General features: G+C 40.6%; 4 protein-coding genes across 7 annotated transcripts; 2 read left to right on the top strand and 2 right to left on the bottom strand.

Annotated features, from left to right (window-relative positions):
- Window positions 1-1,880: 1,880 nt before the first annotated feature.
- Window positions 1,881-4,599, bottom strand: ccr6b (chemokine (C-C motif) receptor 6b). The gene is made up of 2 exons (XM_012819487.3): window positions 4,210-4,599; window positions 1,881-3,713 (listed from the first exon to the last, which is right to left on the bottom strand). The coding sequence occupies exon 2, from the start codon at window positions 3,711-3,713 to the stop codon at window positions 2,619-2,621; it is 1,095 nt and encodes a 364-aa protein (XP_012674941.2). The 5' UTR covers window positions 4,210-4,599; the 3' UTR covers window positions 1,881-2,618.
- Window positions 4,600-5,512: 913 nt separating this feature from the next.
- Window positions 5,513-10,554, top strand: LOC105893145 (protein disulfide-isomerase A6-like). The gene is made up of 13 exons (XM_012819503.3): window positions 5,513-5,645; window positions 6,222-6,360; window positions 6,647-6,704; window positions 6,942-7,068; window positions 7,235-7,341; window positions 7,445-7,590; window positions 7,782-7,896; window positions 8,071-8,211; window positions 8,481-8,565; window positions 8,757-8,829; window positions 9,089-9,247; window positions 9,666-9,762; window positions 10,087-10,554. The coding sequence occupies exons 1-13, from the start codon at window positions 5,630-5,632 to the stop codon at window positions 10,153-10,155; spliced, it is 1,332 nt and encodes a 443-aa protein (XP_012674957.2). The 5' UTR covers window positions 5,513-5,629; the 3' UTR covers window positions 10,156-10,554.
- A 2,954-nt stretch (window positions 10,555-13,508) lies between these two features.
- On the bottom strand, window positions 13,509-31,279 carry atp6v1c2 (ATPase H+ transporting V1 subunit C2). Of its 4 annotated transcripts, XM_042709696.1 has the most exons (14): window positions 30,649-31,279; window positions 23,643-23,785; window positions 20,070-20,239; window positions 19,019-19,086; window positions 17,957-18,039; window positions 16,895-16,989; window positions 16,323-16,414; window positions 16,033-16,131; window positions 15,877-15,945; window positions 15,147-15,239; window positions 14,957-15,044; window positions 14,541-14,638; window positions 14,022-14,151; window positions 13,509-13,893 (listed from the first exon to the last, which is right to left on the bottom strand). In XM_042709696.1, exons 3-14 carry the CDS (start codon window positions 20,196-20,198, stop codon window positions 13,798-13,800), a joined length of 1,140 nt encoding a protein of 379 aa, XP_042565630.1. In that variant the 5' UTR covers window positions 20,199-20,239; window positions 23,643-23,785; window positions 30,649-31,279; the 3' UTR covers window positions 13,509-13,797. The 4 variants fall into 4 exon arrangements, with proteins under 4 accessions (XP_042565630.1, XP_042565631.1, XP_042565629.1 ...); XM_042709697.1 differs by lacking the exon at window positions 23,643-23,785; XM_042709695.1 differs by lacking the exons at window positions 23,643-23,785; window positions 30,649-31,279 and adding an exon at window positions 20,795-21,358.
- A 75-nt stretch (window positions 31,280-31,354) lies between these two features.
- On the top strand, window positions 31,355-53,235 carry arel1 (apoptosis resistant E3 ubiquitin protein ligase 1). Its single transcript, XM_012819517.2, has 23 exons — window positions 31,355-31,439; window positions 31,892-31,947; window positions 32,136-32,440; window positions 33,098-33,266; window positions 35,118-35,338; window positions 41,369-41,440; window positions 41,542-41,768; window positions 42,417-42,654; window positions 43,098-43,267; window positions 43,904-44,084; window positions 45,263-45,504; window positions 45,632-45,709; window positions 46,294-46,435; window positions 46,671-46,792; window positions 46,888-46,963; window positions 47,068-47,177; window positions 47,363-47,542; window positions 47,701-47,826; window positions 48,171-48,300; window positions 48,381-48,439; window positions 48,575-48,664; window positions 48,900-49,075; window positions 50,628-53,235. Exons 3-23 carry the CDS (start codon window positions 32,293-32,295, stop codon window positions 50,728-50,730), a joined length of 3,060 nt encoding a protein of 1,019 aa, XP_012674971.2. The 5' UTR covers window positions 31,355-31,439; window positions 31,892-31,947; window positions 32,136-32,292; the 3' UTR covers window positions 50,731-53,235.
- The last annotated feature ends 18,269 nt before the right edge of the window (window positions 53,236-71,504 follow it).

Here is a 71,504-nt window from a genome sequence, read left to right as displayed (position 1 = left end):
TTCTCAACTACGAGATGTTTCTGAACATCAAATAGGTGTTCTACTTTTCTGCAAACTGCAGCAGGCCTTATTCTTTCATTTTCACCTACAGGCTGCCTATTTCTATTTGTGAATCCACTGCCCGCTGCTGTGTGCATGATGTTGAAACACTTTTTAATTTCAAATGTCAGCAAATTCTCTTCAACATTCTATGGGCTGTCTAAACACCACAAATTATGTTTGTGTAACTCTCCCCATATTTAGTGTTTATGCCAATGCAATTTGTTTATTATCATATTGTCATATAGTGTTTGTCGAAGTTTATTTTTTTCTTCCATTTTTTTCCCCTACACCTTATCAGTGTACAACTACCACATCCACAAACTATTGTTACTTACATTTTCACTCAGAATAAGACATACAACCAACTTTTTTTAGTCTATAACACACTATAACAGAAGACATGCCAGGCCAGCAACAAGACAAACAGACATAGTTACTGCCTGTGGTATTAGTCTCATACATCAGGTATGATGGGCTAACAGGTGTCTTCTTATTTGTCAATTAATGTGCTATTTGTTGGCAATCCAAATACATGAATAACCTTTTGCATCATGTGTTGATGTGGCGTGCCTCCTGAGGGCAATCTACAGGTATTAGTGTTTGTCAGAGGTATAAAATATGTCACGTAAGCACAGGGTGGTTGGACTGTGCGTTAAGAATATGTTGAGAATTATTGTAAGATATTATTTTATCATCCTGTGTAAGTGGTTTCATTGTGTAGGCAGGCACATTTTTTGGCAAGTCAAAAGTGCAAGTGCAATTTTTACACTTTATCCTCAAAGTGTGCTTTCATCTCAAAGTTCAAATTTTTGCTTATTGAGGACAACCACAGTGCAAGTAAGGTGCATGGCAAGAATGACGCAAACATAGCAATGAAGATATGACAAGATATGTCCTGTGTTTGATCTGATGTAAAATGCTGTGTTAACAGCACATGTGTGAGCACGAACCCAATCTGCCACCCCCACCAGGAACAAGGAACAGAAGGTAAAAAGGGGGCTTGTATTTAGTCTAAGGTTAACTTCCTGCAACAGAAATTCAGACTTTGACAATGGTGTTGTTGTTGAGACTTCCCCACCCAGAGTACTACCTCTAGTATCCAAAACATGTTGATGTTTACAGGTGGATCTCCCTGCATTGGCTGTGCACCACCACGGGAGATATCCATCTGTTGTTGGACAGACCAGAAACTGTTTTCATGTTGATTTCAATGTATAAACACCAAAGCAACATGGGCATTGGTTTTAACAAAACAGTAGAAAAATACCACTTAGATAGAAAGTAGAATATTATATATTCCTGTTGCAGCTTTTGATCTGTTTTGACAAATGATTGTAATATTTGAGATATTTTAGAGTTTTAACAGCATTTTAATTTTGCTATAATATTATTTAGCAAAAAGGTAATGACAGAAAGTATGTTTTCATTTTCATTACATACTGACAAAGACTTTCTTTGCTCTAAAAGCAAATCCTTCCTCTTTTGCCATTTTAGATCACAAAGAAGAGAACTTTACCTATCACTATCACATCACATCAGCAAGACTTTAAATAAATGTGTGTATAGTGGATATATTAAATATGGAGCTAAATCAGTCATGCTTCATTTGGTGGTGTTGACTGATAGCACAAAAAGCCGTGCACTGAATTGAAAATAGGGCAACAGGAAGGACAAAGCCATTACAGACATGTAGAAAACTATCAGAAGCTGTTGAAGATAAATGTCTTAACATATGGTACCCAGTCACTACATGTAGGCTATGCCACAGAAAGATGAATTTAGATAGTGTATTGTGTACTATCTAATGTGCAAATAAAATAAAACAGAATGAGCCTGGATTGAAGAATGAAGCTCATACAAACCTTAGCTGTTTATTTAGGTAGTATACATATTTAATTTTAACTAACACACGGTTGCCTTAAACAATGTTTAATGTTAGAAGTAAAAAAAAAAGTATGTTTAAGAAAATTTACATAAAAACCAGATGAATATTGAAAAGAAAAAGAATTACATAATGAAATGGCAAGATTATCTTGATAACAGGTTGATAATTTACTCATGCAAATCTGGTGGGTTCTTTCCTGGACAGACATTCTTTGAGACCAGGTACACAGGTACACATGGATTCGGGTTTTATGTAAATTATCAGGTGGCCATGTAAGATAATACAAGTAGCGCAGATATTTTCCTTGGTCCAAAGAAGTGAATCAAACATGGTTAATTATCATTCCTTCTATCACCCCACTTTTGTCACACTCCACACCTTTTCACCCCGGACATCTGAAATGAGCAGAACACAACGCCAGAAGTCCATTTTTGGTTCACATACATGACGTTCTCACAATATTTGTCTTTAACTTTGACTTAATTTATGTCATAGCAGAACCCCTATTAGAGTCAGTTGTCTGAAATATAAAAACATAGTCTCAAACTGAAGGAAAGTTCATGGAACAACCCACACTATATTGTGTCTATTTTCATACCAAAACGAACGTCCAGTCTTGAGGCTGCTGGCACACAGCTGTGTCACTCTTGGCTGCTCTTTTACACACACACACATAGGAGAGACACATGTCTCACATAGTAAATGATTGCTTTTCACTGGACTCCTCAGCTAACTTGCATGGTGGTGGTGGTATATAGAGGTCAGACGTCTGTCTTGAAAAACGGCTTGTGTTAATATACTTCTTTCCATGGCACCACAAGTCAATCAGAATCTTCTGGAAATGGCTCCGGAACTTCACCCCGATAAAGGCGTACAGGATGGGATTGAGGCAGCAGTGGAGGTAGGCCACACTTCTGGACACCGTGATGGCCACCAGTGTCATTTTTTCTGCCTCGCACTGCCTCTGCTTGAAGAGGCCGACGGTGTGGTAGAGCAGGGCCACATTGTAGGGCAGGTGGCAGATGACAAACACGACCACCACTGCCAGCACCACACGCACCGCCTTGTGCCTCTGGAAGTTCTTAGCCCGGAGCAGAGTAGCCAGGATGCTGGAATAGCAGAAGCTCATGATCAGCAGTGGGAGGAAGAACCCCACAGATACCTGCGTGCTGGGAACCAGGACTTTCATCAGCCTTGCCGTGTCTGTGTCGTTGTGGTCAAATTTGAAATTGCACTCAACAATCATCTCCCCATCAAGGTTTTGCTCCTCGTAGCGCTGATTATAGATGACAGTGGGTGTGGACAGGATGAGCGCTAATAACCAGATAGCGAGGCAGATGAGCCAACTGGACACCAGAGTGCGGGAGCGTATACCAAAAGATCTCCTGGCCTGGACAACTGCCATGTAACGATCGCCACTGATGCAAGCCAGCAGAAGCATGCTGCTGTAGAGGTTGATGCTGTAGGTGGCCCTCAGGAGCTTGCATGCCACAGTGCCCATGTGCCAGTGGTGATTCTCATTGTAGATAATCAGCGGAAGAGCAATTACAAACATAAGGTCAGCGATAGCCACATTTATAAGGTAGACATCGGTCATGGACTTGGCTTTCTTGTAAAACGCATATGTAACAATCACCATGATGTTGCCCAGGACACCGAAGGCACAGATGAGAGAGTAAATATATGTTTCTATTTCTATCTCCAGCTTGTGGTTGCTGTTGAGATCACATGGCATGGAATCTTTGTAATCATAGTCGTCTTCAAAATATTCTTCAGAGGAACCCATCTGAAAGTAAGATGCATTAGCAGCAGCTGTAAATGCATTAACAACAGTTTAGCATGACAATTTCAAAGGTTGTGCACCAGGTCCTTCTTTGGCAGTTTCCTCTCTTTTGTTTTAGTCTGCATTGTTCAAATGGGAGCACAAACACAAGAGTGTGTCCTACTTGATACTTGATGTACACTTTGATCTGAGCAGATAACAGCTACACCTACTACCTACCTAACACCTACCTTTTTTATTTGGGTCATTGTCATTATACAAAAAACTATGTTAAACATAATATTTTACATTTAAGCTATTTCAAATCTGACTATAGCAGTGTGCGTACATTTCACTGCATATTTATCATTATCAATTCAACGCAATTGCAAAGTCAAATGCTTCTGGCATTGTTTGGATTATTATATCCCTTTTTATGAACAATGGACAAAAAGTGAAAGAGAAAAAATGATAAAGGCTTGACCAAAAACACAGTAAATTAGTGAAACAAGACTCTTACCTGTGCACCAAGTCACTTTGAGATATTCGCCAACAATAGAGGGACGAGGGACGTGCTCTGGTTAGAGCTGTATGCATCTGCTTTCGGCAGTTCTGCCGTGGTGATCTTTTTATATGCTGGTGCAGCCCCTTCGTGTGTGTGTGTGTGTTTGTGGTTTACAGCTGTACCATTGACAAACGTCACCTTTTTTTCTGCCCCTCTGCAACCTGACTTATCTGATTTTCAGTTGTGTGCACAATGGCTACCATTCAGGGGCCACCCACTGACAGAATTAAGAGAGAGCAACTTTTGTATGTATGTATGTAATATGAAGCAAATGATTGATTAAAGAAGTTGTAGTTTGTAATGTGTAAACAAGAATGAATAGACAAACAGTTGCATGCAGTTCCGTGTCTTATTTTTCATCAGCATTTAATAAGGTCTAGTTTAAATTCCTGTTTGAAAATCCTTTGGGTCATTTAATCATTTTTGTCATTATGATGAAACTAGTCCTCAGGGCTGAACAGAATGCCTCATGTGAGACATGAGTTGAATTCATGACTAGTCATATTTGACATTCATCGCAGTAGATTCACAACAGACTGTTGGGAAAGCACTACCTGAAAATCAAGTAAGGAAAAGGGGTGTTCTTTCCCCTTCAGAAGAGGTAGGCTACAGAATGTTGTATGTGCTATCTAGTAAGATTATCCTTTATGCTTGTAAACTGAGTAAGTAAACAGATTAGGTGATATGTTTGAAACGGGCTTGCTGGCTTGGTGGTCAAACTTGCAGTGACGACACAAGAATGTAAAATTGTTTCATACTATTTTCCCTACCCTCAGATGAGTCACAGTATATAGACATATTTTGCATTTAAACTTTCTCCCTGATCACCTCTGCATCTCACCTCACTTTGCAGGCCTGTCACACATTCATAATAGCAGTGCTCTCAGAAAGGGTCAGAAATGCTAGCTAAGAGAGCTGATCAATAGAGTATACTATAAGATTGAAGAAGAGATTTTTTTAGAATTGAGTCATGAACTGAATATCATCCAAACAATTTGTGGGTGTTTGTGTTTACGTGAATTTACCTAGATATTGAATAAAATATAGTGGAAACCTGCAGCCTGTCCAGTGGTGTCTACCTAACTTATATCTTAGGAAAATGTATAACTTACGCTATCTTTTGGATGTCAATTTTACACGGCTAAACGCAAGGTCGTATTCGGCTGTAGCCTACTACCGATATCTTTGTTGATGGAGAAGACAACTACTCGTCCACTCCTGATTGGGCGACGTCGAGAAAGGCGAAAGACATCCAATCAGGTCAAGACACGGTAAGTTGAATCCTTTTTTGCCACCAGTGAACTTAGCTGGAATCATTTCACTGCAGTTCGGGATGATACAGTTCTAACGTAACCTCTAAACGTGAACATTCACCATGAAGACTATACACGGTATGATTAACATCTATTTGTAACGTTAATTCGTGTAATCTGGCTAGCACGTTTGGTAACTTAAATTAAGTAGATTCAGGAATATCTCATAGCCTCTCTTTGGCTAACTGTTAGTAGGCTAACCTTCACGTTAATATAATAATAATATTCAAGTTTGATGCTGTCTAGCCTAATGTAGTTAACTAACATCACTAGTATGGTTATTGGTTATCTTGCTAATCTTACGCGTTTCCCACCACGTCTATAACGTTACGTTTTGACAAGTGTATCTGCACACCATCATACCAGCTTTTCATAAGATGTGTTTAGTTAGCAACGACTGGTTACGTTAATGTAACGTTAAAGTTGAAATGTTATCATTCCAGAAACTTATTTGCCAACGATAGGTTTGGCGAACTCAAACTGATGGACTGTAGCATACGTTGGGCAAGGTTAAGTAACTTTGGGTTACCAGTTTAGCTAATGTCAGGTTATGTAGCTAGCTAACGTTTGGTTGGATGGTAGACAATAGTAGGTAACTTGGTGAACGACTTCACAATGTAGTGGACTTATCATTTCAACATGTCTTGTCTGTAGGTGTGTTGGCAAGCTCTCTTTTCCTGGCGGTTCATGCCTTCTATTCGTCCAGTGACGACGTGGTGGAGTTAAACCCGTCTAACTTCAATAAAGTTCTTCAGAGTGACAGCCTCTGGCTTATTGAGTTTTATGCCCCCTGGTAAGTGTCTTGACTAATGTTGTGTTGTTTAGTGACCTGCCTGGCCATGCTTTGACTACTGGCTCTTTGGGAAGTTTGGAACCTGTATTTCATGTTCTATATTCGATCGCATTAGTTCATGGGGGTGGTCAATATTCTTTTTTGAAACTCTACTCTGACTCTGCCTGTCCTTCCAGACAGAATGGAAACAATCGCAGTTAAATGAAAGTAGAAGAATTGAAAGACGGTTTAAAATGCACCCATATATGCCCTCATGTGACTCAGTTATCCATGTTTGCCTCCAAAGGTGTGGTCACTGTCAAAGCCTCACTCCAGATTGGAAGAAAGCTGCCACAGCCCTAAAGGTATTATCAAGAGTATCCAGCTTTTCATCTAATCATAATACCGGTATATAAAAATATACATAATAATATATATATATATTATTCTGTATTCTTGATGGGTCTATTACCTTTGAGCAACTTGTGCTTTATATTTTGTATGCAAGATACCTTCAATCCATGGGATTGTAGTACAAATATGGCATCCTCAATCTTATGCTTCTGGCATTAAACGTATTAACACAGTAATGCACCTTGCAGGGTGTTGTTAAGGTGGGGGCTGTTGATGCTGACCAGCATCAGTCATTGGCCAGCCAGTATGGCATCCAGGGTTTCCCCACAATCAAGATCTTTGGAGCCAATAAGAACAAGCCAGAAGACTTCCAAGGTAATTAAAGCATTGCAAGTTATTGCCTGTGACAAACTCAAAGCACACACATGCCAGAGTAGGCTGTAATCTTTCTTGCTTGTAAGGCCTTGCATTGACTTTTTGTTTTCTCTCTCTCTCTTGCTCTCATTTCTTCGTCATTTTGCCTTTCTCTGTATGGACAAAGGTGGCCGTACTAGTCAGGCCATAGTGGAAGGAGCCCTCACGGCCTTGCGCTCAGTGGTTAAGGATCGACTGAGTGGGAAATCGGGAAGCTCAGGTCAAAGCAAGCAGGCACGTTCAGCTCTCTGGGATCTCTTACCGATTCTTCTCTTTGTCCTTAAAGTGTCTATATTTGATCACTCTGTTATTCTAAATGTTATTCTATGTTTTTTAGGGTGGGGGTGGCAGTGGTGGTGGAGGTGGTGGAGGCAAAAAAGATGTGGTGGAGCTGACTGAAGACAACTTTGACCGGCTGGTGCTAAACGGAGAAGAGTCCTGGCTGGTGGAGTTCTTTGCTCCTTGGTGTGGTCACTGCAAGAGGTGAGTCCTTCCTAAGATCACGTAGCCTATAGTTAGTATATAGAAAACGGCAGTCCTGGGAGAATCACCATTTCTGCAACACTAAACACTACATAATTTACTAGATTACCAGAGTATCGATACTTCATGTTTGTCAGTAGAGGGTAGATTTGGTGTACTCGTCTCTAACGTTAATCACTCCACTCCTGCAGACTGGAGCCAGAATGGGCAGCAGCTGCTACAGAGGTCAGAGAGCAGACAAAGGGCAAAGTGAGGCTGGGAGCTGTGGATGCCACTGTGCATCAAGGCCTGGGCAGTCGTTATGCGGTAAGCATCATCCAAGCAGATGCAGGTGGATTGAGAAATGTGAAAAATCCTTGAAATGCTCTGAAAAAAGGGAAGACTTTCTTCCAGAAAGACAACAGACTCATGAGCACCAAACCTGGTCATCTCTATTGGTCTCTCTCTTGTCCTTATGTCCTCTGTGTTTGTTGTCACCAGGTTCGCGGGTACCCGACCATAAAGGTCTTCGCGAAAGGAGAGCAGCCCGTTGATTATGAGGGAGGACGCACGCGGTCAGACATCGTCACTCATGCCTTGGCCCTGTTCTCTGCCAATGCTCCCCCTCCAGAACTGCTAGAGGTACACAGGGCTAGCATGTGCTTGTGCTTCTTTGGGTGTGGGTGTGTAGAAGTCTAGGCCCTGATTACACAGATCCGTCTCTACAATTCAATTTGATTCAAGCTTTACTAATTACTCACTTATTTACTAACTATTCACCCATACTCCCATACACCCATAGTATAGTCACGTGCTTACTATCTGCTCACCCATTACTTGCTACTCACTTACTCGTACACTGGCAGTAGCACACAATCATTTAGGAAATTCTGCTCTGCTCTGCCCTTTAGATTCTTAACGAGGGCGTCCTGAAGAAAACCTGCGATGACTATCAGCTGTGCATCATCGCTGTGCTTCCTCACATCCTGGATACAGGTAAAATCCCCAGTCCTCCCCTTCCGAGGTTCAATCTAAGCAGTTGTTTGAGGAAGCATGGCAACATGACGTTCATTTGTTCATCCTATTACGGTGTCAGCTCATGGTATTTTATAGTATCATGCGTAGGGGCTATGAGTGGGCTGGCTCACAGACAGAGTTGAATGGTCTTAACTTCCCTCTTCCTTCAGGTGCTGCAGGAAGAAATGACTACCTGAAGGTGATGATGAAGATGGCTGAGAAGTACAAGCAAAAGACATGGGGGTTAGGATCTTTATTCAGTTTTATGGTGTCAGACACTCTTGGTTGGTTGGTTGGTTGGTTGGTCTTGGTTGTTCTTGATTGGTCTTTCATCTTCTCATTTGACTAATTTTCTTCTTTTTCTATACATTCTTCATTTGTTTTTTTTATTCATTCTGTTGTCTCTTTATATTACTTTTACACAATTAATACTTTTGTTTCCTTTCCTGTCTTTCTTTCTTTCTTTCTTTCTTTCTTTCTTTCACGTGTTGTCTCTCTCTAGGTGGTTGTGGACAGAAGCAGGAGCTCAGATGGATCTGGAGTCTTCACTTGGCATTGGTGGCTTTGGCTACCCAGCTATGACCGCCATAAATGCCCGCAAAATGAAGTTTGCCCTTCTGAAGGGCTCCTTTAGTGAGACCGGCATCCACGAGTTCCTCAGGTGAGTCTAAGCTCTCAATCTGTCTCTCTTGAAGATGAACACTCCCTATTTTCACATATTTTAGAATAGTCCACTCAGTGAAATGCCTAACCTGTATGTCTCGTGTTTAGTCTTGAGTTGTGATGGAATGGAATATGTCTCATATTACCTTTTCAACTGCGATGATGCAGGGTGTCACGCCGTTTTAGGTTCAGTGATATCAGTTTATCCACGACTCAGCCAATACACATTTAGTGCTCAACTCTTTTTACTTAGTTTTGAATTGGATTGCCCAAGCTGCATGTAAAATTAGAGCTGTGTTTTGGCTGAGGTAGGTGATAAATAGAATAAAGTTAGATTTCTAGATTTTTTGTTTTTGTTGTATTATATGGACTATACTATATTCTCTGCTAACTATATTTCTTATTTCCGTTTGCAGGGACCTCTCTGTTGGACGCGGCTCCACAGCAACAATTGGAGGAACAGCTCTACCAAAGATCCACGCAGTAGAGCCCTGGGATGGCAAAGATGGAGTGGTGAGTGGTGACTATGCTGTTGCATCAGAATGTCACATAATCCACAAACCAGTCCGTGTTGACTAAGGTTTACATTAGGCAGAGTGGTGCAAGGAACTGCAAAGTGTTAATTCGTGTCCATTCACACTTGGTGAATTTGTGCTAAAATTGGCAATAATTGTATCCTTCCTCCTGATAACGATATATATATATTCTTTTTTTTTTTTTTTTACTTTCGGCTCTGAAAGTTGTTGGTTCTGACAATCCCATTCCAATCCCATTATGACAAAAGCAACTGTCTCTTGGATATGTTTGAGCTAAACAGACATTACGTATCTCCTACAGCTTCCAGAGGAGGATGACTATGACCTGAGTGATGTGGACCTTGATGACATTGGGAGGGATGAGCTATGAGTTCCAGGTGTGGTGGCCCACTGCACACCTCGCCTCAACCCATTCTCCTCTCCTATGGAAGAGGAGCACGATGACATTCCTCAAACACTAGATGAGGGATATACCATACACTATTGACACAGTGTAAGAGTGTGGGGGTCTGTTCTATACATCATATGAGCCCTGGTGAAATCACCAGGCATCACCTGGGAACCTAAGGGTATATGGGGGACCACAATTTTGGGTAGCTTTTCAGAGAAACACTGATGCCTTAATTCCATAAGACATGCTTATGATTGCCCCTATTTATTGGTAGTCTATACCTAGCAGACACAAACGGAATGTTTTCGATACAGAATATGTGTTTCAGGCTGTTTCTTATTGTGCAAAAAATTAAAGTTTGTTTTATGCTTTTTAAAAGTGTTTTTTTTTCTTTCTTTAATAATATGTAGTTGGATATTTCATCACAATCAAGGAAGTTAATAAATCTTGCTGTGGGGTTGAAACAGTTGTTTAACGGGAAATCATTTTGTTAGTTTTCGGTTTCCCCATGCTGGTCGAACGTCACGGGGAAGCTAGAGGTCGCTTTTGGTGTGTTTTGACTTAAAGCTGGTGCGATGATGGTTTGGGAGAGATTAGAACGATTCCCACCCCCCAGAATTAAACCGATATTATATCCATTATGGCAGGCTGATATGTATTTTCTTATCCATATAGGCCTATGTTGTCTTTTAGGACTATTTGTAATTTAAATTCTATAGGCCTATGACTTTACATAGACAACTGCATGGAGGCTGGTTTCACGTCTCACAAATATATCAAATTTTTAAATATATCAAAGGCCCATTATTTGGATGTGGCTTATTTGCATGCCAGAGTAACGTAACTATTATGAGTGCACATTTGCGTAGGTCACTAAACAGAGAGGCCCATTTTCCACACATTTGGTTGTTGCTATTGATACACTGCAAATGGGCCAAAACGATGTACAGTTTTGTCTCAATCAGTCAATGCACCAGACGCCATTATGTCCAAGTTTCTAAAATAAATGTTTTTAATGGTTCGACACGTTTGTTGAACACATCTTTCAAAGTGATTATAGCTAACACTACTGACACCAGAACTTATTTTTGGTCACCCATAGAAGCTCCGTTAGTGGTTAATATGTCTTTGATGACGCTATCACCTTTGCTCCGGTGCAACCTTTGTCTTCGTGCCATCATGTGCTTTTAAAATGCTCTGACGGAGTTTCTAAGCTCATAGAAGCCTGTGGATAACATTGTGAAATCAGTCTCCGCTGTGAAGTGCGCTGGGTTTTATTTCTGGCACTAATCCGTGGGCTATGAGAATTTATTTATATGTTCATAATCCTGCACTGGACTCGAACCTGCACTGTCAGACAATGGCGATGGCAATTACACCAATATTCCAGCGTTTGTTGTGTGTCGCTACCACGTCTCTTAAGTTTCGGGAAGGTTTTCTCACTGCATAGTTCTGTATCCGCTGGCTACTAATGGAGATTGATAAATCACACCTGTTTTAAGCATGTTTTAAAATTTAAGTTTAGCCCTGCACAATACCTATTATTATATTTGTATTTGGATACGCTCATCTTAAAAGCAGAGGCAGACACGGAATATCCCAGTGACAGGTAGGATCATGTAAATTCCCATCAGCCCCCCCCATACGTGAGTGAGTTTCATTTTCATCCCCACTCAAACTCGTTGGCCACCTTTTAGCATTTTTCAAAATGATGCAGTGGGTGGAGTTGGGTTGCGTGCAAATTAAATGCTGTTGAGTTTGTGTGCCAAATAATGTTTGCATTGATACGTACATACTGTATATCAAGTCAAAGCATAGCAGAGTATACAGTACCAGTCAAAAGTTTGGACACACCAAGTTTTTTCTTTACTTTTATTATTTTCTACATGGTAGGTAACACTTTTTTTGTTTAGTAAATCATTCCATATGTGTTCTTTCATAGTTTAAATGTCTTCAGTATTAATTTACAATGTAGAAAATAATAAAAGTAAAGAAAACACTTTTGACTGGTACTGTATATATAACCATATTTGTGGGGACTAATTAACACAGAAGCCCTACTCATGAGTAACAATATATTTCTTGAATGATGTATTTTAGGTCTGCCAGCCTGATGGCATACTGATCTAAGACAACGAGAGAGGTGAGGTGTGTTACTAATGGAACATGCATTTGCAAACTTGGAAGATATTAATTTATTCCAAAGCCTCCTGCACTAAAATTGAATTTATCAAATATCCATTTTGTCTCTAGAAAACCATTGAGCTATGGGCTAGCCTCAGTGGCACAGATTCAGCATATAACACTTGAAACTGTGAAATTGTCAGGGTAGGTCACTAACCGTCACTAACCGCCACGCCACCCCCCCCCGCCCCACCATCCACCCCCCCGCGCACATATTCAGCATAACACTTGAAACTGTCAGGGTAGGTCACTAACCGCTGCCGCCAAGCCCCCTCCCCCCGCGCACATATTCGGCTATTTTAGGCAGTGTAATTATTTCTGAATATGGGTATACATCAGTATTTTTGCCAATGCGACTTGGCTATTCAGACTATTTAGATTGACGTAAATATGTCTATGTATCCCGGCTACGGGCCCCCAAGACCCACAGGCCCAGGTACGACCGCACCTGCTGCACCCCCTATAGTTACGCCCTTGGCTAGCCTTGCTCTACTTGCAGAGATGCTGGAATGCACGTGTGCTACTTCATGACACATGTACTAATTCAGACCTTTGCTTCTATGTACAGTAGAAAGTAAACCTATACAAATGTTTATTTTTATTTGAACTTTATTTTCTATAAAATATAATGTACTGATAATGCTTGAGTGTGAATCTTAAAACAATGCACACGTTCATCTCACATTGTTGCACATACGGTCACATTTTTAAAAATGCAAACTTGATCCTTCTTTATACATTAATATTGAACCATTTAAGATTCTGGTTGGAATGATGCAAAAGACTGCAACAGCAATGTAAAGAATGGTTATATGGTTCATGTACATACAGACAGACTATGCTGTCTAGTAGCTGAGATTAATGTGCAGCTGTTTTCTCTCAGAGTGAAATTCAGATTGCTGCACTTCACATAGTGTTTACATATGAGCAAGTAACATTAAACTATGCGACAGGCTTTTGTCAGTGGCATATCTAGTTAAAACATGACAGATGGTCAACTTGTATGTTACCATCTTGCATATCATTGAAGAAGGTCTTGCAGTATGTTGAAATGGAGGGGTTCCATAGTTGGAATTTATCAAACACATAATTTCACCAGTTGTGAAAGTGCATTCAGGATGTTAAGAAGTGGAATCCTTTCTCCTACATTCCCTGTTTGTGTACATCATCATCAATTTATCATGTTTTTGTCAACATCTATAAAAATAAAGATAAAACTGCAGTGACCAGTCACTGTTATTATACTTTGGACACTCTTTATTAGAGTCCATGTGTATCCAATGCACCCACTGAGAACTTTGGTCCATGGTGACATCATGCCAACATTGAGTAATAATACCCACTGAACTCAATGGTGTGCATGTGACCAACTTTTGGAACCCCTTTTGTGAGTTTTTCAATGATGAAATCTCCTGTGATGTTTTCCATACTCAGCTGCTAGCTTGGGTCTACTACGTTGATGTTGATGGAATAGCAGATGTAGGAATAGTATTCCTGCTGGGCCGTGCTCACTCCTGGGATCTCAAGCCCAAGCTAACCAGTAGGGGGAGACAAATGACAATGTTAGATTTTGGAAACCATTTGACGTCTCACTTGTATTCATAAGTAGTAACGATCCGGTTCAATGCTGCCTCAGCTCCTAAATTCAAAAGGCCACTCACATCAGGTTTGCTGGCTGCAGCTGCAGGGTCTAAGTGGGTGAACAGGGAGCTAAGCAGCTCTCTGAGTTTCTTCACACACTTCCTGTCCGGTTGAAGTAGAATCACCTGGTAACTGACAGGCAGACCATACCTGTCCAGCAACAAACCAGTCAAATTCAGCACACGCCCATTTGTCTCTATTACAGCACCCTTTTCAATATGAAGGAATTATCAAGTCCTTCTCTTTGAATCCTTACAGCAACAGTAAAGTGTTTATTTAAACCTAGCTAAAAGCCAATAGACTAGCCTTGTGAACACCAACAAGACAGTTGGCACTTATAAAAGCTAGCTAGCTTGCTACCCGATGTATTTTATATATATTTGGAGATGCCATGCTGTAAATGCTTCCATATGACCATATCATAAAAATGTATTTGAGGATATCAAACCTACAAAAACATGGCAAAAAAAAGGAGCTAGAGGGTATGAGAGAGTGTTGGGTTTTTGCTGACTTACTCAATGCAAGGGAAACAACTTTACCTGAGAACAGACTCCACAAACACCCTGAGAGCCTTCAGGTGTATCCAGGCCACAAATACCTCACTGAAATTCACCTTCAGCCAGCGTACAAAGATACCCTATAGGAGAGCATTTTTCATTTTTTTATTTGTGTTGTGTTTTCTATGACGTTTTTACTCACTTGTTGTTGTCTGCAACATTATAAAAGTCCTGTTATAAAGGAAAACAGAACTGTACTTGCCAAATAATTATTTTGAATTACCTTTTTTCTGGAACTAGAAGAAGCTATGTAGAGTGAAGATTTTATTTTGTAAACTACTGATTCTATACACCAATACACTTTCTTTAAATGGTGCAATATTATTTGTGGTATGCTATCCTCAAAGTGTATCATTACGTACCTATACACTCGTTTCAAGCATATTCGTCTGACTTACATACTGCTCCTTCTTGTCCACATTGAGGCGACCCATTTCTTCTTTCTGTCGCTCGGCCTCCTCCAAGCTGAACTCTCTCACTGTGAACCTGTCAGGCACCATGGCAACACGGTGAGTTCTTAATCAACCCATCCCTAATGATTTCAAGCATCTGATTGGAAGGTTGGAGAGAGATGTAGGCATGACTCACTTGTTCTTTTTGGCATTAGCTTTAAATTCACCCACAGCTTTCTTGAACAGGGTGACAGTGAAAATACCCCCCTCTTGTTCCTCCAGTATTTTTCTGCAACAAAAATATGGGTGGAAATGACATAATTTAATAGCTCATAACATTCTAGCTTCATACCCCTACTATTAATTGAACAAATATTAATATAAAAATGCACCATGGATGAGATCATGGAGTTATCAAAACCATACATATCAAAACCATACAATGTAATTATACCATTTACAACGCCAGTAAAAAAACACTGTTTTAGGGGCAATCAGTACATATCTACTACAATCTAAACAAAGAATAATGACAGTTTACATACTCCCTTAGCTCATGTAACGTAGACCACAGATTATGGCCCTTGATCCTTGATAGCCCAGGTTTGTGGTCAAGGGAGGAATTAAGACTCGCAACTGAGACTGCCAACAGCAGCAGACTGTGGTCAGACACACTCTTCCTTTCCGCCAGTAACTTTACACTGGCTCCTAAAACGAGCAAGGTGCCCTTCTCTGTGTGACAACAGTGCCACCAAGATGATAGCGCGGTACTGCTGGCAGATGGTCATGAACACAGGGCTATTTTACCCCATTTTACCCACACATTTACCCCAAATGTTGAGATTGTCCAGTGCATCAGGCATTCATGAAGACAATACACATACATGAGCATTACACTCAAACTATGGAAACGATCATAAACTCACCGACTTGAGCGAGGAACAACAAACTCAGACAAGGACTCATAGGTTTTCTCCCACAGGCTATAGCTTGTCCTGAAATTATTCACACACACACACATCTTAACAAAACAGTGTGAAAGACAAAAAAGATACACCACATTTGTGTATGTTTTCACTGACCTAGCCACGACTACCAATAAAGTGGTGAGATATTCAGAGCCCAATACCAGGTCCTCTTTCTTCACAATATCAGTTAGTACCCGTGTCTGTAAGCTCCCTCTGTGGGAAAAAAATACATTCACTGATAACACCTCACCATGTTTTATCAAGCATCCATCTACATAACAGCAATCCATAATATTTCAGTATTACAAATATAGTGTATGAACCAAATGAAGGCGTTCTGTCAGTCAGGGTGTTCAGAAACAAACCAACAGAAGCATGTGAGTTAAACAGGTTAGCAAACTTACTCCGTTTTACGCTCAAGACCTTGCAGACTGGCTTTCACGTTAAAATAGGCCGCATTTCGAGTCTTCAGCTCTGCTTCCACCTGAGACACTTGCTGACACACACAAAACAGCACATGTATACCACACACACACACACACACACACACACACACACACACACACACACACACACACACACACACACACACACACACACACACACACACACACACACACACACACACACATACCACACCCACACAATACCACAACACAACATTTAATTCATGACTATAGGTCTTTGTTTTATTGTTTTTATTTTCATGTATATACATATATATATTTTTTATTTAAATTTTTCATTTTGCTAAGTGTGTTTGTTCATCTTAGATAATTTAATGTCATCCCTCCACTCAAAGCACATTGTGTCTATGTATGCCATATGAAATGTGCTATATAAATAAACGTGACTTGACTTGACAACACAAGGCTGTAACACTGACAGTATGTATTTTGGGTTACATCTTCTGGAGATGCATTCTATATAAATGCCTTTGATTGTACCAACAATAGACTCAAAAAAATAGTTTTACCCTGGAGATGATTTCGGTCAGACACTTGAGAGGTACAGCAGTGGGGTACTTGGCTCTGTCCCACTGGAATCGTGTCACATAGCTGGCCAGGTCCACTGAAGGGTAGTACAGATCCAGAATATGGTCAGTCATAAACACATTTCAATGTGACAACACAACACAACACAAACACAAACACAAACACAACACAGCCAAACCAATGTCACATCCCATGCACAGCTGCACAGAACCACATAGCATGAACACACCACATTCCTGTGTGTCTTAACATGCATTGACACAACTTTAGCAAGCACACACACTCCAAAGTACCCAGCAAGGTCTGGAAGTAGGCTTGCAACCGTGACACTCTGGTTGGGCCCCTGTATTCTAGTGGGTGAGCATTAGTTTTGGGTTGGTGTGGGAAAAAAAGTTTAGGAAGGTAAAGATTAATCAGAAAACAATTAATGTTATTATCACTTATTTACTTGCAATATGGCAAACCAAACCTCTTAAAAATTACTGCACCACCTAGAAATCACCCATTAGCACTGGTATACACCTGAATGGAGACACTGCATAAAACTAACCTGAAACAAAGATCTATGTCTAAATGATATCGTACACATTTGCTAACTCCTTGGTGTGGTTATTATGGGGTGATGGCACAGGAAACTGTTTAGTATACTCCTAAATAAAGAACTATCACAAGTATTTCAAATAAACACATAAAACGGGAAAAAGCAACTTAAAAAACAGAACTGAAAAACAAGCAAGAGGTTTAACTCTGCAAATAATTAAAAATGGCATTATATCCTCTATGCCATCCTGTTTGACTGCATTACAAGACCACAATGCATAGCCACGTCTGTAACAGCACAAGGTAAAGCTTTGATCAAGATCAATTTGACCTAACCTTGTAAAACAGCCATGTAAATGTAATTGGATCTGCTGCCTTGACTAGGGTGGTTCCAAACAAGTCGGAGCCGGCTAGATGCCGTGCTGCCTCTGTGCTCTTAGCTAATGACTTTCCTCTGCGCTCTGCTCCATGAGGAACCCTCTGGGCTCCTCTCTCCCACTCACCTCCATTGGCCAGGGCGTTCTCCAGAATCTTATCAGACTGCTCCATCACCTCCACCATGCTCTGGGAGGTTCTCCGCATCACACTAGGCAGGAGTAGAAAGGACACAGAATAAGGAGTTAGTCCATTTTAATAAATATTCCCAAATTTGCCTCAACCTGTTTTAGATGTGCATTGATTTTAATTTCTTGTCTGGGTTATCCTCTATATGTTTACTTACACAGGTGATCACAGATGTGTTTAAATTCTTTCATAAAATATAGTGGCAAAAGAAAGAAGAGGGAATTTTCAATGATAAGTCCAACTGTAAAGACATCAAAGACAAGGTTTTGTCAGCCCATTGAAGCCACTATGCCATCTAGCTGTTCTTCAGTGACACCATATGCGTCAGAGGAAAAGAAACACATCACAGGAAGAAAAAATAAATAAATAGGTGTCTAGTGTAAATGTCCCGGGTCTTGCAGCCATGGCGGAAGATGGAACATTGTGTCGCCACACTTGAAACTGGAGACCAGTAGATTGAGTGTCCCCTGTTGCCGATAACTGAGGTACAGTAGCTGGGGGAATTTACCCAGTCATCCTTCTTTCCAGGGAACTCCACTTTTACACAATGGGACAAGCAGCCACCTGGAAGCCTCACGCTAGCTGGCTTGGATTCCTGTCCAGGTCATGTCTAAATGAATGAGTCTAATTGCTGGACATGTCAGACCTCCTTCACACTTCAATCAGTCGAGGTAGGCCGTTTCCATGTATGCTTCCAAATCCAATATCACAAAAATTGATGCAAGGAATATATAAAGTATTGGAAATAAGGGCTCTATGCCTTCACTTCACCGTAAAGCCTTAGGATTATTATGATGTGTGAGAGATTTGCGGAAAGGACAGTGATAAGCCCGGGGATAGTATTTGAGTTACAATCTACTATTTATATTTCTACCTTTTTCAAAGTTAGAGTGAGAATTGTCAAACTTCTTATTTTCTCAAATGCAAAAAAATGAAAATGTCATGTCAAAGTAGAACTAATGACATGATGTATTTGGTTCATTTCATTTTTCAGGAGTTACCTTTCAGCATATGTGTCAATTCTTGAAAGGTCATCAGACAGAGCCAACAGGGTGTCCAGTGTGCCCACCTTAGAGAGTAACAACATTTCAAACTTCAATATAACATTACTTTCTGAAACATTTCCAGAAAAAAATACTCTCCTTCCTAATCAGAAGCTGGCAGTCCTTTGTGGGGTACTAGTTTTCACTCAGTAAATATTTATTTGGGATAACACAGAACCTATAGCAGTCAGGTGATAGTGGCACTTAGTCGAGCATTCAAGCACATGATACTGGGAGACTGGACTAGTGATGGACCAGACAAAGAAAGTAAGAACATGAGCAAGCAAGCATGAGCAAAGAGAGATTCAGGATGAGTTTTGGAAATGACACTTGACAATGAGGACTCACTCTTTTGCATCCAAAAAAGATAACTACCCATTGGTGAATGAAAATGACAAGTAAACTATGTAAGTTTGTTATGTAATGTCTGTAATGACAATGGTAAATTGGGAAAATCTAGTATTGATGTTAACCCAACAAATCTGCCTAATTATAGGCAAGGAGAAACAGAGAAAGGAAAAATAAATGACATATAATTGGTCCAAAAAACTCTAAAGGTCTAAAGCCTATGTACTTCTCACCTCTGCTTGTAGAACTCACAAAACAAGTTACAGACATTGAGTGAGGAGATTTATAGACTTAAAGGATCTCTTCGCAAAACCACTCAGCAGTCCTTCAGAGACGCAATATGAGACAGCGCCTTCATTAGCAAAGGGAACCTGACACGTTTGACCTCAAGAAATATACCGTTGAGCCTTGTATTGCTTGTGTACTTAGAATTACATTATATGTGTATTCACCATAAAGTGTAATGTGTCTTCCATACGGGACAGAAATCTCACCAGCCACCTTGTGTTGCTTTCTCACAAAGCTCGTTTTGGTACACTCATCTTGTGTAACCTAATCTCACCATGTAAACAAGCGAGAAGGTCTAATTCATTACAATTATAGCTATCTACACTTTGTTAAGTAGGTTACAAGGACATAGTCATGTTGAACACATTCTTACCTTCAGATCTGGTATGGGGAACCTGAAGCTTGAGGCTAGACTGGCTTTGGATGCGGCGCGCTTCAATTTCTCCAGTGACTGCGAGCTGTTCTTGTCCAGCGGGACAGACACCAGCCAGAACTCCGTCATAACTTCACCGAAACTGCTACTTCTGCAGCCTTTCTTCCTCCCTTTTTAGAAATTGGAAATGTCACCACTGAATTTGTCGCGTTTTGTACATCCAAGAGCGATATAGGTGAAACACAACAGGTGTTCTGCGTTGCCTTTTAAAATGTAAGCTTTGACATTTGACAGCTGAGGTAGGTTTCTGACAGGCTTGAACAGTCTTTCTGTTAAGGCCCAAGCAAATCATAGATTAAAACTTTGTAGTCTTCTGCGATTTAAGAATCATGCTTAATAATCAGTTATCCACTGATCTTTTTTACACATCGCGATGCGCGCGTGTACGCGCAAAAAAAGCGCTCAGGTCCGGGCTCAGTTCATCAAGAGACAATTACGAAGTAATGAGAGGAACAATACACCGGCAACTAGCGGTCAGTTCGTCTCACTTGACCAAACGTTTTCCACGGAACAGTCTCACCAATAGAAGTCGGTGTTCCTTAACAATCATTTTAAACTATTTTGCAATAGCCCAACAGTTCAAATTGTTTGACATTGAGATTTAATGTGTCAAGCGCTCATATGCTAATCTGTGCATGCAAATGGCAAATAGGTATTGTTCTTACCCTTACGTAAAGTATTCCATGTTGTTGGTAAATTACTTTAAATCCAGAAAAACTAGAATGACCCGTTGGAGAGGTTTGGCAGATCACTGAGTCCGCATTTTGGTGAATTTACCCAGTCCGGCTCCGCACAAAAGCGATGACCGGCAAGCATTGTTGCATCACAGTGTGAGTAACCTGCTGTATGCAATTGCTATGGTCCGTCACGCCTTTCCATCCTCTCAGGTTGCCTCTCTCAAGTTGCCTCACCTAGGGCAACGACGTTTCTCCGAGTTCCTTAGGGAGGCTGATGGCCCAAAAATAAAAAATAATGCACAACAATAAAAGCTATTTTGATCTTTAGCTCCGAGATTGTGTAACATTGCCTGGGTTGGTACCACATCGGATGTGGAATACATCTCCATAGAAAATACAGGCAGTGGTAGTCATCAAATCATATCTTTCATTGCCAATGTCTATTATTCATATACCACCCTTAACTTATATTGCCTGCGGCATAGGTAGGTTGCACTGCGTTAGGTCCCTCACGGTGTCAGGGACTTATACTTATATAGACTTATACCTTTTAGGGCACTCCTTGCTGTTAACCTCTGTTAAGCCACCTAATGCGAGAAAAAGCCCTCAGCTACTTTGTTTCTCATTGTTGTTTCAGTGAAAACTGTCAGAGGTTTAGAGGTTGATATGAACTTGTTAGTAATCTTAAATATACTTACCCATCACGTCCGTAGCCCAGTGTTAATAAATATTGATACACTACTTCCTGAAGCAACCGAAAAGGCTGTATTAAACAGCAGCAGGCCTACCCTTAAATCTGAGATGCATCAGAAAATAAAACATATGCGGAGGAGAAAGATAACAGTGTAAAGATGCAGCAGCACTTCCTGTTGAATGCCTTATATTATACCCATTATTCCTGATATTAGGATATAAAAAGAGAGTCTCTTTTTGGTAAAAATCCACCTAACTTAAGATAACTTTTGTAAAGCTTGGTCTGAAGCAAATTAGGGAAAATTGGACAAAATTTGTGGCCTGTGAAATTCTTTGAAACCTTTCGATGAAATCCAGTATGGCAGCCACATCAATTAGGTTGACATGACAGGTTGCCATGTCTCGGTTACCGAGATTTTAAGGCAAACATATCAACATGTCAACACATTTTTGCTTATCACAAAAGCAAAAGTGGTCAAATGGCAAAATATTGTATGCTTCCTCAAAATGGGGTCCCGGGTCAATGGGCCTAGCTTGATTTTAATATATCAAAGCGTTGCCGATACTCATAGTTAGAATTGTTGCTAATACGTGAATATAAGCAGACCTTTGTATATTTGCATTAAGGTAAGAGATGATTGCGATGAAAGGGTAGAGATGAAAGTAAACCTGAGAAAGTAGGTTGGGTCTTGGCCGAAGGGTCTTCCTGGCATGCCAGGGGTAGTGTCAGTGGGAAGAGGATCCCTCTCGCTCTCTCAGTCATGGTGTCAAGTGTTCTCAGTCACACTCAGGTGGCCCTGAATCCCGAGCCCCATAATGAAAGCGCAGCTGGGCGGATGACTAGCGATGCGCTCAATATTTAACCAGCGGGGCCACACACAAGCACTTCCCACACTCGCCCTCTTCATGCCGGTGCCGGTAATGCAGGGAAGAAATAGAAATCATATTTCTCCTTAAAGAACTTGACCTATTTTTCCTGTATTTCCACCTAATGAATAAAGTGAAAATATCAAAATTAAGAGGATTTCAATCAGACCATAAAATTATATTTTGGGGTAATTTCTAATATTTGAATTTATCTCAAAATAGGCTCATCCATGTGAAGTTATAGTTTAAAATGTACTAATAAATGTTACATGATTCACAAATGCAAACACTGTGACATTAATTTACAGAACTTGCATATACAAACCACTTGCCATTTGTGAACATCCCTGAATATATTTGTGGATTTTTGAGACTTTCCTAATGCAGCTTGATTCACAAATGCATTTCCTTTTCAAAAGTACATTCTCTGCAGCCTATGTGATCACATTGCGATACATCTGTGCAGTATCCAGTTATGTGGACTACTACACCATAATGGACATATCACATGTACGCATTGCATTAACCCTTGACGGTGGGCTTTGAAGGTGTGAAGACAACGCAGACATTTATAGTGAGATCAAGAGGTCAACAACTGATCACGCCGCTTTGAATTGCTGACCGCTGTGTACTTTATGGGTAGTTACTTTGCTAATGCGGGTTAGATAGTGAGTGGTCGCAGAAACCTTGCAAATCACCTCAGACTTTTTTTTTGGTTACAATAATAGGGTTTTTACATAGTTCAGTGTCTATTTCTCAGTAACTCTTAAAAGAAAATGTTTTTAAAAAAGGCATCCACCATTTTTTATTCAGTCTAGCCCTCTTTGGATATTTGCATAAACCCAATTCGATTGGCTAGCGCCTGTGCTGGAATATTTGCATGCAAGTGATTTGTTTGGCCGGTGCCTGCGTGGCCGCCTGAGAAGTTCTCTCAACTTTCGACCGCAAGCAACGTAAGCAAAGCACTCTGGACCTTAACTCAATTCTATACTTCGTGTTGAATGCATATGTCCATATCTGGAGACTGAATGTGACCATATACCTTGCCAGGGCTATTCTTTGACTACTATATGAGCTCTTTGATCTGAATTAGATGCAAACCCACTCAAACCCTGACAGTCTGACAGTAGGTATCACCATCAGATTTCTCTCCAGTGATCTGAGAGGTCTTGCAGGCGTGTACTGCTGAAACATATCTGAGATGTATTTTGCTCCTGCCCCATTTAGTGATTTATAAACAAGCAGCAGTGTGTGTGTGTGTGTGTGTTCTCCTCACCGTTGTATTCCCTCTTAGGTGCTCATGGTTTCTCCATATCAAGTTCCCAGTTCCCGGATCCTGGTGGGTCTCTGGTGCTGTACCATTGAGATCATCATCACAAACTGCATCTCAGTACGGTACGGCAACTGCTCTGCAAGCCCCTGAAATGGGTGATGAAAATCACCAATGGATCACCGGTGCCCATCTGGCCAGCAAAGAGGACATCTACCAAAAACGATGCCTCCACTGGGCAAAAGGCATCATCAGAGACACCTCTAATCCCGGTCACAAACGGTTTACAATTCTCCCACCCAGCAAGCGCTACAGGGGTCTGTTCACACACCAGCAGCCTCAAGAGGAGCTTATTTCCAGAGGCCGTCACTGCGCTGAACCATCAACAAAGGTGCTAACTTAATACTGCAGCACTTTTTGGCTCAGACCTCCATCACTGTATCCGTTCCTCAGTGTCAGTCACTTATACTGTGTATGCTGTCTGCTACATATTGTAATGTTCATGTTTGCAATCTCCCTACTCCATCTATTTCATCTCTGTTTATATTATTATTATTAGTTGTCATTTTTTTCAAAGAGCCTTTCAGGATAAGCAAGGTCATTTCACAGAACAAATAATAAATACAATTCACTAGCATTTAAAAATTGTGTCAGTTCTTGTTTTGCCCTTCCTCTGACATCATCATTGGCTGCAGTGACGGTCCTGGACATTTTGGTGGCCTCGACAAACTCATATTCCCAAACAGCTGTGAGGTCATCACTGACTGAACAACTCATGCTTTTGTACAATACATTCCAATGTTTTGGCCGTTTGCTGTGTAACTATTTCAATAGTTTTCTGTTTGTATGCAAAGGTTCTACCAGGAAAAATCGCTGTCTGCGTCATTCGTTCATTCATCAGTTCTGACCAATAGCCGGCTTGCGTCTGTCTTATAATGATACACCTCTCTCCTGCTGCTTTCAGTATGCCGCCTTCACCATTCCTATAAACTCGCTAAACTTGGGTGTTTCAGTCAAGTATCTTACTTGTTTTTTCCTGGCCTGGTTCTCATGCTGCTGCAAAACACATGTCAGATGTACAAATCTGGTCTACCTCCAGGTGTAAGTTTATGTTACATAAAGGGATTGTTAAGAGATTTCCCCTACAACTAGCAAGTCAACTGTAAGAGCAAACAGAATGCTAACAACAACAACAACCAATGAATGCTCGCTGGCGTGTGTGTTGGCCACGCAGTGTTGTGGAGTCTGTTCTTGCATTTTCCACAGGGTTTTGGACAGGGTTCTCAAAACTCCATGGTGATTAGCTGATTGGGTAGTGGGAAGATCAGGTCTGTTTTAAAAGTTCTTCATATGATTATGCTATCAAACTAATTTAAAGAGGATTCACACAATACTTTTAAACATCAAATTAAAAATATATTCAAGTAACTTGGTTACTGTTTCTTCATTAGGCTGCTCTCAATAGGCTCCTATTGCTCTTCAAAGGAGTTTTGCTTTATATTGGTTTGTGCTTTTGTCCAACTTGTGTTGCAATTTGTTTGTTGGAGGGTTTCAGGTCTCCACTTGATTAAATGAATGGGTTCTCTTCAAGAGTGATTAACAGATGTTGTAGCTGTGGGGTCATTTATTTAACTCCTCTGTCTTTAATTACATGCCACTATTTCAATAACAATTCACTGATTTCACCCAGTAAGGAATTTGTGTAGTGTCTCCTGCTTTGACAGTTGGTTCTTAATCTCAAAGCTGTCCGTCTCTTGGCTCACTGCAGTTCCAAGTTTAGTGAGCTAATGTTTGTTTAGGCAAGCTTTACATCAGGTTTAAAATCACTAGTTGGTGCTTTCCTATCCAGCCAGTAACAGCTTGCAAGCAAGTTTATTTTATTAACTAATTTTAAAAGTATTAAGAATATTCTTTTAAATGTCAATTTTGCATAGCCGATAGTTTCTCAATTGCTCACGGCGTGGACGGTAGTCCCTCCAATTAAATGACATATTAAATGACATTGACATAAAATGACAAATGAAATGACATATATAAACATTTTTTAATTAATATAATTTGTTTTTACTTTATTTTTTACGTTTTTCGTTAAGTCACTTTGGACAAAAGTATTTCCTATGTAACTATACTTTTACTGTAACTATGACTATATTTATGTAAATGACAAATTCATAGCTCATCTAGGGTCACATCTCTCTGTTGATGACTTCTGTATGAAATACAACTGCTAGTTTGTACACCGCATTGGCTCTTCACTGTGCACTTGAAAAACATCGCAATGGCTTATGGGATCAGTTGATTTCACTGTCTATAATCTGCCAAGAACCGCAGCATTATTCATAACTCCTGCACCATGAGAATATTTGTGGCATTAATATAAATCATTCACAAATAACAGAAAATGACATGGATGGTATACCTTGTGTATGAAATACCACTTTCCATCACTAATTTCTACAGCTTTTCATGAGCAAAATATCACAATGGCTTATGTGATCGGTTGATTTTATGGCAGTGTCTAACTGATTCAAACCTGCAGAGAACCACGCGGTTAAATTTGGCAGGTGAGAACCACACGATTGCATTCAGCAGGTGAGTAGCCTAACGCAAATGCCAGTCTCCATGAGAACCGCAAGATTACATTCAGCAAGTGGGCAGCCCAGTGTGTCACTCACTCCACAGCTGGTCTCCTCAGGCCAGTTACTTATAGCATGCATTGCTTTCTTAAATAACAGTTTTAAGTGTATTACTTGGTCAGAGGTACCAAAACTATGTCAGTACAATGGTACCATGAAGGGGCGCCAAATGAATGCGGGTGCAATTGTGTATAAATGCTAATTCTTTCCTCAGGAGGGTCACCAAGATAATGCTGGTATACTGATAAGCAGCAGCCTCCACATACCCATAGCTCTCCCTCAGCTCATCTCATTCTCTACACTCTTCTTATTGACGCACACACACACACACTTACACTTCATTCCTGTCCACCCACAAGCTACTAACACACATCCATACATCAAACCCCTAGACACGTTTCATCTCTCTTATATTGTGTGCGGATTTAATACATTTCTACTTTATTTAACAATAAAATGTTGGTGATCTCACCTGATTGGGTGGGCATCAACTATTCTACACATCAGCAGATCAACTAATTGAACACATGGAGGTGCCACACAAAGGATAAAAACATGGCAACATAAACAAAATTAGCAACAGTGTTCCCCATATGTTTCAGAGACGACAGTAGCATTGCGCTCCCTCTATCGCCTATGGCGTGAAAGAACAGCTCTCGTGTGTGCGCACACAAGAACACATTTGTAACAGAGAGAGGAGCGTTATGGAGGTATAGAGAAGGAACATTATGAGGTATAGTTTATAGTAATTGTGCTGTGCAAAAGCTTACTTTTTTTATTTGACTAATGTTGAGATATTGGGATATTCACCAACTGTGGTGGACTCAAGGGGATCTATGTATTTGAACTGCTATGAACTACATACTTTAAAGTATTCTGAATTAGTACATTTGAATCTGAGTATTCTGAAAGAGTAGTTTGAGGTCAAATTTGCCCCACTTTGTGGTAATAGTTGTAATGTTGGCTAATACGAGATTATTTTCTTTTACTCATGTTGAATTTGGGTGTAAAAAAAGCAAGATTGTCAGTACCAGTGTCCAACTAGACTCAATACAGAATAAGCTAACTTTACACTGAATAACAAGAGGTTGTTTTCTCATTCTACAGTGTTATCCCTGTAATCTGCTCGCTTTCTCTCTCAGGGTGTTTCACCCTTCCCTACTGTGGACACTCCTCACACCTCTGCCTAATGTCAGAGGCAGCAGGCACAAAGAAAGCAGAGAAGACCTCAGCGAGGCTGTGACACTTGAAAAAGCATAAACGTACCTAGTAGCAATTGCTGTGTCGCTGAGGACTTGTATATATCTGCTCCACATGTTGTAATAAATCGACTTGTAAAAAGTCTTCATGTGACACACAGCAATTTCCACTAGGAATATTTTTTTTACAGAAAATGATGAATGAAGGACAAAAGGTTATTTTTAAAGTTGAAACAGCCTTCTCTGTGTCTGCAGAAGCCGCAACAGTAGCAGGAGGGCCATTAAGAAAAACAAAAGTTGTGGCCAGCCAGATTATTAGCATGTCTATAGTGTGTGCAGGGTTGGATGAACAGTTGAGATGTGGAAAAGCAGAGGGGAACGAACCATTAGGGCTACAGAATTTCTAGTGGGCTCTACCAGGAATTGCATCTCTTCCCTTGTGGCCTCTTAAAGGCCCATTACGCGAGAATTGGTATTTCTTTGCTGCTGAGCTTCCCATAAAGTTGAGGAGTGTAGTTCTCATTTTCTCATTTAGACCACTGTTGTAATAACTAATTGTAAAATAATTTTTCTCAGCATAGATCATTTCTATGAGGTGTCCAGAACAACATACTAAAAGTCCTAAGAAATCCTAGTTGAGGAAATATGTTTATTTCTCATCAATCTGAGATGTGTGCATAGGCAGAAACACCATTAATATGTATGACAAATACATCGGCCCAATCTTCATCCAATCATCCTACTGCCAATGGGTGATGGCAATGCTGCTTTTAGACTAGCCTCTAACCTGAAAACTGCCTGGCTTGGTAGTACCTGCCAGGGGTATGGTGTTTCTGCCTATGCAAATTAGTACATATTCAATAAGTGTGGAGCTCATGTGCATACTCAAAATAATTTAAAAATAAACTTGTAATACAAAAAAAGTTACTTTTCATGTACTTTTACTATGTAAAGATGTATTGTGGTAGGAGTAAAGGAAAAAATTAAGCCTATTTGGGTGTATTTTGGGCATATTCGATTAGTGTATAGCTCATTTGCATATTAAAATTAATTTTCAAAGACACTTGTAATACAACAAATGTTACTTTTCATGGGTACTTTCATTGTGTAAAGTTTTATTTTGATAAGAGTAAAGGAAAAAAAATACATTTTTGGGGTGTATTGTTGCCTGGCATTATTAGCACACATCTCGGATTGATGAGAATTAAACATATTTCCTCAACTAGGATTTCTTAGGACTTTTAGTATGTTGTTCTGGACACCTCATAGAAATGATCTATGCTGAAAAAATGTATTTTACAATTAGTTCTATTTTTGGCTCCAAAATGGGTTACTTTGCCTGGACTATAAATACAAATCGCGTATCGAGACCCCCTAATGGACAGTGGTACACGTGTATTTGTTGATAACGCTGATATGGAACCGGCAAAGAGAACACCAGAAGCCAAAGAAGCATGTCGACTGACAAAGTAGATTTAAAAAAAAGATTTTACACAAATAAATATAGTTTTATTTATTGTGACATCGGAGATGTACGCTAACGTAACCAAAGAATTTTAAAAAGAACTAGAAAATGCATTTCCTGAAGTAAATACCAGTGCATGAAATGCAAAAGTTAAGAAAGGAAGAAGAAAAGAGTGAAGAGTGAAGAAGCAAAGAAGAAAGGAAAGAAGAGTAAAAGAAGGAAAGAAGAGTGGAAGAAAGGAAAGAAGAGTTGAAGAAGGAAAGAAGAAAAGAAAGAAGAGTGAAAGAAAGGAAAGAAGAGTGGAAGAAGGAAAGAAGAGTGGAAGAAGAAAAGAAAGAAGAGTGAAGAAAGGAAAGAAGAGTAGAAGAAGGAAAGAAGAAAAGAAAGAAGAGTGAAAGAAGAGTGGAAGAACGAAAGAAGAAAGGAAAGAACAGTGGAAGAAGGAAAGAAGAAAGGAAAGAGAAAACAAATTAGAGTATGGAAGGCGTCTCTTAATATTCCTAGTTATACAGTTGAGTGGAGAGGGACAGAGAGAAGAGGAGCCTTGGAACCTTGGCGCAGGTGTCAGTGAAGCACAGGTGCAAGCCAGTTGAATGACCCTATTATGATGTCATAATGGCCCAATGTAAGTGAATGGGAACATTTATATTAGTTTTTCTTTAATATCTTAAAAAGTGTTAAGTTCAGAAAAATAAAAAATACATAGCACAGGTGTCCTTTACAAGACATACGCGACAAAGTTTCTACGTGAAGCGGTTCGAGCTGAATTAAGCGCAGAAAAAGGTAAAAAGAATAACTAGAAAATACATTTCCTGAAGGAAATACCAGTGCATGAAATGCAAAAGTTAAGTAAGGAAGAAGAAAAGAAAGAAGAAAGGAAAGGAAAGAAGAAAGGAAAGAAGAGTAAAAGAAGGAAAGAAGAGTGGAAGAAAAGAAAGAAGAGTGGAAGAAAGGAAAGAAGAGTGAAGAAAGGAAAGAAGAGTGGAAAAAGGAAAGAAGAGTGGAAAAAGGAAAGAAGAAAAGAAATAAGATTGAAAGAAGGAAAGAAGAAAGGAAAGAAGAGTGAAAGAAGGAAAGAAGAAGGAAGGAAGAGTGGAAGAAGGAAAGAAGAAAGGAAAGAAGAGTGCAGAAAGGAAAGAAGAGTGGAAGTAGGAAAGAAGAAAAGAAAGAAGTGTGAAAGAAGGAAAGAAGAGTGGAAGAAAAGAAAGAAGAGTGGAAGAAAGGAAAGAAGAGTGAAGAAAGGAAAGAAGAGTGGAAAAAGGAAAGAAGAAAAGAAATAAGATTGAAAGAAGGAAAGAAGAAAGGAAAGAAGAGTGAAAGAAGGAAAGAAGAAGGAAGGAAGAGTGGAAGAAGGAAAGAAGAAAAGAAAGAAGAGTGAAAGAAAGGAAAGAAGAGTGGAAGAAGGAAAGAAGAGTGGAAGAAGAAAAGAAAGAAGAGTGAAGAAAGGAAAGAATAGTAGTATAGAGAATAGTATAAAGTTCAGAAAAATGAAAAATACATAGCACAGGTGTTTTCTAAACGTTAGACGTTAGACACTGTAGTGTATGTGTAATCTAATAAAATGTTGAGACATAATGTAGTTGTATGAATTGTATTAGATTAGCCTGTGTGTGTGTATTAGTATCTATGTATAGCTGTTTACAATATTTGCAAGATACTACAATACAGATGATTTACAACAAATAAAAAAAGATTAAAAACAATACACACACCTCAACATTCACTACCGAGTCTGGATGCAGGAAGGGATTCCCTGGCACCGCTCACATTCAAACTCCACTTCGGTCTTCTCTGTGAGGAGAAGATGAACACCCACGGCACAATGACGCCCTCTCCTGGTGGGTTCCCACATCTGTCTATCAGAAAAAATATTAAACAGAACAGAAGTATTTAACCGCTATTTAACAGTCACAGCAAAAAAATACATTTGCAAACAATATCTTGTGGGGAAACTTCCTGGCTCCACATTTAGCAAGCTAAATGTTGCCGTTGCCTATGCCGTCTTCCTCGCTTGTATCCTCCATTTCCAACTAGCAACAGAGTTCACCAACGGTTTTACAGACGACAGCAAACGTGGTGCCTCGTCCAGCAACACAGCTGTGAGTGAGCAGCTCTCATGTGGGCGCACGGTTTATATAGCCCTGAAACGCAATAATGCAGATATGTCAAAAGAACGCGACGTCAAAATTAGCAACGCTTTCTGCAGTTGACACTGTTGGCTGACAAAACGTCATTGTGGTCCTAACCAATCAACTATCCTTTAAAAGAGATTATTATAAATTATCCTTGTGGTATTTTGACCAAAGTATGTTACAAACATTTAATAAGACCCCAATTCATGGTAAAATGGGCATACGATGACTCCTTTAAACGAACGTTCGCACATATTGAACTGTGGGTGGCAGCAATACGAATCAGAGGTTTCACTCTGCCGGAAGTGTAGAAGAAATCGTTATCTGACGTGCTTTGAGCATCCTTCGATTGTCAATAACAATTTCACAAAGTAAGTAACTGGTAAATACTGTCGTGGTTAAAGTAACTTTCTCGAATTAAAATGTTTTCTCTTTGCTGAACACGTGACATTGCAGCGTAACATTGCAGAAGTGTAAACTGGCCGCCTTCATATTCAGCTAACGTTAACTTAACCCTAAAATCCAGTCAATGTTAGCGTCTTAGCCAACGTTAACAGCGTTGACATTGATAGCCTGTGTTAACGATGGTTTACTCAGTCTGCTCACAAGAATACATAAATTGCGGGCTAGTTTGGGGGAGGTCATTGTTGCTTATGTAATAGCAATACATGTTTCATTATTGTGTCACTTGATGTTAGCTTTCGATTTACAGGGGCTCATTTTTGTTGTCCTAATGCTAATGTTGGTCAACGTTAGATGACTTCAGGAAAATGTCTGTTAAATGTCAGTCTAAATGTTGAATAACGTTGACCGTTATTGTTAGTTTTGTCATTCACAGCCAATGTGCGTGTGAGTTTCTTCTCCCGTTTCGGAAACAAGGTAATTATTTGCTATTATTGACAACAATGATAGAGAGCTGTCAGCCATTGTGGTGGTTGTCGTTTTCATTAAAGGTGTATCATATTTAGCCATCGACATTGAGCCCTCGTCACAAGTGCTTTATTGTAATTCCACACTGTCAGTACATTTTCACAGTTACATTTGGTCGTTGTTTGCTTCATTCTTAGATTCTACCAAACACATGTGAACATAGGAAACATGAACAAGAAAACCAGCTGGGAATTTGAATGATCACTTCGCCAATCTGCTTTAAGAAGTTGAATAAGTGGAGAGGTGTGTGGGCTGTGAAGACTGGAGGTCAAAGTTCAGGCTGAAGATGGTCTGATGGACCGACGCTTTGTGCTGACCTTCATCTTCTGCTCTGTGTCCTGGGTGCTCTTCTGGGAAGTGCGCTGGAAGAAAGCAAAAGGAACTCAGATTGAAGAATGGCTCCAAAAACACCGCTTGTCTGAGTACAAGCACTTATTTGAGGGTAAGACTGTGGAAATTGCTTTAACATTACTCTAGTGGTGGCAGTGCTGTGTATGCATATAGTAGCCGAATGGTTTGTTTGGCATTGTATGTGTGTGACTGACACAAAGCTAAGTGTGAATGCAAAGATGCTTCTGATCCTTGTCGGTATGAGTCACTTTTGTGTCATTGTGTCATTTTTGTCAAATGGGTCTTTTCAGAGTTTTTTCCATGACGCAAGAATTTATTTCTGTGTGGATGTTTCCCATCTCCATTCAGTGTTGTCCATTAGTTTTTTTTAAATTGGTCTTTCAGATAAAAAAAAAAAGAGACCTCAATGGAGGTGGAAACCTGAGACCTTTTTTCTGTTTCTAGGCAATGACACTAGTTTATTCATCTACAAGGTGCAGTAAGAGACTCACCATGGTGATAAGAGTGTGTGTCTGTAAAAAGTCCTTATTAAGCCCTGCATTATTACCTGTTGTGTTGACGGTATATTTGCCTACCCACTTCTCTAGAGTTGGATAATGTTCCTTTGTTTTAATGTATGTAAACAATTAGATATAATAATAAACAAATTAAATATAATAACAAATAATACATTTACACAAATGCATTTGACTTGACACCTGTGTTTGTTTCTATTGGCATACGTGTCTGTGCATGCATGTGTGTGCAGATGTGCAGACACTGGAGGAGCTGAGTCTGAGTGTGCTCACACGGCTGGAGGAGGTTGTGCAAGAACAGCGGCACTGGTGGGACATATCTGAAGCCCACATCCAGCTCCTCAGAGACTTTGCTTTCCAGGAGTGGCTCAGCTCCCAGAGTCTGGAGCACTACTACCACACGTGAGTGAAGTCCTTTACAAGCCTTGGGCCTCACCAGATTCTAGATGCAATACATGAGCAAGTTATCCAAGCGGATGCTTCTTTTTGCTGTCTATATCACTTCGTCAAGTTGACTAGAATCAGTAGGTCTGTTATCTATTAGCAGGACTGTTATCTATTAGTAGGTCTGCTGCTGTGCTTACTCTCACTGGGCCTCCGCACTCACTGTAGCTTGATTGTTGTAGCGCACTGAGGATAAAAGCATCTGCCAAATGAAAATGGACTTAGGTTCCTGTTAAATATGTGTTAGTGCCCTCTAAAACATTTCAACATTTTGTTGTCCTCCATGGAATGCTGGATCTAAGAATTTTGCTCTGTAAATAGCCTAGGGATAGGCATTGGACAAGATCTAGCCATAGATGACAAATATATGTAAGGTATAGCCAAATTAATTTGGTTAAACATAGCCTACAAAACAATGTACACCTTCAGCTGTCTGTACCCTGAGGTGCCCTTTTATCATGGAAGTTTTGGAAGATGTTTAGCTGTGACGAAATTACTGTATTATAATGAGGGTTTTGCTCCTACTTTTCAGACTACACTATATGTGTTGCTCTTTCCAATATATTGAAAATGCTCCACTGTTTTCAGGGATGTGTTGTACATTATAACCAAAATGAAACAAAACGTGGTCACTATTTCCCTAACTAATGCCCGAAACTGAGTGTAAGCTTTCAGGGAAATAAGCTGTTTTGCATTGAGACCAAAATTTGATTCCACTTTGGTGCTGTAGCCCATTAGACGCACAGATCTTTAAACTTTGAATCATCTGTAAATTAACGGTATGCTGTTAACTGGTAATGTTCAGATTAGAGTAATAATTGTTTTCCATTTAGACAGTTTTTTACAGTCTCTTATTAATGTCTACTGACATTGATGGCTGTAGGGAACATTGGCGGGTTCTTCTGTTCACCACTAGAGGTCACCTCAGGCTTTTCCTCCTGGCTGTGTCAGCCGAATGACTTTCAATTGTAACAGCGGCAGCCCTGAGAGGGTCATTGCTGTAGTGAGCATTTTCTGGAGGGGGGGAGGGGGGGTTACATACAGTGCAGCACAACATGTACTGCAGTGCTGCATTGGCAGTTGATGCAGAGCTCTACTTACTTTCTCTAACATGCCATATCACCTTAACTGCAGTAGTACTCTGACTCTAGGGGGAAAAAACATAGTATTCAGCCATCAAAGGAAAATGTTTATTTAAAAGACCGCCTGCACCACCAGTTCCTCTTACATTATTGTTTCACTTTCTGTTTATTCTGTGTTTTGTTGGTTGAAAGTGTCCAGACACACCACACAGTTGATATTTTAGTCAGTTGGAATTTGGTCACCTCAGTCTGTATTTTAGTCAAAACAGTTTCCATAGCAGCAAAGACATCTCTTTGTAACAGTGCTCTCTACTTTAAAGAATGAGCCATTTGCAGGTACTTGCATTCAAAGCCAACTATGAGCTCATTTTGCTGGGGCCAAGTTGTGTTTTTAGTGGAAGTAATTTAAACTTTTTGTCTTTGAAAGAGGGCTTTCCAGTACAGCCATCCAGAGAATGACAATGTCCTGTTTTAAAACTAAGGTTTGGCAGGCAACGCACCCTCATAAAACTAATATTTACATAGTCCATTACAGTTACTCCAGAGACTGAACATGGATGCTTCCATGTTTAGCTTGTGTCAATCAAATCATGCAACTGTACTCTCCATTTTGTATCTTCTTTCAGTGAGGTACTGTGTTTTGACATTAATAAACTAATGGTAGATCAATCATAGGTGTTTTGTAATGGTCCTCTGTGACCGTTGAATCCTCTTTTTGTATGTTCAGGCTGAAAACACTGGGTTGCACAAATTTGGATGATCTGGCCCAGTTCGACAGCCAGCTGCAGCTGTCTTTGGCCGCGTGGGGCTACTATTACGAGGACTACATCAAGCTGTCCACTGGAGTGAAGGTCCTCCAGGCCAGTAGAAATCACCGTGACCAGGATTACGAGATCCAGCTGGTCAGCAGCCTCGCTGAAAGGCGCCTCAACGAGAAGTGGTCCTTTGGTTCGTCTGCTGATTTTCAGCTACCTAATATTTATTGGCTATGCAATTGTGGTGCCTTCAAAGCATCAAATTGATTTAATATTGGCATATAATTCATTATGAAATATATTTCCACGTCCTCATAGTGTACATTCAATCTTCTCTTTTTTTATTTTTAACTAAACTACGTTATTTGAACTTTCTGAACCACCCTCGCCCTTTTAACTGGAGGACATTAAACAATCAGAAAGATTTAAATAGAAGATTATGTTTTGCACTGGAAACTTTTTGCAGTAAAGATAAAATAGAAAAATATCCTTCAGTTGAGGGAATGATCTTGATGTGTTAACGTTACTGCAGTTCAGTAGAGGAATATGAACAGTAATGGTTGTAATGTACACCACTTGAACTGGATTGAACTGAACAACCTTCATTATAAATTTTAAATAATCAAATATAATCCAAATACATAGGTCTACGCTACGGTATGAAGCGTGATAATTAAGTTATTTAAAAACCTTAGCAAGCTATATTAAAAAGAAGTTAAAAATGCTTTAGACTAAAACCAGTACAGTATGACAGCATTATATACTTATATTGATTGTATGGAAGAAAGGAACAATTCCGAGGACGTGGCATCGGGCAGGTGGTATTTTCATTCCAAAGGAGTAGAATGTATTAGCATAGGCCAAGTCCAACCTCTCAAGCAAGGGAATTGGTCTCCTATCTGAAGGCAATAGATATTGAATAGATATTCCCATGCAGAAAAACAGGAATCCCAGGTGTTTCTGGATGTTTGAATGTTCAAATGTTCAAATTCAGGCAGTAAGGCCAGAAGGGGCAGAGTCCTCCATGTGGTATTTTTGGACCTACAGCATTGGGAGATTGGTATCATGGCTGGATGTACCGTTTCACCATTGGCTTTCATTATGGCAATGGATGTAATCAAAAGGGCATCTAGATGGCTTGTTGGTGGTTAAAGGCTGCAGGATGGCACCAGTACTGTTACATTTACATTTACATTTAGTCATTTAGCAGACGCTTTTGTCCAAAGCGACGTACAAGGGAGAGAATATTCAAGCTACGAGCAATAGAACCTGGTGTAACAATAAATAAATACTACGTTACATAAGAAATATAACAAAATGAAATAAAAAAGAAAGAAAGAAGTGCAGAAATGTAACTGCTGTAATTGCAAGTTACTAGTCGAAGTGCCAGTTAGGACGGGAAGTGCTCTCTGAAGAGTTGGGTCTTCAAAAGCTTCTTAAAGGTAGAGAGGGACGCCCCTGCTCTGGTAGTGCTGGGTAGTTCATTCCACCAACGTGGAACTACAAATGAGAATAGTCTGGACTGCCGTACTTGCACAGACGGCAGTGCCAAACGACGCTCACTAGAAGAGCGCAGCATCCTGGGTGTAACATTTGCCCTTACAAGAGCATTTAGGTAGGTGGGAGCAGAACCATCAAGCACTCTGTAGGCAAGCATAAGTGACTTGAACTTAATGCGAGCAGCTACAGGCAGCCAGTGGAGGTCAATAAGAAGCGGGGTGACGTGTGCCCTCTTCGGTTGGTTGAACACCAGACGCGCCGCCGCGTTCTGGATCATTTGTAGTGGTTTCACCACGCAAGCCGGCAGGCCCGTTAGGAGGGCGTTGCAGTAATCAAGGCGGGAATTCACCAAGGTTTGCACCAGCAGCTGGGTGGCATACTGGGTTAGGTACGGCCTGATTTTGCGGATGTTGAATAGCGCAAAGCGGCAGGACCTAGAGACAGAGGCAATGTGGTCCGTGAAAGTCAGTTGGTCATCAATAATGACCCCGAGGTTTCTTGCTGTTTTGGATGGAACAAGAGACAAGGAGTCAATATTGATGCTGATGTTGTGGTGGATGGCCTGTTTGGCTGGAAAGACCATCAGTTCCGTTTTGGCCAGGTTCAGCTGAAGGTGGTGGTTTTTCATCCATGTGGATATATCAGCAAGACAGTCCGAGATCTGCGCCGAGACAGTGGTGTCCTCAGGAGGGAAAGACAGAAACAGTTGAGTATCATCGGCATAGCAATGATAGGGAAACCCATGCGAGCGGATGATAGGGCCCAGCGAAGTGGTGTAGATGGCAAAGAGAAGTGGTCCCATCACCGAGCCTTGGGGCACCCCTGTGGTAAGGTGGTGAGGTACAGACAGTTAATAAAACCTTCTTGCCCGGGAAAAGTGATTTGCATGCTTGCAGTTTAGGCTTTTGTCCTGTGTAAGGTGGCCTTTGGCTGTGTATGAAGTTGCTATTTCAGAGGTGGAGAAATTCAAGAGAGTCATGAATAAGGCATTTAGGAAATGCCATGGGGAGCTATGTTGTCTAAGGGCTGTAGCTTTGTATGGTAAAGGAATGTTGGAGTTACCAATGACCAGCCTGGTGGAGGAGTTCAAATGAGCTAAGACTAACCTGGAGAGGAGTATAGGTATGCGGTTCTCAAGAACACTGCTCCAATGTTAAAATCAATGAAGAAGTGGAAGAACCAGAAGAAGTGGTTCAACATGCACAATGCCCATTACTGCGTAGGGATATCATTGGGCAGAGTGGAAGAGCAGGGTTTGGGCTAGGTGACACGGTTGGAAGGCATTGGGTAAGGCTACATTGTTGGAGAAAAAGGCAGATGGTATCTAGGTTTGTTCGCGAGCAAGAAGAGGAAACTAGACGAACAGCCGCAGCTTCTCAAGCACAGCGAGGGCAATGGGTGAACTGGCATGGTGTCGAGACGAGGAAGAACAGCTGGAGAGAACTTTGGGCTATGGACGCTAACCTCATTAATTCATTGTTGGAGCCAATTATGATGTCTTCCCAACTCCGCAGAACCTCGGTCAGTGAGTGGGTGAAGACAGAAGCTGCAAGTTGTGTTTAAGTGTTGGCTCATTAAAACGTATTTAGGTTGGTCGTAAAACTAGCCTGGCCCAGGTTCTACATGTGGAGACAGGTTTAAAAAATAATTTGTGCATTTTGAGAAAAAAGGAGTTGAGGTTAACTCTTTGCCTGCTAATGGCTGGGACCATAGGATTTATTTTGTGCGAGAGAGGCAGAAAAGTGAACACCAGGCACATACAAACAGGGTAAATGGGGCAAAGCGTGGGATTGGATATTGTTGGCTGATGTCGGTAGACAACTTCAAGTTCCACAGTGTATTGTTGTGACTGCTATGAGAACAGACATGTTGTTGTGTTCTGCATTTGAAAGGAAGAAGCTAAAGTATGCAGAACTGGTGAGGAAGTGAAGCAACGAGGTTGGCACACTGGCAGGCATACACAAGACCAGTAGATATAGTTGTATACACTTCTGTTGGTTTTTAAGGTCGGTCACTCAAAGGAGTTTAAAGGAATTGTCTGAGGCTGCTAAAAAAGCGGGTCAGGGATCGTGGCTGAGGCGCTCGCAGACTACTTGGGCTCGTGAATGAATCTATGGTTGGGTAGTTGTCATATTGGTTAGGTTGCTTGCTATGAGTACTACCATGTGACGGTGAGAGGATTGGCTGCTCTGCTCTGGGAAGTCCCCAACCAGTCGCACAAGGAAGCTAACATCTTTTCGTGTGTATTACTAAAATTAAAATATTATTTTCCAAATATTATTTTCCAAATGTTTTGTAGATCTACTATTACTGTTCGGTCCGACCTCAGTAACCTCTTAGCTCGTTATGGGCATGGCTGTAACTTGAACTTGTTGCTGTCTGCTTGAATAGACATGAAATACTTGGTGGGGTGTTAGATGTCAAATGTCCATTGTACTCATAGGATTACTAGCATGATGTTGAGTGAGTGATGAGTAAAGTGTAGACATTGTTAATGATGTAAATTGCTGTTACAGCAGACATTAAGGCGTAAAAGGCCAATTTTCTACCAGGGGCACATAATGGGCCTCATTCTCGAACGCAGTTAAGAAGAATTTAAGAGGAATTTCTTCTGAATTGGATTTAGGACAACATTTGGCATTCATGAAAGTTTTCTCATCTGGGATTTGCTCTGAACTTCAGAAGACTTTCCGAACTCGAAATAGCAGTCGTAACTCGGCCAGAGTTTTCTCAAATGCGATTCCTTAAAAAACCACAAGATGGCCCCGTGGGCCATCTTGTGGTTTTTTGAGGAATCGCATTTAAGAAAACTCTGTGTTAATGAATTTGTGAGAAATCGTTGGTGATTGCGTTCACATCAACTCTACAGATCCTCGGATTAAAGTATCATTAACAATTACGTTTCACATGTAGGCCTATAGTCATGATTCTACGAGGCACCGTGATGTCATAAAATAAATAAAAGCACTACACCGGAATGCTGCGCTCGTCTAGTGAGCGTCGTTTGGCACTGCCGTCTGTGCAAGTACGGCAATCCAGAATTTTCAAGTAGTTCCACCTTGGTGGAACGAACTGCCTAGCACTACCAGAGCAGGCGCGTCCCATTCTACCTTTTAAGAAGCTTTTGAAGACCCAACTCTTCAGAGAGCACCTCCCTTCCTAACTGACACTTCGACTAGTGCTTAACTTGCACTTATAGCAGTTACATTCCTGCACTTCGTTTTTATTTCCTATTTCGTTTTTCTATTTCTTATGTAAAGTAGTATTTATTGTTACACTAGGTCTCTATTGCTCGTAGCTTGACTGTTCTATCCCTTGTACGTCGCTTTGGACAAAAATGTCTGCTAAATGACTAAATGTAATGTACACGAACACTGCTGTTGCTTTCGTGTAGATTCGGTCGATTCCGACTGCACACGTCACTACGGTTGCGTGCCCTTATAAGGAGCTGGCAGGGCGTGTATGTATGCAAATTCAGGAGCACGAGAACGCGCTTTCAATTTAAGAAAACTCTCCCGGGGGAGCACAGCCCAGAAAACTTCTGCTGCGTAGGACCACATTTTCAAGCGTGCATGAATTTGGCGGATGTCTTTTGCTTACGTTGTTTTTCCGAAGCCCGTAAGAAACATTTCAGAAGAAACTTCAGAAAATGTTCGAGAATGAGGGCCAATGTTTCTAAATCCTAAATCATCATGTTTAAAAGGCTTAATCATCATTAGAAAATCCTTTTGCAGTTATGTTTTGTGACAAAAGGTGGAGGGCATTCAAGATATTAAGAGATTGATATGCTCCTCATCTGATCAACTGGATGAAAGACGTACATTAAGTTTAACATCAGATTTCATTTTGTTCCTCATTGAAGATTTTGTGGAGAAACTGGGCTAGACTTGTGTGCTGCAAAATGTACAACCACAAGCCTACGAAGATGTGTTTCTTCTACCAAGAGTGATAAACCACTGTGTTCGGATGGAAGAAGTACCCTCACACACATCTGAGATGTCCTCCATCTTTTGTCAACTCATTGAGAATCCTCTCATAACTTGCTAAATATGGGCTTATCCAGCTTCAGTCCAACAATAAACTCACAACAAGTAGCAAAAATTTTACGAAAACGAATCGATATCAGCCAAAAGGATCAGCCAATCACAGTGAAGTTTAATCCGACTGGGACTGATTGACAGCCAGTCATTGTGATGAAAAGTGGCATTATGAAGTGAAAGAGTGAGGAGGGGGAAAATGTCAAGAAATAAAAGCAAACCTGAAATAAACTGTTATTGTGGGGGAAAAGCTGGTTGAAATAACATCTCATTTTTAAATGAGCGTTTCGAGCATTTCATAATGATGAGTCAAATTTTAATTCATAAAAAATGTCTGTGTTCTGTATTTAATAACGAGCAATTCTGTGTTCTATACTTAGGAGCAGAACAGTTGTCTTCCTGGCCCAGCCTAAATGAGAAGAAATTATAGCTTAGAGTTACACATATACAAATATTGACAAATGTAGTTATGCCGCCAATTTTTTGGAAACTCTGTAGATGTTTGATTGATATAAAATGATTAAAGTTCAAAGTTCAAAGTACTTTATTAAGACAGGCGAGGCAGCACCAGACAGCTAAAAAACGTAGATTGCTGTGCACACTAACTGTGCTTTAGTTAAAGGCTGAAAAAGAACCTCATGATATGTGTCTCTCATATATATATATATGTTGTTTTTTTTCTGCAGCAGGAGCTGTGATATTTGGCTGTACTGTGGCACTGTGCTTTCTTATTCGAGACCTCATGTTTTACGTGATTGGTGAGTCCGTAAGCTGTGTACTGTACGTAGAAGGATTGTTGTATCATATCACTCTCTGTGAATTTGTATCATGATTGAACCATTTTCTCTCTTATTCGTAGGTGGAATAACTGTGTCCATCATCGCATTTGTCTTCACCATAAAATTCCTGTGCGAGCTTGCTGCACGGGTGGTCAGCTTTCTCCAGAATGAGGACCATGGGCGCCGTGGTGATCGTAGCATCTACGATTATGTACGGGGAAACTACCTGGATCCGCGCTCTTGCAAGGTGTCTTGGGATTGGAAGGAGCCCCAGGAAGTAGGGCAGACCATGACCTTCCGTGTGCAGGTGGGAGTTTTCTCAGTAGCAATTTTGTCTGTCATTAAAGTACAGTACACCTAAACAATGTTTTTTGGGATTATAAATGTGAGTACATTCTCTTGTAGCTGAATAAATGGAGTGCTGCTTAAAAAATTGTGATCTCCATTTAATGATCTTAGCAAGTTAGCAAGCTCTAGTAGGCAAATAGAGTAATTTCAACCTTAATTCCTGATTTACACATGCTTGAAATATATGGAAGCAACACTGATGTTTTGTGTATTTTGGTTGTGAGAAGCATGGATAGGTGAGGTAGGTAATTCAAGCCATGTTTCAGGACTGACCAGACTTTAGAGGGCTATTTTGAACTGTTTCATGCAGTAACTGTTTTCAGTAATTCCAGTATTATGAAGAGACCATTATTTCCAGTGATGGTAATCTATTTTATCCAAGATTTGGGATGGGACACTGCATCTCACAACAGCTCTGAAAGAGTTAGCACTGGAGGGATATTATCTATATGAATATGCAAGGGTGTGTTAACTCTGTCAGACAAATGTTGATAAAGCTGCTTGGTTCCTCTTTGTCCTCAGTGGTTCATGCATACCTTTTCAGCACTGGTTTCTGACTGCTGTACTGTTTAGTTCATGGCTGTGTGATTCTCATGCACCCCTACAGCTATTTTATAAAAATGGACAGCCGTTCCCTGCTCACCGGCCAGTGGGCCTACGGGTGAACATCACTCACCTGGAGTTGGCGCTGGACGTCCCCGTCACCCAGGAGGTGTTGCAGGAGCCTGAGGCAAACGTTGTGAAGGTGGCTTTCACTGTGCGCAAGGCAGGCCGCTATGAGATTGCTGTGAAGTTGGGTGGCCTCAATGTGGCGTATAGCCCCTACTACAAGATCTTTCAACCAGGTGAGACCATTTGGGTTCCCGGGTTACTTAAAACATTTCTCAATGTGAAAAGTATACATTTATTTATAAGCAAGTGAATGGTGATGTTGACAGTAAATAATATATTGCATTTATGATCACAGCTTTAAGAGTTATAAAGTCTACAGTAGAGTGTCTGGTGTGCCCCTGGCTTAACAGCAGTGAAAAGTGTGTGGATCACAGGATTACAAGAAAAAGTAATAATGAAACATCTGGGTGTGTCATTCATTATACACATGGGAGTGACTGACAAGCTGGTCAACTATAATTTTACAAAGGTTTCAAAGGAATTTCTCCCTTTTTTTTCTTCTTTTTTTTCTCCTTTCTCAGAATTGGACCATTGCTTCAGGAACAACTGTGTTGCATGTAGGGAAATTGCACCATTGTTTGGCATGGCATTAATAGTTTGTGTGTGTGTTTCTCAGGAAATGTGGTTCCATCCAAAACAAAGATTGCGTACCACTTCTCTACACTGGTGCTAACATATGGCCAACAGCACACTCTACAAATCGAACCTCGGGATGAGTATGGCAACCCTACCAGCAACTCTACATCTCTTGTCGACGAAGTCAACTATAGTGTCCACATGCACTCAGTAAGACAAAGAGTACATACAGACAGTCACACAAATGTACACACAAGCATATATTTGTGGTAGGCCAGCACAAATAAGTATCGGCTAACTCTCGTAGAAATGAACACATTTACCCAAGCCAATGAGTGTATACATGCTCTCATTTTGATTTACTATTAATGAATTGTACTAAACTACACTGGGCACATAGTACAAAGCAGGACATACAGGTTTTTGGACACATCATCATTCATTGGTTATGAGGTCCCTGTGCACTACAGGTGCTATGTGAGTGTTGTAATTGCCTTTGAATGGGTCTCATAACATCAATTACAGTCAATTGAAGATGTAGTTCACACACACATATGTACACCCACACCCAGAACTGCATGTTGTAGCCGTCCTCAGATCCAGACAGGAAAAGACAGGGAGGCCCACGCAATACATGTTTTCTCAATTTATGTGTTGTTTTCTGTGGATATTGACCTTTTTGTCCACTGATGTTGCAAGCATACCTGATGAAAATATGACATGAATGTGAAGAATGGGTACATGTTTGAAAGGCACGGTAATCTAACGTGATCTACAAATGATCAGATCGTCCTTTCTTGCTAACCTGTCTCTCTTTATACTCCTCTTTCCACTGTGTGTGTGTAGTTGGGAACAATGGATGAGATCAGCGATGAGGAGTATTACAATAAGTCAGTTTCATCCAATAAGCAACTCTGCCAGGTCATTCTACGTCTCACCCTAAGGAAGATGGGCTGCTTCAGAGCACGCATCTCCTACAAGGACCAGCCACTCAGCAACGGAGAGTTTGACATCATTGTGCTCAGTGGTGAGTTTGTGTGCTGCTGCAAACAACAGAGTTTCAGGGTGTCTGTTGAACCTTATTGTACTCTCTGTATGTAAGGCTTGTGATTATGAGAGATTCTGAGTTTTCTTGTGTTGTTGAGTTATTCCTCAAAAAATAATTGAGCTAGCAGGCTGACCAGCTGGTGTCTAGCCGGCTTCTCTCGTAATACCACTTTGTACCTCAAGAGGCGATAGTGAGTCGCTGTAGCGAAAACAGCAAGTGAGCTTGACTATCCAGTAGGAAGCCATTGGTTGACCACTAATGGTTAACTGGTTGAATAATCAGCTAGCTTGAGTGTTAAAATGAAGACATACTGGGGTCTCTTTACCTCAGCTAAGTTAATATAACATATAAATGTCAATCGAGACAATTGATGGAGACACTAATGGGTGCCTAAATATCCATACTTTTTGGTTCTGCAACAGATGGACAAACATTGTGATACGCTGCCCCCAGTTTGCTTGGAATGTGGAGTATGAAATAATTTAGCTTGCTAGCTGACAGCTAGCCAGACTTCCATAATACCCATCTAACCCAGTGTAACAATAATACAAAATATTCAATTTCAATGATTGTGGAAAAAGGAAATTGGCTTTCTCAAACCAACATAATAAATCTGTCCAAACAGTCTACTGTGGCTCTCATTCATGAGCTTCACACTCTAGGGCCCCTGATTTTCCAAGCAAAAGGGGCTGAGGGCCCATCATGGGAAAACCCATAGTGGGCCAATATAGGAACATACAAGCAGTTTCCTTGGGTCCTGCTTTAAGTTCATCCTCTGTTCCAAAGATCATCCCTGTTTATCATTATTGGTCTAAGTACAATTGTATTTGGTGTTTTTATTGTGTACAGACACACTTGAGAATCAGTTTGTGTGGTAATGGATGTTCGCTGTCAGTACGGTCCTGTATTTGTCTTTGGTTGGGTGAGCTTCAATTCAAAATACATGAACTAGTCATTAATGTACTCATTAACGGTTTTCTTCTCTTCTTTTTTTCTTCTTTCTTTCTTTCTTTCTTTCTTTCTCTCTCTCTCTGTCTCTCTCTCTCTTTCTTTTTTTTTCTTTCTCTCTCTCTCTCTATCTCTCTGTTTCTTCTGTCTCCACTTCACACAAACATTGGTGCACACACACACACACACACACACACACACACACACAGAAAACGAGAAGAATTGTGTGGAGAAGAATGTGTCCACACCAGGAATCAGCATCTACTTTGAGGCCTACCTGTATGGCACGGGAAACTATAGCACCCACTGCCAGTTCCCAGCATCCTCTCTGCTGGCACCCCAGAGGCGCCCCTCCACGGGAGAGGAGGAAGAAGAACATGACTCTCCAGTGGAGGGGCAACCGGAGAAGTTCAAGAAACCAAAAAAGGTTTACTGCTACATATCGCCAAAGGTACACACTTTTTTTTTTTTTTTATCTGCACTCTTTCCAGACAGATGTTAGAGATACTTACACATAATAGAGATATATACATGAACAAATATGGATTTTGGTTTCAGCTAACCTTTTTCACTTTCAGCAACTCTCGGTCAAAGAGTTTTACCTGAAGATTATCCCATGGCGCCTTTTCACATTCCGTGTGTGCCCAGGAACCAAGGTGATTATGTACTTTTAAATATTCACATTGGCAGTGGTATCTGTGTTATTCCAATTCATCTGAAATGGTGAGGTGCTTTTGAGGCTAAATAAGTGAGCGAAGCGGAGTTTTCATAGGTTTTTCCTTCAGTGTTCTTACAACAACCAAATACTAAGAATGTTCACAGTAATGTCAATAGTGTTCAGTTTATGTCATGGATTTAAGAGTTACATTTTTATACTTTATGAATGTAGCTGTTCAGAGTCTTAAAACTGTCCACCCAATAGTGTCTGTGTTAAAAATGTTTAAAGTCACTACCCCAAGCCAAAACCAAAGTCATTTTTGCTGGTCTGAATCCACATATGTTAACGTAATGGACTCTTTACATTCTCCTCTTGACACTTTTAAGAACAAGAACAAGAGCAAAATTAGTCGTTAGTTGCTCCTCTGTTGACTTTGAAATTTAGGACAATTTCAGTGAGCATTCAAGAAACTGGAACAGGAACATGAATGTTTAAGAATGGGCTCTGCTGCCAAGAAAAAGTATTTTTTTATGACTTATATTATGTGTTTGGTTGGCTTTGTTTTATTGTCAATCCAATTAGTTCACCTATCATGGCCCTGACCCGATCCACAAGTACTTGACATTGGTGGTGGACGATGGCATCCAGCCCCCTCTGGAACTCAGCTGTAAAGACAGGAATATTATGGCAGCCACCTTCATCCGCTTCCTGCACAAGAACATTGGTGAGGCTGAGTATAAAGGAGACGAAAGGCCAGCAGAAAATGTACACTGTGCATTTGTTAGCATAGTAAGAATACAAACATGCTTGTTTTTTGATGACCTGATGACCTTGATGACCTACCATTCAAAGCTATTATTTATAAAAGGTTGTATCTGAAAGCCAGACATCCTTTGAAAATTTGTATGTTAACATATCTCAATTATTTTGTTTAATTTTTTTTTTCTAATGTGCAATAGGTGGCTCAGAGACTTTTCAAGACAAGGTGAGCTTCTTCCAACGAGAGCTCAGACACATGCACTCCAAACGGCCTCGCACGAAGACCTGCTTGAAGATATCTCGCCAAACCATCCTTGATTCTGTGAGTTGGACCTGTCATGGTTTTCAGTCAGAATGATGGTGGTGACTGACAGAATAAAAAACAAGAAATGTAAGTGTCGTGCCTTTTCTCTACAGTCTCTGAAGGCCACCAGGAACTTCTCTGTGTCTGACTGGAGTAAGAACTTTGAGGTGGTTTTCCAGGATGAGGAAGGTTAGTTTACATCTCTCTCTACTTTACAGTCCCCTTCTCCCCTAGTCTCTGTCTTAAGCTTTGTCTGAGGGTTATTGTTTGTGCTTGTGTGTGTGCTCTGACAGCCCTTGACTGGGGAGGTCCTCGTCGGGAGTGGTTTGAGCTGATCTGTAAAAGTCTTTTCGACACCAACAATCAGCTTTTCACCCGCTTCAGTGACAACAACCAGGGACTGGTTCGTTGAAGTTTTTTTTTTCTCCCCCGTATCTATCCCCGTATCTATCCTACAGAGCTAGTTCTTAGTGGGACTTTAAAATGACAACCTAATAAGGCAAATCTGTCAGTTCTCCTGAATGATCAAATTCCAAACCTGACATTATAAATAAATGAAGAAACCTCTCCTCATTCTGACTCCGTCAGGTCCACCCAAATGCAGACCGTCCTCCGCTCCTCCGCCTGAAGGTGTATGAGTTTGCCGGACGCGTGGTTGGTAAATGCCTGTATGAATCGGCGCTGGGTGGTGCTTATAAGCAGTTGGTGCGCGCCCGTTTCACGCGCTCCTTCCTGGCACAGATCATTGGCCTGCGTATGAACTACAAGGTGCTGCCTCATTATATTACATACACAATCATTATTACAAGCATGGCAGCCGTGTAACGTTGTCTTACTCTTTCTTGCCCCTGATGTAACCAAAGTTTTTTTTTTTTGAACAAACCACTGACTGTTTTTAAAAAACCCTGTCCTGTATACCTGTGCAGTACTTCGAAACAGATGACCAAGAGTTCTACAAGACAAAGGTCTGTTTCATCCTAAACAATGACGTGAGTGAGATGGACCTGTTGTTCGCTGAAGAGAAGTACAGCAAGGCAGGCCAGCTGGAGAAGGTAACACCCCTCATCTGTGGCATGATCTCAAAGTGCACAGAGCCAGTGAAATGTCCAGCTGTGTTTTAATGAAAACTCTGTCCCCTAACTAAAAACATTGAGGCAAAAGTGGCACGTATGATTATATTCTAGAAGACCTCAGAAATAATAACAAAGGAATGTAAAACATTTTTGTATTTAAATAAAATCTAAACATACCCCTACAAAAAGGGTTAATGGTGTATTTATGAAGGAGTTACTTGTATAGAGCTCTCTCTTAAGTTTGTCTGTGTACTGTACCCAGAAGCCATTTTTCTCATTTCTAAAATGTTGGGCTTATCTGGCTTAATTCTATTGCACCTCAGGTGGTGGAGCTGATCTCGGGAGGTGCCCAGATTACCGTCACCAATGAGAACAAGATCCATTACCTGAACCTGCTGGGCCAATACCGACTGGCCAGCCAGGTGCGAGAGGAAGTGGAGCACTTTCTCAAGGGTGAGTGCTGGAGGCACAGCTCACCGATGAAGCTGCTACTGGTCACTGCTCAACACTCAAACAACACGTGTTCTTTACAGGTTTGAATGAATTGGTCCCGGAGAACCTTCTAGCCATATTTGATGAAAATGAGTTGGAGGTATGTTTACTTTTGATTGATATATTGATTCTTCCGAGAATAATGTCGACATACAAGGACTTGTAAATTGTTAGTAATGTTTGTAATTGTTTTGTGTTTTTTATTGTGTGTGTGTGTGTGTGTGTGTGTGTGTAGCTGTTGTTGTGCGGTACAGGTGACATTAATGTGCAGGACTTCAAAGCCCATGCTGTCCTTGTAGGAGGCTCGTGGCACTTCAGAGAGAAGGTGGGTAGCACACTTGCTCTTCTGATGAGTCTCTCTTAAAGTAAGAACAAGATGTAACAGGACTGTGACACAAAATGATGAAGTCTAAAGTAAGACTCTCTCTGCGTGTGTCTGTGTCTGTGTCTGTGTCTGTGTCTGTGTCTGTGTCTGTGTCTGTGTCTGTGTGTGTGTCTGTGTCTGTGTGTGTGTGTGTGTGTGTGTGTGTGTGTGTGTGTGTGTGTGTGTGTTTGCTCAGGTGATGAAGTGGTTCTGGGCAGTGGTGTCATCCTTCACACAGGAAGAGTTGGCGAGGCTACTGCAGTTCACCACGGGTTCCTCTCAGCTGCCTCCGGGCGGGTTCAACACTCTCTGTCCCTCCTTCCAGATCATAGCAGCACCCACACACAGCACACTGCCCACAGCACACACCTGGTGAGTCTCCGTCTCTCTCTCACACACACCCACACACACACACACACAGCACACTGCCCACAGCACACACCTGGTGAGTCTCCGTCTCTCTCTCACACACACACACACACACACACACACACACACACACACACACACACACACACCCACACCCACACCCACACCCACACACAGCACACTGCCCACAGCACACACCTGGTGAGTCTCCGTTTCTCTCTCTCTCTCACACACACACACACACACACACACACACACCCACACACAGCACACTGCCCACAGCACACACCTGGTGAGTCTCCGTCTCTCACACACACACACACACACACACACACACACACACACACACCCACACACAGCACACTGCCCACAGCACACACCTGGTGAGTCTCCGTCTCTCTCACACACACACACACACAGCACACTCAGAAAAGAGTATTTCTTGTCATCAGGGTATAAGTAAGGCATAATGACCTTTGACATTGAGGTCTGAAAATAATTAATGAGTTGGATGCAGATAATTCTATTATACAACGTGGAGTAGTGTCTTCTGCTGTCCTCTAAAAACATTTTCATATGTTTGTACCAAAATGGTCTTAATTCAGTAAGCAGAGGCAACTTGCAGTACAGTGTAGAGAAGTGAGAACACCCCTCTGCACTATCACTTTAATGGCAAATGATTCAAAATTGTATCACCTCTTCACAATTGCATTATTTTTTAGTTGACAAATAAAGTATTTCCTCTTGATGAACAATCAAAATTAAATACTTTAAGAAGACTAGAAAATACAGCCCTTGGTGCAACAAAAGTGAATACACCTGTGATAACTGACAGACAAGTTAGAAACCTGTGAAAATGTAAATAAAATCGAGTACACCTGTGATGTCCAATTAGCCTAATTGCATGAACATTGCTATCAAATGACCTGTGAACAAAATGACTTTCCACACGGAAAATAATTGCCAGAGGAATTGAAAAATGTGTTTGTGGCGAACTGAGGAAGTTGCACACTGAACCAAAGGTCCTGTTCCAAATGGTTTGGAACGATTGTACACGCACCGTAACATTGTGTTGCCAGTGCATATTTTCAAAATCCCTAGAGGATGTATCTCTTTATTACGCTGTTGTTTGTTCAGTGTGCATCAAAGAGGCAGTGGTGGGGCCCTGTGTGCAAAGCTGACAAGTGCCGCTGTCCTGCTGTTTTTATGCGACTTAAAAAAGAGGGTTTATCACCAAAGAAAGTACAAATATGGATACAAGTAGGCACCCCAACACAGACCAGCATATTCTACACTGAAAAAAACCCAACGCAGACCAGCATATTCTACACTGAATAAAACCCAACGCAGACCAGCATATTCTACACTGAATAAAACCCAACGCAGACCAGCGTATTCTACACTGAATAAAACCCAACGCAGACCAGCATATTCTACACTGAATAAAAATCACACCATTTTTCTCTCTAGCTGCTCATGTTTTAGTAAAACCGTCCTATGAAGTTAGGCGGTGAGCTGCTCTTTAACCCTTTGACCTTTTCTTTTCCTTCCTCAGTTTTAACCAGCTATGCCTCCCTACCTACGACTCCTACGAGGAGCTGCACAAGCTGCTGAAGCTGGCCATCAGTGAAGGGAGTGAGGGCTTTGGCATGCTCTGAACCCACCTCACTGCCTCTCATACTAACCAGGAAGTGACAGAGTAAGGGTTGGAGGAGGGGACAAACTCCACACACTTAACGAATAGACATTGCGGCTTCTGTATTCCAATGGGCCCCCATATACCTGTCAGAAGAGGTTGCATTTACATCTTGAGGAAGTTTCCAGAAGCTTTGTGGCCCAGCCAACAACGAGCTTATGTGTATATATATGCTGTGCGTGGATAATGCTGTTTTTCTTCCTTTTTATACTGAATATGACACAATCCAAAAGCAGTGGCCCAATTAGTTTTATTGTAGATGCTTGAGGGAGGGTAAGGGTGAATTTAGTAGCTGCTTAACTAGAGTAGTGATGACCTATTGCCATTCTAAAGCTGGAGACATTTAATACAGAGTAGCAGCCTTCAAAAGGTGTGGCCAGGCCACACATCCATAGCACTTTGGCCTTAACTGATCAGGTAAGGTTGTGTGTGTGTGTGTGTGTGCGAGTGTGAGTGTGGGGGTGTGTGTGCGCGCATGTATAGAATTGTGTAAATCCATCATATTTGTATGTATAATGTCAATATCTTTGATGATTTTGTGATTTGGTGGCTCTGCTCTCAATGAGGGATGAACTTGGAACTTTTTTCTTTTGCTCTAATGGGTGTGTTGCACTTCAACCAGATTTACTTGGAAATGGAAAACGGAGTGCTGACTGAATCACTGCAGAGCGCAGCAGTTGAGTTGGTGGCTAAATATAAACAGCCTTTATTGCTTCCATCCATGAGGATGCAGTTCTGAATGATCTTTTTTTTTTATTATTATTATTTAATGTTTTTATTTACTGTTTTGTTTTATTGTTCTGCCTTATTTGAACATGGTCCTGTTTGTTGTTTATGGCCATGATCATCTTTTGTGGATGTGTATTGTGTGTTGTGCACAGTTGTCAGTTGAGATGGAAAGCTAAAATTGAATGGAGGGCCGTGGAGAAGGTGATAGAAAGCTCCAGGTCTGTGATGAACATCTATGCATCTCCGTCAAGGACTCTGGCACTTGCAAATAGCTGCCTGTATGGCAAAATGACGGTAGAGTCTGGCCACTGGATTATTACAGGACTTTCCAAAAGGTAAGAGATTACTGCATAGGATTGAAAGGGTCTTTTGTGAATTACTGTTTCTTTTGCTCTGCTCTTTTTGGCATATTTATTTGTGTGGCAGGAACTTTCAGTGACCAAACTGTAAGTTGGGAATATACTTGTGTTTGTTAATTCATGTATACCTCATCCATGTTGACATTATGAGCCTAAAGCCTACTGAATGCTTGTGTTTTCTGTTTGTCCTTTTATTTACTTGCTTATGGTCTTTTGTGGTTCTCCATTTGAGATAGTGTTGTATTTCATTCAGAAGTTCAAAAGGGCAACTGGGCTATTTATGAATGAATTATTGAAAGTCTGGATCTGAATATGTCATGAAGGAAAACTAGCACCACCCCAAAGGTACTATATTCACATTCCACAGTAGGAGTGCTTCAGTAACGGTAAGCTTTTATTTCAATTTTCGCTTGAGTTAATATGAACCTTTACAGTTAAGAGCAGTGTGGCCAACCACAATTTTTCTGTGGTCTAGTAACCCAAAGGATTTGGCCATTATGAGATTTCTCGCAACACATCTTCGAGAATGAGTTTGACCTTTCACCCTTGAGTCCTGAAAGCATTACCCTAAATTATTGCCCTCTTCATAATATGTTACTTAAAACTGATTTTAGTTGGATATTTCCACCAATTTAAATTTCTCTTTTCATAATTAGAATAATAACACATGAGCTGTATGTCAGAATTGATGTCAGTAGTCATACATTCATTACAACATTGACCCCTGTTGATCGGATTCAGTAGCAGAGGCCAGTTAATCAAGAGGCCTTCTATGCGTATACCCTATTGGACTGTTTTCACCATGGCAACATCAGTTAAAAGCAGTTGCCTGTTTTTCTTTTATTTAATGGGAGGGAAGCTCGATATGATAGTCCATTGTCCCATGAACTATAAGAAAAGAGTGACCTTCCTCATGTCACCAGCTGCAGTAATGACATACACAGTTATTGAAGAAGTAGAAATCCTGCACTTTTTACTTTTTTTATGTCATCTTTAGTAGTGGCTCCTAACCATTTTGTGTTATGAGTGGTATAATGTTTTGAGTTTCTTGACTCAAGGTTTTGACATTTTAAACTCTTGTGAATATTGTGATGGTTGATATGAGCTGTTCAAATTTGATTTTTTTTTTTCCTACATTTGAAATGGGAGATTGACCAATGTCATCACTGAATTTATGAAAGTTAGAGTTTGTTTTCTCTTCACTGTCATAAGCTATGATGGCGCCATCAATACCCCTGTTGAATAAATTAAAAACAATAAACCACACCAGGGACATGACCTTTTCAGGGTGTTACAATTGTGTGGGAATAACAACATAATGGCTCTTTGATCACGGATTACATGACAAATAAATAATCTGGACACATTCTTATCTGGAATATTGTATTGTAGTGAAGTATATAAGGCTAATGCAGTGACGCATCCACATTTGTAGTTTAGGGGTTAATCATTGTGTAGTTGCTCAACAGTGTAGAACAACATAGTTGGGATGAAGTATCTAGCCCAGAGGTGGTCTCCCATGGTCAGAACATTTGTGCTGGTATTTCATTTGATTCTTGATGAGCACAGAGAACAGACCGGATGACCTGACCTATGACCCTTACTCTTCACAAGAACTCTGTTTGCTGGAAGATTGCATTTTGTTGAGTTTTAACTTGGAACAGCAACATCCGATGTTGTAACAGTACAGCAGTAACAGTAGAAACATTCATTTCACATTTTGGATACAATTCTACTTCACTAGTGAAACTGCAGATGAGTTGCATTTCAGATGCCCATTTCATCTCTCTCTCTCTTGGAGAGCACATGCAGAGTGTAGCCAGGTTCCAAAGGCAGTGTACCCAGCAGGAACTTGGCAATCAGATCTTTCTTTTACCATACACTGGTTATGAGATATTGCAGGGTTATTATAACTACAGAATATAAGGCTAAGGTCATTATACAGCAAGCATACCAATGCACCCTCTCCAAGCAAGCAGTGTCATGCAAACTGTCAATGCCATAATTTTGATATTCCTCCTTCAGTCACCAATCCTTTGTTTTCAATGCTGATGCGCATAATGGCCTTTGGTGAGTAACTCATTGTAATAAGCCTGTTCATTATAGTGTGATTCCACAAGGGGGCAGTTGAGTTGCATTAGAAGCAACACTGCTTTGGTACTCCTAGCAGTTAGCCCTCTTGCACTCCATCATATGTGGGGGAAAAAATTAGACTTCAACCTGTAACAAACCAGTCTACTCACGCTAAAGAGGCCAGGTTTGATATCTGAAGATCACAGGATGATAGGATGCTCTTGACATACAACAAAGTAAATTTCACTTGACTCTTAGGACTCTGTAGCTTTAGATTAGCATTAAGATTTTGGTCATATTACCAGGTGTTGTGATTAAGGTAAAGACATATATTGCCATAAGCCCCAGCTTACTGTGGATGATGTCCAAGAGCCACTCACATGGGTAAACAGTTCCTGGTTCCAAGGTCTCATTGAACAAGGTCTCATTCTTGGTTTTCAAGACAAATCCCCCTTACACACATCATATGACCAATTTCTTCAGCTAACTCAATTTTCAAAAGCCACTTGATGGGAAGTTTATTTTTACTCCGGGATATAAGACCAAGAGTCAAAGATGGGATGCTTTCCCAGAATACTATCATCACTGTTAATCACTGCCATGATTCATAGTCTCAGACCAACCAAGGGAAAGATGTCGCAAAAGCAATTCAAAAAACATGTCAACAGTGGTTTTATTACTCCTCTCCTCCCTCCCTCCCTCCCTCCCTCCCTCTCCTTGTATCCAAATACCTTTAGAGTAACTCACCTCTTCCTACTGACCTGTAAGAAATACATATAACGTTTTTGTTAGTAGATTCATCTGCTGAGTGTGACAATGAATACGTTAGTGTATGTTGGCATATATCAACGTATGTATGTCTTTCAGCATCTAACCTGTCCACAAGTGCAGTGCTTCTAATACATGTCTGATCATATTTACAACATAACAGTACCATGCCAAAGACATTCAACAAATACAGTTTTGGTATAGGTAGAGTATTAAATAAACTCTGAAGTGATTGAAAGACTTGACGAATGTTATTTAATCAACTGATTCCGATGTCTTCTATTAACACTTACATATTACTAAGACTACTACTATCTACGAGCCTTTATTTTTAATACTCTTGTCACGCTTATCCTTTAGAATTTCCTCTGCGCTTTTATACCTTTACCCTCTACTCTCAACTCACAAATGATATTTTTTTTGTCAAGTTCAGCTTATTCCTCTTCACATTCCTCTAGCGGTCCATTCAGAAACATTCTCTGGCTCTATTACTGGGAAACAAACATAGTGGCTCGGACCGAATCATAAACAATTCCAGCCAATATAATTTGAATTGCGGTTGAGCTCAAATATCAACAGCCTTTCACCAGGATGGTGGACTCTGCTTTTCATTTGGTATTAATTTGCACCTTTACTTGTGCACTAAGCTACCTCACTTGAACATCACTTTGGATAAAAGAGTCTGCCAAATGAAACGTCAGTATAAAACCCAGTTTAGATAATATTGTTGACACCAGGTCATTTACAGTCTTACCGTATGCAACAGCACAGAACGAATGGGTATCAAATTAAATAAACATTAATATTACTGTGAGCTCTAAGGATGCCTGATGTATAATAGTGGTTATGGATTACTTGATGTTGATACTTAAAATAATCATCGATGTCTGTCATGTACAGTACACACATACATACATACAATAAACTGTTTCTTGACTTATAATAAAATAATGTAATAAAGTGTTTTCAAACAGTTCTGTTCATTGCCATAGGCTTTTTATTGCATTAAGTCACATTTTTCTGAATCATAAAAGGAAAATAAATGCATTAAATCCTTAACAATGAGTCAAGCTTTTGGATGGGGGAATGTTCACTGTTCTTTCAAAGTTATATAATTATAGTAGGACTGGAAACATTTTATTTAGGACAACAAAAAACTATAGGGCTGAGCTACAACCAGGAGACATGGTAAGGCTTCCTGTCTGTGCATTCTTTAGATGTGAAGTGACGAGGTCAGTCACAATGGACTGGTTAGAGTAGACCTTGAAGGTTTGAAAACATTTTCAACGATTTTAGCTGGACGTTGTGGATCGGAATGATCTCAGCTTGGGTCCATTAGCAGCTGAATTCCATAGAAGAAGAAAAAAGATCTGATGTTTTTTTTTCACCCACTGTGTTGTCTGTGTGTGTTCATACATAAACTCATATACAGTGCAGGCACTGCACTTAAGCTTCTATGCCTCCCAGTTTTGTTGTGCAAACCAGATACCAAGGCATCTAGAAGCACTGGGGTCAAGGCAGCCATCTTCCATTACTGGCATCGACCTGTTTATTTGCATAATGATCCCTTTCTCAAGTTCCCTGCAGGAATGTCAGAGGGCCAAATAGCAGGCCAGACCAGCACCCTAGAAATCTGCTGCAGAGGAATCCACTTTGTTTATGTCACTAAGAGTAGTTTTTTATAGTCCACAACCTCTGTTCTACACCCCCCATCCCAACACAAACTCCCTGCTGAACACTAGTGGTATTTGTCTAATCTCCACAGTGCCTCTTTGAAATAATCCTTTGATATGTAACACACTGAGCTTCTCTGTGGGGCAAAGAAAGCACACTGTGGCCAATGTAATATTCATGCATGAGTGTTTCAACAGGCATCGCACACTGTGAGGCCATTGAAGTGGCTTATTAGCTTCTTTGCATGGGATCCACTGGTAGTGCATCATTCAACAGAAACCAATACAATTTGTTTGGATGTTGCTCCACGACACGACATCTTAATTCAATTCTTTATGAATATGTATTAGCTGTCACAGCTCTTTCTCGGTTCTATTTGATCAAATAGTTGTCCTATTCCTATTTTGATATATATATTAAACTTTATTTTCAGCTACAGCTGTACAGCTTTTGAGGAGATCAGGCATACTTCTCCATACAGTATAAACAAGGCATACAAGCCAAAGCTGAGCTATTTATTTAGAAATATTAGCAGAAGCAACAAGGGTATATGTACCCATTTCTGTGGGAAAACACTTATTATTCAGCATTATTATTCAGACCTGGAGTGATAGATTAGCATTCCCATCACAGTTGCTCAATCGTACTCAGCCCAGATTTTAAGAAACTGGGGTATCGCCATTGTCAATTCGAAGAGCTCAGTTCAGGGGCAAAACTGTACGGCCTATTATTGATGTTCAGTGGGAGAAACATAACATTTTCTCCCTTTGTTATTGGCTTTCTGAATGTTATCAGGAACATAACATTTTCTCAGACACTGGCTGAGGTTTCATTCCGAATTAGATAGTTAGAAAGGAATGTGTGGGCATGCTGATTTATCTCTATCACAGCAGATCAGAGTGTGGCATAAGTTGTAGTGCTCCCCCATCCAGCCAATGTTTTGTGCAATACATTGCCTTGGAATGCCCCACCTTGATTCATGGAGATAGTGATCCTGGAGAGGGGAGGCAGCTGTTTTCTCGCTTTCTACTGTATGTATCTCTGTTTCTCGCTTTTGTTGTTTCTCTTGTATTTATTTTCCTGTGGCATGGACATTGAAGGCTCCTCACAATAAGCTGTCAAAGTTTCGGGGAAACATTCATTCTGCTGCTGCTGCTTGGTTAGCCTCCAGCATTGACTGGTCTGATAGGAAATATGCTTTAGCAATCGGAGTATGTAGTTCCCCTGTGAGTGAGTGTGTAATACACACAGCACAGAATCTCACTGTGTTCTCATCTCTCATAAACGCCGCCTCTTCATGTTGCCTCACAGAAAGCCAAATGTTGTAAAGCATGCTCAGTCAAAGCGCTGCACGTGCTTGAGCCCTCAGACACCAAATTTCATCGGCCATGACATTCCCATCCCAAAGCTCTTATAAAATGATGATGTGCTGGCTTTCTTGATGGATGAAAAGCCGGGAGGGATCTGACTATGATACTCGCATCACTAAAAGCCTCTCACCAAAGCCAAAGGCTTGGCAGTGACCGGAAATGTTATTCCGGTTTCCAACCACAGCTGCCCTGAGGCTTCAAAGCATAATCCAACCACTCCTACAAGGCCAAGCTCAGATATTTATCATTGCACTGCCATGTGGGTTTTAACCAAAGACTGCAACATCTATGGGTACACTGCCACAGTAGTATTACTTTACTCTACGTTTTCAAAATGATAAAAAAAATTCCATCTCACACAAAAGCAGCGAAAACATAAGGAGCCCTTGTGCATCACATGCACTACTGTATCATGACATCAATTGAAACTGTACGCAATACTGTGGTAGATTAGTGGTACAAAAATGGAGACAAAAAGAGAGAGAGACGAAAAGTGACAATGAAAGTGTTGCAGTGACAGAAAGAGAGACAGGAAGCTGTGATGTGACGGGGGTCAACTGAGGCACCACACCTGGAACTGCTGAGTAGTGAGAACAGGGTTCCTGTTTGCTGTGTCATTTCCTGCTCTGTTCTCCCCCCGGCTGTTGCCCATAGGAGCTCCCTTTGGGATGATGACCTTGACCATGACCAAGGATGACCTTGCACTGACGTTTGCAGAATGATTTAGTATGCATAGCATGTTGGAAATTTGGCGGAAATGAGTCAGTGGCTTTTGAACCACAACATTGCCAAATATAGTGCCAATACCTCAGTTAGCTAGCTTTTTATCAATGCCACCCGTGCTATTGGTGGTGTCTGCTGGCTTTAGCGAATAATACAACACAAAAACCTTACAATAGGGTGGCTAAGCTTCAGCCAACCACCTAGCCATGTTCCTGCAAATGGTAATATTTTTGTATTTATAACATCCATGTTATGAATATGTAATGTACATAACATCTGTTATGATGCACGGGGTGCTTTACAAAACAAATTAAACAAAACATTAAAAACAGTAAATCTGTGCACTTGGGTGAAGTGGGCTTTGGTTATGGGGAAGCAAAACTAAACCAGACAGGCAATGTTTATCAAAAATGTCCAGAAAGAAAAATGTTGATTTGTCAAAAGAGTGGAATTATGCTCCCAGTCAGAAACCCCTCTATAATGAAAAAATAGTGAAATATAACATGTTGAAAGAAACACTGATGCATTTGTAATGATCCTACATTAAACATTGCCCAAGACAATTAGCAGACTGAGCAGATAATACACATGACAATGACATATGAAGTGTCCATTTACATCAGGTTACATCAGGATTTTAGTGGTGTTGCCATACTTTGGTTTTACTACCGAAATCAGACCCATCCGGCCACACTTTAGATACGTCAATTATGAGTAACCGATTAAGTTAAGATATGATTAATAAAGAATATTTATCAATAACATAATCGTAATGCAGATTTAGTTTAGCTTCTATGCCACACTGCTTTTGATATGTTTTTACTTTTCATTTCAATCAGCCTATCTGATTTATCCTGTAGCAAGTGGAACTAGCATGCGATTAGATTTGTTTGTTCTGTGATTTACTGATGTAGTAGAAAGAGAATGCAACCCAATTAAGAATGCATACACACACACAGAGAGAGAGAGAGAGAGAGAGAGAGAGAGAGATCATAGACTCACTGGGCATTAGCTCCAGGAGAGAGAGAGAGAGAGAGAGACTCAAGCACGTATACAACTTCTGGGAAATTCTTCCCTTGAAATGTTTTCTCTTCTTTGTTTGCTTTTGAATCTCTTGGTAGCCGATGAGATGCAAAATGACAATATTCTTTTGAAGGTCCCCATTCAGTCTCTACAGACCCCCTTCATCCAATGAATCATGAGACATTTGAAGCCTGACAAATACATAGGAAAAGGAAAACTTTTTCCATCTGACAGATGGACTCCAGAATGTCCAGTGGAAATGTTAACATTACATCATTATGTATAGTGATTCGGACAAATTAATGGAATTATTTTCTTCATCCATATGACTAGAATCAATTTGTAATCTCTTATGATTAACAAATGACAATATCCTACGGAAGCAGGATTTTTTTCTTTTGAATATATAGCTTTTATTCACAAACTGGCTGAAAGTAATTATCTTCTTGCCTTAATGGCAATGGCAATAATGGTAGTAAAGAACTCTGAAGTAAAAGTGCCTCTGAGATTTTAAGTAAGGGATAATGTACTCTATAGTACATATAATAAATCCCAATAGAACAAACAGGACTGCTTATTATACGGATACTTGCCAAACCGATGAAAGACATTCCTCCAAAATATCTCTTTTTGTTGTGGTTTGGTGGCTTCTTGGTAGCTTCAACTACTTCAATTAGCTCAGCATCCACCATGACTACCCTAGCAACACCTAAGCAACAACTTCAATCACCCTAGCAACATCCTAGCAACCACAACTATAATGAATACCTATCTTTTTTAACTCTATCTTTATGTTCATCACCTTCCCAGTCTGACACTCTATACATCTCTATAAGAAGTTTAGACAGTAGAGGACAAATGGTAAGTTTAGCTGCAGTAGGTTTTAGCTTAAGTTTGCACATGACAAAACGGTGTCTGTAGATAGGCTAGCACTAGATTTCCTCCATGTAGAAGTTCTCAAAGTTGGTGAGGATTGTGGGATTTATTGCATGTAGGGTTGCCACAGAGAAATAAAGGAATTGAGGAGAAATAAGGGACGCCCACCAAGCCCTTCGAATTACAAGTGCAACAAGTGTATTTGTATTATACTTAGGGTTCGATTTATAATACTGATTGGTTTAACACAAACAAGACGGAAGCATAACATTGTGTGTCCATCCCATCCATGTCAGCAAAAGGAAATCATCAGGAAATCATCAGTAACTGCAAGCATTCCCCATAGACATAGACAAGATAAAAATAATAGTCTCTTTGTTTCTGTAGCAGCTGTTCAGTCAGTCACACTCTCTCTCTCTCTGGAGCCAATAATCTTTCTCTCTCTACTTGGTCTTCCATGAGAAGCCTACTTTTTGCACTCCAGAATGTGGAAGTCGGCACGTGATGATAACCCTAATTGCGTTACCCGCGCTCCCTGTATAGGGTTCTGCCTCTATTTGAGTTTCTACTCTGCTATCTCAGAATGCAAATTTCCCTCTGCCTCAGCCATTCTTTAGAGCAGCATTCAGCTGAATTTCCTGGCAAAATGCAAAATTCATAGTCCTACCATGAAGACTCGGGAGGCAGAAATAGAATTCAAGACTTAATCAAAGATATGATGTTACAATGATAAAGATATACAAAGATATAGATATAACAGTCTTTGGCATAGGCATCCTCAGTCATAACACCAAAGTAGATCTCAGATCCTGCCGACTAGAATGTAAATGATAATACCCACCAAAGCTGAGGAGACCTGACAGCACCTGGAGCCTAGAAAGAAAACTGGTGAAATAACAGATAAAACAGACCAACCAGCTTTTGAACTAGCTAGACTAGATGAAAGTAAGATGAGCCACCAGCATTAAATCACGGGAAAGATAAACCAGGTTACCTGCGTCCAGGCCCACCTCGACCATTTCTCTTTTAGGCCGAGCAACCGGCATCCAGGGTCACCTGTGAAGTTTTTTTTCTTTTTGTGTCGAGTAACCAGCGTCCAAGGCTAACCAATTCTTACCTCGAAAGGAAAAGAAGATTAAATAGGAAAGCACATTTGTGTGAACCACCACCAGAGAGCTTTGAATGTGGAAAGCAGATGTTCAGGGCCACCCAAATATTGTTTACACACCAGGGAACCTATGTACGGGGCTACAACCACTGGTTGATTGTGTGTGAGGTAAGATGGGAAGTATCCACTACTTAAGAGATAAGCCAAAATCAATTGTTTTAAGGATGGAATGGTTAAGCTGCACCTATAGTGAGAAGAGGGATAGAGGCATTAGATGTGAGGCTCAGAGTCATGTGACCCATTACAAGGCCTAGGGTCATCCAACCCATTACAACTGCTGAGGAGTTGCCCGACACCAATTGTTAACGAGAGAGAGAAAAAAGTGAATGGTATAAAAAGAACCAATCATGGCAATCAGAACAGGAATACACAAAGTAGAGGGGAAACCGGAAATGAAACCAAGGCAGTACCACCTGCACCAGCAACTAACAACAAGGCCATGATTATGATAGAACTAACAACAAGGCCATGATGATGACCGCTGCTTGGATGCTGTAGATCAGGACCATTTCTTTCCCAGCTTGACTTCCACTTACAAATATAATAAGACACAAAAACAAGTAAGCTACACCAGTGAAACACCCAAGTTTAACGAGTGTACTGGCATGTCAAAGTCAGCATTCTCAAAGCAGAATCAGAGAGATTGTGACGGACAGAGCCTCGGTTTACCATCAAAATGTGGGTTTGGCCCAAAAAGCTCAGAGACAGAGTGAGGCTTCAAACAGATATTGTTTAATAAACTCATAAAATATCCAGGAAACCTGCTAAGCCTAATAATCAGCAGTCTCACTGAAAATATAACCTACTAAGCCTCTATCAGCAGAGGACAACAATCAGCAGTACCAGGCTCACACATATGCACCTACCTGACATGACAAGACTTTCCCTAGACAGAACCATGAACATACAGTATAAAGGAGGTGGGCAGCACCATTAAAAAAAAAAGGGGTAGACACAAAAATCAAACAATACACAGAAGACAAGACAGACCCTAAAACATACACATAGTATTTGTCAGTGTTTTAAACAACAAAAAAATAACTAGGTAATAAATAATCCCATTTTCCAGGTATGTAAAAAAAAAACACCTTCTCGAGGTGGTTTGGCCCAGACCATTTCTAGTGTCCCTTCTGCCAGTCTAGGCAATTAGCAGTGTAATTAGCTAGGAACCAAAATAAATGTTCTGGTTTTCCGGCGGCGCTTCTTTGTCGGACCGACCAGCTAGCAGAGGTGACAAACTCTCCAAGTCCGTAATCCATGTATCTTTCCTCAGTGACACACAGTTGGTGCACCAACCTTGTCCACTTACACGCTAAACTTGGTTGACGTTCGTGTAATCAATTGTATGTTTGTTTGTGTGTGCAAAACCATGTGTGCTTGTGTGCACTAGCGGTCACTAATATGGGGCAGGTGTGCGCAGTTTATGTGCTGTTGCACCACGACTGTCACAGAGATGCATTAGATGTTTTATTATAAGACACAAGTGATGTTGGTCAAAAGTGATGAATTAACTAATTACATAGACAGTGACTCTTCCTGGTAGAACCTTCGCATAAGCTATCACTTCTATCATGATGACACGTTGTCCTGGTCCTGAGGCAACAAAACGGCTTCTCTCCACTCTCTTGCACTGTCTGATAACAGTATTCACCAGTCGACTATCGAGAGGAAACCAGACAGAAATGTATGCATGGGAGGATAGCAATACAGAAGCCTTTTCATTACGAAAAACATATCAAATGCGGGCTTTCCTCAGCAGGCACGTTCACAGATAGACTCTAGTGTTATGTCTGCACACTGGGTCTTCAGTTCAATTGAATTAGTGTTGTTCTATTGTGATGCAATCATTGTGTTATGCCTGAGTGATGGGCATTGGATTGTTTGGTTCTGTTGGCGGGATTCGGGAAATGATCAAGTAAATGGGTGGTTCTGCTGATGCTGCAACTGTGTTCGTGTGTGATCCAGGGGCGGCGCCAGGGGGGGGCTAGGGGGTGCTATAGCTCCCCCTGGATTAGCCATAGCACCCCCATGAAAATAATGGTTTATTTATTATTGTTATTTAATTTAATTCTGCGTTCTTAATTTAATTTATTGTGTGATAATACTATTTCAATCACAAAAGAAAATAATAACAGATTGAAATGAACAGATTGTTCACGTAGCATGACACAGACACGTCGCATGCGTGACCGTTGACTGACGATTGAAGGAGAAAAAGAGCTAGTGCACTGTCGTTCAACAGTATCAACAAATTCACAATAATGGATCGGTTTTTGATACCCAAAATTCCACGAGTAGAAGAATCATGTGACGTTGAAGAAGAAGAAATGCAAGGGGTATCTGAATCTGATTTAGAAGAAGAGGAACGTCGTGGTCAAAGAGATCAACCCTACACCTCTACTGAGGGTGCTAGCCATGCTACACCTGGTCTGCTGGCTTGGCCCGATTTTGGTTTTGCTTATGGCTTTTCCAGCATAGTTTTGTTTGCATTTTTGCCTGTTCTTTAAGAGTTTTATTGTACAATGATACAATGATCTAGCTCTGATTATTGTGGTTTTGAGTGCCTACCGTTTTGTTTCATTCACTTTTAAAAGGGGCCTGCATCTTTACACCGTTTAAGATTTAAGGTGGAACGGTCTTGTTGATGTGTAACATTAATGAATGCGGTCTCTTTTTGGGATTTTTCTGGATCCGCCTTAAAAAATCAGATTCTAGCCTAGGACGAGCAGTCTGTCTGTGCTAGCCAGGTATACATAAGCTTCTATGTTTTCATTGATTGTGACCTGAAATAATATATACTTTTTGAAAGCATTTCTGACTCTTTGACTGTTTTAGTTAATTCTATCTGCTATTCTAATTTGCCCTCTTTAGTTTAGAATGTATTGAACTATTTATGTTTAGTTTAATTTGTCAGACATGGTAGTGGTGACCTGGTGGTCATCTGGCGCCAACTTTAACCCCCACTGAAGTAAGTGAAGTATTTGGGATTGCGGAATCTATAACATGCTGCATGCATTTTGTCAGTGACCGTCGGAGAGGAACACGGCTATGTGCGCGTCCGTCGGAAGTAGCCTAATGATAATAATAATACGATCGATTTGTAAGGCGCTTTTCATGGACTACAAAGACGCTTCAGAGAGCAAACATGTAAACAGATATGACGATATGGTGGGGAGGTGTTGTAGTAGAGAACCATGTGACACATATGCTATCACCCTAATTTCATAGCACCCTCGGTAAAACGCCGAGCACCCCCATAGCACCTGCAGAAAAAAATCTCTGGCGCCGCCACTGGTGTGATCCATACCCAGGTGGTGTTCAAGCACCTGCCCCTTTGACTTCTGACAAATGCTGCTTTCGTTTTTTACCTTGACTTACTTCGACAGACTTGATAATCACTATGAACAGCCTTTCTCAGTCGGGGAGGAGTTGGAAAAGACAGCAGTTTCGCCTTCTCTGTAGTTTGTAGCTGATGTGACTAATTGCAGATCTCGCAGAATTGTGTTCACTTATTGTTGTTTACAGCTACAGTTGAAACTAAACTTTTACATTTTAGTTCTTTAAACTATTTTTATTTGGCTCATGCATCACTTTTCAATTAAAAGTGTTCTGTAACTATGGCCAACAACTGCGTTTCAGTCCTAATTCGGCGAGACCGCATAAGTCCCTGTGCCTCCCTCTTCGACTTCCCTTGCCACTGCAACAGCAGTTAGGGTACACCAAAGTTGCCAACTTTCAAGGCTGACTGACTTTCAAGGCTGACAGCGTGAGAATCAATGAGACTGACAAAGATGGACCAAAACAGGTGTATTTTGCGATTTTTGTTTTTTAGTGTCAGCGCGAGACAGGACATAGAAGCATGTGTCTCACACCAAAAGCATGAGATTTTGCAACCCTGGTACACATATCAAGTGCCCCAAGGAGCAGGGGCAGCTCATCTCCCTGACCTTCTTTCATTGTTGACAGCCAGGTAACAATACTGTTCCCTAAGCATTGTTTGTCACTTTTGTGAAATAAAATCACTATTAAAGCATATCGAGGGAGCCTGCAAGCCTAGATGTAGCCTAACTTAGACAATAGCCCACCATGAATCTTAACAACAAGAAAGCTTATCTGGCGAAAATTACCCTTGCCAATGCAAACGAGTAAACCCCGCTAGTTCCGTTGTGAGGCAATTTAAATAAATATGGATTATGCCTACAAGGTTAATAGTCTATGCAATCATATTTGGATATCAGAAACGCCTGTCGGGCACCCCTTTCCTGTGGAGCACTGAGAGAGCTGTCGCCAGTGACTGGTGAATAAAGAGAAGTTATCAACTTGATCAAGAGGGAGAGGGATGGTTTCTTTTTTTTTAGCTTGAGCCGCTGCCCCATCAAATATCTGCAGGGCCCTGTTCCTCAGTGTCAACATTCTGATGAGCTAGCCAAATAGTGACTTTAATGAGTCAAAGTCAACAATGATGAAGTATGTGTGAAATGTTTACAGTAGAATAGAACATGGCCATGTAAACGCAGCTCTTTTGGGTTGAGTTCAAATATTCTATTAGGATTTCTGTTGTTCTGAGCCTCTGTTTTGTCGCGAAGCAAAATATTGTCAGCAGTGGCGTTGTATTGTTTGATAGTTGAACATGGACCGTCTATAGAATATTATGTCTTTATCTGATATTTTCAGTTTTAACGGAAAAAAAAACATTCCTGACAACACAGAACATCTCTCAGCTCATTGCAAACCTTCTTTCAACATAATGCTGTGAAGCTGAGTGAGCATGACCCTTTCCTTAAGAACCATTCCTGGCACCTGAGTCCAGTGTCAGCATGTCTGTCTACAGGCTTATTGCAACTCAGACTGCCTAATGAGCACTGGCCCCTGTGAGGCTGCAGGCTGCCAACAGAAATGGACAGGGAAGTGTGTTGAAGCACGTAAGCATGTGGCTGTCTTTATCCAGGAAGAATTGCCTGGGGGGGAGCAGTAGACTTTCGAGCAGCAGTGTCTTTCTGTGTTTGTCTGTGTGTGTGTGTCTCTGGCAAATAGTCTAAAGCAGCTGCTTTCAGTCAATAAGTCACTTCGATCGTTGTCTCTCCACAGTGAATAGGGTGAGCTCCAAAATATTTGCACCAAGGTGACTACGCATAGTTTGCAATAGTTGTGATGCTTAGAGCAGTTCGCATTAAAATGAACAGATGTTACTTGACACACAAAAGTGTTTTGTCGTTGAGGGTCCTTCTCAGTGAACTATTTTAGCCAGTAGGCATCCAAGCATTTAAGTGTTCCCTGCATGCAAATCTACATGTAAATATATTCCAGATATAAACAAGTGCTAGTACCAACACAGGCACAGGCAAACAAACAGCCAAACAGTCTACCCACTATTTAGATATACAGTATCAGTGATGAAACCTCCGCAGGTATGGTGGCCATGCTGGTTCAGTATGTAGTCTTCCTTTTGTAAGTTCTAAGTTCTATTACATACACAGATATCAAGGCAACCCTAAAGAGAGGTCAAGAGGAAGACTGGCATTGCCAACATTTCTGTTAATTTAAAACAGGCAGAGGACCATGGTGGTCTGTGCAGAAAAGAAAAAACATTATAAAGTGGACCGAACAAAGCCAAACTATCCCAGCAGTGTATCAGACTGCTGGTCGCTCGGTAATGGGTTGCTGAGAGGCAAGCTGTTGGAAAGAAGGTAAGTTCAAAGAGTGGTAATGGCAAGGTGCTGTGGTGGATGGGAGATTAATTTTCTTTCTATACATCTGCTTGTAGCATGGCTGACTACCATGTCCAACTAATGTACCTTAAGTCAGTGAAGGGTCTCCACATCAAAGTGTACAACACTCTCTGGGATGTCACAGAAAGGAAGAAAAATCAAATTCTAGGATCAAATGGTTCAGCAGCAACAGTAATAGGGAAAATAACAAATAAATAAATAAGTTATTTGTCCATTCAAGGGGGCCCTGCAACTACCAGTATTGTTCACTTTGATCCTTGTTACCTAATAAAGATTATAAATAAACAAAATCAACAACTATGGGTTAAGCTGGGCCATGAATTATGAAGTCAGGTAAAACTGGAATTTATTGAGGTCAAATTGACTTAGTAAAACGGGCTCAATCTCATCTGAGCCTCCTGGGGCTAGACCCTTGTGGATAATTAGAGTCAGTGGGGAGGATTGGTCTGCAATACGCGTCCAACAACCATGTAGAGAGCACATGACCTACACCACAGAACTAATTGAGCATGTGGTCATGCACAGGGGGGAAAAAGCGAATGCACCTACTTTGTTTGAAATCCACATGTCATTTATATTGCGTACAGTAGAGTTTATACAAAATATTGTTGATATTTCAAGTCAAAATCTCTTAGTGATGTAGACTTTGTAAACATTGTTTTTTGTTTGTTGCCAAAAGTAGGTTTGCACAATACAAAACCGAGATGTTTGTTCACGTGTTAAAGGTATTTATATTTTCATTCATTCTTATTTTTAACTGCACACCACAGTGTTGTGATAATGTACTGTAATGTACATTAGGGCCAAGCACTGTGATCAAATCAGCCTAACTGCAGTCCTTTATGTTCAGTTCAGATTTAGTCAGATGTATGTGCCTTAGAATGTAACCTAAATCTGACACCAGCATGAACTGTAAACAGTCCCGAAATAAGAAGCATGTGTATGAGCACAGACATACCCTTAGTTTAGTGCACCTCCGAAGATGCAGAACGCAGTAATCACTGAGCTGCGGTGAAAGTTATGTTTCCTGTGGGCACAAGCACATGTTCAAACTCATTATGGAGCGAAGAACACAAACCCAAGGGGATACAAATGCTGCCTTAGTCTGTCTGTCTTTGGTTTCTGTTTGCTTAGTAGACAAGGGCACGCATACTAATGATGAAATGAAACTTATCTTAGGTTAGTAACACACAGCCTGATGGTCAGATTACAGTCACATAAGGGCCATATACATATTTATCCAACGTATATCCACATATGAATGAGGCTCATATTAGAATTGAAAAAAAAAATGTGGTTCCAATCGACTTCTGTTCAGACTGCTGGCAAAAACATATGATCTGTGCCACATGTAGGGGAAAAAATCTAATTTTTTGCCGCCTAAACTCTGAACAGATATTGTTATTGTAGACCAATGACAACACGTCTAAACCTTTATCATCATCACTGCTTAACGATGCAGTGTCCTCTGTGAGCCAGCTTCTGATTTCTGGGACATTTCCTATCCATTAGTAGTGAGCCATAATTTTGCTAGAATGTTCTCACCACAGTAGAATGACTGTTTGTTTGTTTTTTAGGATCCACTTAATTTGTATGTGCCATCACACAATTGCAACTATATTTGAACCTGGTGTGGATGTTTATATGACAGGGATTATGCCTCTGTAGGTTTCTACTATCCTCTGGAAATCCAATAGTCGGGGATGACGTTAAATGTATGCAGGTAAATGAGGCAACAGAATGCATAAGGCCTCACTGTGTATCTTAGGTTTTTTACGTATTGGGGCCGCAGGCACCCATTGTGTTTCTACCTTTTTTTATGTCACAATCACATCCGATTATGATTATTATTATTATGCTCGTTTTTGGCACCACTTCTTTTCCGGCAGTTTCCATGACATTGACACCATTCCAGCATCGACAGGTGCATCCTAATGCTGTGTAGTTTTGTTTTTTTGATTTTGCAGCTTTTAATCGCTTATTTTCCCATTGAAGATGAAAAGGGGTAAGTAATATGTCTCTAATGGCAAGTTTATCCCCCAAAATACATACGAGGGAAGTGAGGAAAGCAAAATTCTGTTTTTAATCATTTCCTATTGGCGTCAGGCAGTGGTGACTGATGGACCGAGTGACAGAGACAGAGTGAGGGTTCAAAGAGAAATTGTTTAATATTCTTCAAAATATCCAGGAGACCTGCTAGGCCTCTCAATATGTAGAGGAAAAAAATCAGCAGTCTCCGGGAATGTGACCTGCTAGGCCTCTATATCAGCAGAGGACAACATTCAGCAGTTTCAATCTCCATAAAAATACCTGCTAAGCCTCTCGTTAAACAGAGGACAACAATCAGCAGTCTAATGGTCAACATAAATGCACATACCTGCCAAGACAAAAACTAGACTTCCCCTAGACAGAACAATGAACATATAGGAGGTGGCCAGCACCATTTCTAAGGGGTAGACACAAAAATCAGACAATACACAGATGACAAGACAGACCCTAAAACATAAAAATAGTACTCTTCAGTGTTTTAACCAACAAAGAAATAACTAGGTAATAAAATATTAGGTTCCAGGTATGTAAAAAACATCTTTTCGCAATGGTCTGGCCCAGACAAAACCATGTCGCTAATATGGGGCAGGAGTGTGCTGTTCATGTGCGGTCGCACCATGACTGTCACAGTGACGTAGATGAGTGAATTGGGTGAAGCAAGCAAAATAAAAAGTATAATCATATGCCAAAGAGTGAATATTGCCGGCAGCGGCCAATCAGATTCTTTGTTGTCATATTTGATGTTGTGGGACTATGGCATCGTTCGGTCATTTACTTTGGCCTGGCCTTGTAAAGGGTTGTTGTGCCTGGTCCATTAAATATTTTATCCTGGGCTTACTTTAATGGAATTACTCTTCTGATAGAAAGACAAATAACGGAACAAAATACTAGCTAGCTAACTATGGAATCATAATCTTATGGAAATTCATTGTATGAGATGTCCACTCACACATGAGGTATGGAGAGCATGATTTTTTTTTTACCAAGCTTTTAAATTCCAATTTTAAATCTTATCTTAAAATCTTAACAGTCCAAAATAAGCCACAGTAAACATAGCAATAAGCGTATGATCAGAGGGGGGAGAGAAGAACCCGTTTCTTAAGGCATTGATGCAGAAGCTGAGAATGTTGACTTCTGAGAATAGTTTGCTTCCAAAACAAACTCTTTCTCGTTCAGTAAAACTGAACTGAACAAAATTGATTATCCCATTTCAAATACCGACTACATAACGTAATACTTTTATCAGCTAAAAAGCATTAACAAGATGTCAACCTGATTTTTACAATGTCACTAGGTTCCCAGCTGCGCCACTACTGCAAACCAGGTTCCAAGCCACCATCTTGCAGGTAAATCATAAAATCATAAAATACAAAAGCTACAGCTAACTTTTCAGGGCAAAGCCTTTGGCTTTCTTTTACTAAAATTGAGGGTATATAAATCTGTAAAAAGATGGGCAATCCTATTCACTGGTGTTTTGACGTAGAGATGACATGTATCAATCAGATTTGCCATTGACGTGAAGTGACAAAGTAAACAAGCCTTGGCAGTGTGATGTTCACCACACATTATTAGCAAACAAAAGATACTTCAATGAACTTTATTTAATGAACACATTTTCTTTATTGCTGATTCAGTTTAAACTTCATAGTTTGTCTAAAAATAGCGAGCTAACTAACTTATATCACTCAAAACCCCACTTTTCATGTCTTTGGCTTTGATTGTTATTTCAAGTAAGGCCTTGTGTGATCCTGACGTCAGACCACGACTTTCTTGATCAAAAAGTATTTTTCCGTGACAGCCAATCAAAATCAATGGCGAAGCCATCACACAGCCAATCTTTAGTAAATTGTTGTAAAACTAGGTAGGAGAGCTTACAACCATTGTTGAGATGATGGCGTCAAGTTGCCATAGCGACTATGCCATGCTAGGCTGCTTGGCCCCCTCATCACTGCTTCCAGCTATATTTGGAGGCCAAGCAGGTGTGTAGGCACCCATTGTGTTTCTTCCTTTTCTTTTTTTTTACCATCTGTGCCTTGAGCAATCTAATGCCACCAATGGGTCAAAGTTGGAGGTGCATTTATGCACGTAATTTCTGAACCGTATGACCTATTTTCAAAAACGAGATGCACCAAAGCTGCCAAACAGGGAGTGAGCTCATATCTCATTACCAATATTTGGTCAATTGACACTTGCTG

The sequence above is a fragment of the Clupea harengus genome, chromosome 14, assembly GCF_900700415.2.
Source record: "Clupea harengus chromosome 14, Ch_v2.0.2, whole genome shotgun sequence".
Lineage (NCBI taxonomy): Eukaryota > Metazoa > Chordata > Actinopteri > Clupeiformes > Clupeidae > Clupea > Clupea harengus.
Note: the sequence above shows the minus strand (reverse complement) of the source record. Positions and strands in the feature narration are given on the sequence as shown.

Bases quoted from the DNA above. Each gene is read 5' to 3' on its own strand.
- atp6v1c2 (XM_042709696.1), bottom strand. From the start codon at position 20,198: ATGACGGAGTTCTGGCTGGTGTCTGTCCCGCTGGACAAGAACAGCTCG. The intron at 18,040-19,018 runs GTAACTCCTGAA...ACTCCTGCCTAG, and splicing joins ATTGACACATATGCTGAAAG to TGTGATGCGGAGAACCTCCC. The intron at 15,946-16,032 runs GTCAGTGAAAAC...GAATAATTTCAG, and splicing joins TTATTGGTAGTCGTGGCTAG to GACAAGCTATAGCCTGTGGG.
- arel1 (XM_012819517.2), top strand. From the start codon at position 32,293: ATGGACCGACGCTTTGTGCTGACCTTCATCTTCTGCTCTGTGTCCTGG. The intron at 48,301-48,380 runs GTGAGTGCTGGA...TGTTCTTTACAG, and splicing joins AGTGGAGCACTTTCTCAAGG to GTTTGAATGAATTGGTCCCG. The intron at 48,665-48,899 runs GTGGGTAGCACA...GTGTTTGCTCAG, and splicing joins CGTGGCACTTCAGAGAGAAG to GTGATGAAGTGGTTCTGGGC.
- ccr6b (XM_012819487.3), bottom strand. From the start codon at position 3,713: ATGGGTTCCTCTGAAGAATATTTTGAAGACGACTATGATTACAAAGAT.
- LOC105893145 (XM_012819503.3), top strand. The intron at 6,705-6,941 runs GTATTATCAAGA...TGCACCTTGCAG, and splicing joins AAGCTGCCACAGCCCTAAAG to GGTGTTGTTAAGGTGGGGGC. The intron at 8,830-9,088 runs GTTAGGATCTTT...GTCTCTCTCTAG, and splicing joins TACAAGCAAAAGACATGGGG to GTGGTTGTGGACAGAAGCAG.